At 37.0% G+C, this 72,089-nt stretch overlaps 5 protein-coding genes and 1 long non-coding RNA gene across 7 annotated transcripts; 4 read left to right on the forward strand and 2 right to left on the reverse strand.

The window, feature by feature from the left end:
• The first annotated feature begins 6,183 nt into the window (after window positions 1-6,183).
• Window positions 6,184-9,717, forward strand: LOC130469746 (uncharacterized). Its single transcript, XM_056839204.1, has 6 exons — window positions 6,184-6,686; window positions 6,849-8,404; window positions 8,501-8,558; window positions 8,646-8,945; window positions 9,025-9,130; window positions 9,208-9,717. The coding sequence occupies exons 1-6, from the start codon at window positions 6,184-6,186 to the stop codon at window positions 9,715-9,717; spliced, it is 3,033 nt and encodes a 1,010-aa protein (XP_056695182.1).
• A 703-nt stretch (window positions 9,718-10,420) lies between these two features.
• On the forward strand, window positions 10,421-15,937 carry LOC110783548 (uncharacterized). Its single transcript, XM_056839205.1, has 9 exons — window positions 10,421-10,784; window positions 12,166-13,175; window positions 13,259-13,503; window positions 13,617-13,631; window positions 13,892-14,104; window positions 14,187-14,279; window positions 15,345-15,446; window positions 15,574-15,864; window positions 15,932-15,937. The coding sequence occupies exons 2-9, from the start codon at window positions 12,176-12,178 to the stop codon at window positions 15,935-15,937; spliced, it is 1,965 nt and encodes a 654-aa protein (XP_056695183.1). The 5' UTR covers window positions 10,421-10,784; window positions 12,166-12,175.
• A 24-nt stretch (window positions 15,938-15,961) lies between these two features.
• On the forward strand, window positions 15,962-18,000 carry LOC130469084 (uncharacterized). The gene is made up of 3 exons (XR_008929460.1): window positions 15,962-16,001; window positions 16,096-16,170; window positions 17,938-18,000. It is a non-coding gene; the product is annotated as an uncharacterized lncRNA (long non-coding RNA).
• Window positions 18,001-22,777: 4,777 nt separating this feature from the next.
• On the reverse strand, window positions 22,778-42,508 carry LOC110783549 (uncharacterized). Its single transcript, XM_021987898.1, has 4 exons — window positions 41,305-42,508; window positions 41,151-41,254; window positions 22,984-23,325; window positions 22,778-22,846 (listed from the first exon to the last, which is right to left on the reverse strand). Exons 1-4 carry the CDS (start codon window positions 42,506-42,508, stop codon window positions 22,778-22,780), a joined length of 1,719 nt encoding a protein of 572 aa, XP_021843590.1.
• A 1,797-nt stretch (window positions 42,509-44,305) lies between these two features.
• Window positions 44,306-46,213, forward strand: LOC110783574 (protein transport protein Sec61 subunit gamma-1). The gene is made up of 3 exons (XM_021987929.2): window positions 44,306-44,509; window positions 44,593-44,719; window positions 45,991-46,213. The coding sequence occupies exons 1-2, from the start codon at window positions 44,416-44,418 to the stop codon at window positions 44,706-44,708; spliced, it is 210 nt and encodes a 69-aa protein (XP_021843621.1). The 5' UTR covers window positions 44,306-44,415; the 3' UTR covers window positions 44,709-44,719; window positions 45,991-46,213.
• A 211-nt stretch (window positions 46,214-46,424) lies between these two features.
• Window positions 46,425-48,940, reverse strand: LOC110783573 (50S ribosomal protein L27, chloroplastic-like). 2 transcript variants are annotated; one of them, XM_021987927.2, is made up of 4 exons: window positions 48,794-48,940; window positions 48,396-48,713; window positions 46,886-46,987; window positions 46,425-46,808 (listed from the first exon to the last, which is right to left on the reverse strand). In XM_021987927.2, the coding sequence occupies exons 2-4, from the start codon at window positions 48,693-48,695 to the stop codon at window positions 46,626-46,628; spliced, it is 585 nt and encodes a 194-aa protein (XP_021843619.1). In that variant the 5' UTR covers window positions 48,696-48,713; window positions 48,794-48,940; the 3' UTR covers window positions 46,425-46,625. The 2 variants fall into 2 exon arrangements, with proteins under 2 accessions (XP_021843619.1, XP_021843618.1); XM_021987926.2 differs by having other exon boundaries at window positions 48,396-48,823.
• Window positions 48,941-72,089: the final 23,149 nt, after the last annotated feature.

The raw sequence follows: 72,089 nt of genomic DNA on the forward strand, positions 1-72,089 counted from the left end.
ATCACCTCCTATTATCAATATAATGAAACTTAAATTATTTCCATGTTCATTAAATTTCCAGCAACTTTATATAATCTAAAACCTCCTTTAAACTTTAGAATTCAATCGTTTTTCAATAACATCAACGTCTCGATTTGCAAAATCAATCCCTAGTACAAAAACATACTTTTTCCGCCTTTAAAATCAATAAAAATCAACACTTTAAACCTTTATTCAAATCTGAAAATATAATTGATTATCATAATTAAAATCATCACCTAATTATGCTAATCAATTGACTCATTAGGTCTAGGTTAAAACCCTAACTTGAAAATCCCAATAACACTAGTTTATTATCATAAAAATCAATGCTTTATTCAATAAACAAATTTGAAAATTCATCCTTTAATAATTAAAACAAGCCTAATGAATCACAACACACAAATCCTCCAACCACGGTATTCATAACCGGTTCCCAGCATTTTAATTACTCAAAACAATATTAATGTAATAATTTAAAATACGGAATTTAAATAGAATAGGTAAGGAAGAAGAGAATTATACCAATCCGGCCTATAGCACGGAACAACCACGAATTAATGTGATTGGGCGAAAAGAGATTGGAAAACGAACAACAACGAAGCAACACAACACACGACACACCACTCGTGTGTGCGTGTGCAGCGAGGCACGAAGAGCAGCAGCAGGGGCGAAGGCACGCGGCTGGGCGCTGTGCGCGAGGGGGAGAGCGAGGGGTGCTGGGCGTTGTTACGCGAGGGAGAGAGCGAGGGTGCTGGGCGCTGGTGCGCGAGGGAAGGCGAGCGAGGGCGAGAGGGAGTGCAGCGCAGGGCGCGACAACACTCGAAGGCACAGGGGCAGCGCGCGCTGGGCGTGAGGCCGAGCAGCACGAGGGAACGAGCACGGGCTGCGTGCGTGCGGGTGTGCGGACGAGAGAGAGGAGAGGGAGTTGGAGTGATGGCCAAGAAAGAGAGAAAGGATGGTTTATGAATTTTAGGGGCTCATTTAATGATGGGGGAGTCTATAGGCTCCCTATTTCTAATGGGCTAGGCTTAGGGAATTCGAATTGGGCTTAGGGAATTAAATGATTGGGCTAGCTTACACTACAAAAAAGAGGTACATATTGAGACGGAATTATTGTGACGGTCTAACAAAGAGTCGCAAGGAAATTGGGGCGCGAATATTAATTTGTAAATTGCGACGCTTTAGAGAGCCGCAAAATATTTCGACGTTCTAAAGCGTCGCTATTTACAAAAAAAAAAGACATGTGTGTTGCACGTGTTTGTGAGGCAGCAAAGCAACTGAATTTTTGGGTAAAAAATCCCGCCTAACTCTCTGTTTTTTTCGCAGAATCCCGCCTAACTCTCAACCCACCTCCCACGTTTCTCCCAACCTCCTCCCACCGACATACCTTGCTGCGTTACGAAACTAACCACCCTCGTCAGATTTCCGATGAATTCGTCTCTCTCCTCCTCACCTTCAGCACCGGCCATTAACGAATTCCTTGAATTTCGTCTTCAACCTTTACGTTAGCAAAGTCAAATCTCCCAGTATAAGCTATCTCACTCCTCATCCTATAAATTCATGAAAAATCCCAATTATTGAATTCACAATTCGCCCAACAAATTCAAGATAAATTCGTTGCTCTCTCTGGTTTTTAATTGGAGAAATTCAAGCATACTCTGGTTTCTTAATTGCTGCTTCATCCTCGGTGTTGCCGGATATATTCGCCAGGTATTTTTGGTCTGCTTCACGCCTTCACTATTTGATTTTTATCATATAACAATGTTTAGGTTTGATTCACTATTTTAATTTCCGTCATATATTGTTAATTCACGTTTTTTCATGTCAATTTCTAATGTCAATCATATGCCTTTAAGTTTTCCATGTTATATTGCATCCTTAATTCAAGAAAAAAACTAGAATGGGTCTTCTTAGTTTCTGTGATTTTCTATATACCGCTTACAGAGTGTTTGCTATTTCATTTATTTTAGTTTTCAATTGCAGATAGTTGGTAATTTGGACGATAGTTGGAAAGTGGTGAACGTCTGACTTCTTCTTCGGTGTTGTTACTACTGTAGGTATTGTCTATCTATTTCTAATTTTCTGCGGTATCTTTCTTGAATTACTTTGTACTTTTGTGATTCCATAGTTTTAAATTTGCAACTTTTAGTTGGCCTAGAATCTTTGAAATTTGGATACATGGCAATGCTTTGTATAAAGACACACAGACATTTAGTGAGATTTAGGTGATAATCTCTGACCAAGATATCTGGTACTTAGTATGAAAAATCTGTTGTCAATCTTTAAGACACCTAGCTGTACTTGGTTAGTTTAGGTTGTCTTTAGTGAGAAACTTGGTGCATCAAATGTGCATGTTGGATGAGTTTGCAAAATTATTTGTCGCTATAGAACTTATACTAATTATTTGAAGCCTTTCACTTAGCATTTTCTACTGTTATCTATAACTTCTTTTGAGGCTACACTGTTTTCTGTGACTGATTATGTGAAATGTGTGACCGATGGACTGACTGTAAGTAGAAAAGAACTGAACAAACTTTGCACAAAACAGAACTGAGCTTTACAAAGCAGAACTTAGTATTAGGTGACTGATAAGCCCATTGTCTGTCTGTCATCGTTATGTTAAGCTACTGCATGCTTTCTATATGTCATAACTGTAGTATTAGGTAGTGGCAGTGTATCGCAGTGTTAAATATCTTATCTTATCAGCACTTTGCTTGTCTTTATTATAAATTTCTTTGCCTTTCCCTGCTTTAGTTGGCACCAAATATAGGTTTGACTACCAGTTGTATGGAGTAAGGAATAAACCTATGCAGTAAGCACCCTAATCTGAATATATGCAGTTCAAAACACAGAGAAGTGAGAGTAGCTTTGAACTATAGCTTAACTGAGTTAAGGGATAGAACATCCGGTTTTGATTTTTGAACTGTCATAGCTGGGATGATAAACTCAGATAACCATTTCTGAGTTTCTATCATCCGGTTTTGAACTGTCATAGCTAACCAAATATTATCTTATCAGCACTAGCTTATTGTTTATCTGAGTTTATCATGCCAAGTTGAGAGTAGCTTTGAACTATAGCTTATCATCCGGTATTATTTATCTGAGTTTGCAAAATTATTTGTCACTCTAGAAAGATCAAGCGCCAACTGGTGGACAACCTTAAAAGCTAGCTTCTTCCTTCGATTATCAATGAGGTATTTCTTTAGGACACCTCTAGGAAGATATTCCACAACAACACATCAGATATTACTAGGGATGCTAATTAGGCCACTTTCTGTTTGTATTTGTAGTCCTGAGGCCCCCATCTTTGCCCCAATAAACTGCAGCATGCATAAATGGTTTTTATGACTACGAGCTTTGATAATAACATATCAGTTAGTTTCAACATGTATCGAGTTAAAAGTAACAGTAGCAAATTTTTGAGATGGATGGTTTGGCTACACTTTAGGTTCTATTGTTAGAAAGAACGACATTGTATTCTTCTGTTGAATTATTTTGAACTTGCGAGTAAGGGTTTATGGTAAAGAGTCGTTACCTAGCTTTTTTTAGTGCTTCTCTATAGAGCTGTTTAGAGTAATTTTTTATTACATACCTGAACTTTTTATCTCTATTGATTTTAGAAAATAGATCATGCATTACATGACAATAGATCATGCATTACATGACAATAGATCATGCATTACATGACAATAGATCAGTCCTAGGCTATTTAAGACATAGAAAATAGATCAGTCCTGCTCTGATCAATCTTGATCAGATCAGTCCTGATCGGATCATTCCTGATCAAATCAGTCCTGATCAATCCTTACTGATCCATCCTGATCAGTTCTGATCAGTTCACTTCTGATCAGTTCACTTCTTCTCCTGATTTGTGTTGGTGTTGTTTAGGTTTAATTACTTTATCCCACACATAAATAATGTAATTGGAATTGGAAAACATCCCAATTTATGTTGGTGTTGCTACTATAACTATCGAACCTTAACTATATACATCATGTGTTGCGCATAACCGGGAAAAAATGGGAAACATTAACAGAAAAAGTTTTAGAGGCTATGCAATTGCACCGGATAGGAGTGTTTCACTAAATCAGTTCAAGCTCAATCATGAGATTATCGTTCTATTTGAATAACTCTATTCTTAACAAATTAATAGAATCTAATCCAAAATTGTGATTACTATTCTTATTTCATTATTCAAACAAACACTAGCTAAGAGCTTAAGAAGTGGTAATACATACTGATTGCTACGGTGTACAAGTTATAAATAATTGATCGTGGAATTGATGAGTCATAATAGAAGAGTAATCTATAATGACTAATATTTAGATTAGACATAACAAGGTAGGATTAATATTATTATAAAACTTTTGGGAGTCTTTTTAATTATGTGTTGTGTTCTGTCAACTTCCTTGAATATGAGATAATATGGCTGCTTAATACGGAGTATGGTGATCACTTTTGAGTAATAAATGGAATAGCTAGCTTTCTATGGACTGTGACACTTGCACTCTCAAACGACATAGAAAATAGATCAGTCCTGATCAGCTCAGTCCAGATCAGTCCTAATCAGATCAGTTCTGAACAGTCCTTACTGATCAATCCTGATCAGTCCTGATCAGTTCACTTCTGATCAGTTCACTTTTGATCAGTTCACTTCTGATCAGTTCACTTCTGATCAGTTCATTTCTGATCCGTTCATTTCTGATCAGTTCACTTCTGATCAGTTCACTTCTGATCAGTTCACTTCTGATCAGTTCACTTCTGATCAGTTCACTTCTTCTCCTGTCCCTCTACGTTCACCACTATCTCCTTTCTCTCTCCTCTGGTATTTTTGTCGCCCCACAATAACGACTTTCGTAAACTCAATTGCTTGATCCCCTTATCAGCGGAGTAGATTGCAGATAATATTTGCTTTTACTTTCCATGTAGAAAAAACACCCTTCTTTGACCTGCGCTTAGCACATTGCTTCCCTACATTTGTTCATTTTCATGGAGCATTCATGGTCATGAATTGATATGTTTGTAGTGTTTTCTGTTTAAGTTGATAACTTCATCTACTATATTTTTTAGATTTTAAATTCCTGATAATGTTGTTGTCCTTATATTTTGACCATAATTTATCAACATTATCAGGTTTCGCCGACCACACCGGTTCAAGGTTTCCTGTGATTCTTTAGCGTTGTTCGTAGGTTCGTGCATCAGTTCGTGCGTTGCTACACCGGTTCAAGGTTTCCTGCAAGTCTTTAGCATTGTTCGTAGGTTCGTGCATCGGTTCGTGCGTTGCATCTGCTCTTTGATACTAGAGGTATGTATACTATAAAGTCCCTTTTAGGTTTTTTATTGGACAATTGTTATTTCCCTAATTTTGTATGGACAAGGGTGGGCTACAACTCTGCAAGTTAGGTTTGTTAAGTGTTAGAATATAATTTCCGTGGCTTTACATTTCCTCGATGTCCAATATATATACAATGAGCATATACCGACGTTTATTGTGCTATCATAACTTACGTCAATCATGCAAAAGTTGGATCTTTCTATTGTATTCCTGTTGATTTAATTTCAAATGTTTTGATATAATAGCTTCAAATTTGTAAGTACGTATTTTTGTTAGCTTTGGCATTTTGTGTTGGTATTGTTTGTCTAATTACATTATCCCCACTGCATAATTTTGCTTAGCTTAATTACATTTAATCCAAGAAATTTTACCATAAATTCTGATTATGTGATGCCACGTTACTTAAGGTACTCTTACTCTTTTAAAAAAAATGGATTTATATTGTTGTCTTCGTGTGAAGTTGAAAGTATCACCTTGTGCGCTAAAATCACATGCTTTATTTTCCTTGCAAATTCATGTGAAGTTGAAAGTATGATCTTGTACGCAAAAAGAAAATATAATATGGAAGTGATAGAGGGTAATAACTTTTAGAAGATGAAGATAGATCACAAATATTAGTCACTAAGGAAGAATGATTAAACAAAAAACCATAAGTTATGGTATGAATTAAGAAGAGTTGTGTACGGAGGTGTTATGTGACTTAAATTAATCTCGTGTGATATATCAAGGTTCTAAGAATGATTATAATATTTTAATAAGTATATATAAAAATTTCCTATTCTGCGACCGACGTATATTACTAATTACTCAACTAATTTCGTATAGATATGGATAAAAGTTGGATCGATCTACCCACTGGTCATCATGAATATATCGACGGTTGTATGGAATTTATTGAGTTTGCCAAGCAAGATCTAGTCGAAGGAAAAATTAGATGTCCATGTAAGAACTGTAAGGTAGAGAAATGGTTCTCCGTAAATGAAGTGAAGAGGCATATTTTGTTTAAGGGATTTTATAAGCCATATAATGATTGGATTTTTCATGGTAAAGGGGATACGTTTCAGCGTATGTTTGAGAGTGATGGAGGGATTACTAGTGAAGGATCCCTTGATAACCAAAGTGGGTTTGTAGGTCGAGATAATATGGGAGGGCTATTAAGATCAGCATTTAGTGTTAATATGCCTCCCAATTGCCCAAATTTAGAAGCACGAGAGGATGATGAATGGATTGAGGAGCCCGTGGCCTATGACACAGATGTAGAATATGATTATTCTACAATAGAAGAAGATGTGACATATAAGAAGTTGCTTGAAGCTTCTGAGGAGAAATTGTACGAGGGGTGTATCAATTTTTCAAAGTTATCTTTTCTGTTACACTTGTTTCACTTGAAGTGTATGAATCACTGATCCATAGAATCTTTCAATATGTTGTTGAAGCTAATTCTAGATGCATTTCCTCAAATACTTGATTTTCCCTCTTCTTATTATTACAGTAAGAAAATGATAAAAGACTTGGGCCTTGGGTATGAAAAGATTGATGCTTGTCCGAATAATTGCATGTTGTATTGGGGTGAATTTTTAAAGAAAGACAAGTGTCATGTTTGTGGTACATCGAGGTGGAAGAAAACTAAGGATAGGGGCAACGTTGTAAGTGATCAAGGTACGGATACTTGTAAGAAAGGTGTGCCAGCTAAGGTAATGCGATATTTCCCTCTTATACCGAGACTAAAAAGAATCTACATGTCATCAGAAACAGCAGAAGATATGAGATGGCATGATACAGAGCGATTGGGTGAAGATGATAAGAAGATTTTAAGGCATCCTTCAGATGGCTTAGCATGGAAGGCATTTGATGAGCGTCACAGTGATTTTGCATTAGACCCTCGTAGTGTTCGATTAGGTCTTGCGAGTGATGGTTTTAATCCTTACCGTTTAATGAACACCACTTATAGTACGTGGCCAGTGATGTTGATTCCTTATAATCTTCCAGCATGGTTATGTATGAAACCGTCTTCTTTCATTCTGTCCACGCTTATTCCTGGAAAATCAGGTCCCGGAAATGATATTGACGTGTATCTGCAGCCATTAGTGCATGAATTGAAATTGCTGTGGACAGGGGTTGAAGCTTTTGATGCTTTTGCCGGAGAGAAATTTAATTTGCGTGCGGCTTTGCTTTGGACTATTAATGACTTTCCCGGCTATGCAATGCTCTCTGGTTTGAGCACAAAAGGTTACAATGCATGTCCTATATGCTTAGATTCCACGCCTTCTGATAGATTTGGGAGCAAGATTTGCTATTGTAGCTATAGAAAATGGTTACCTGCAGATCACCCATATCGATGTCAAGGTGACAAGTTTTGTGATAAGTTTGGAACTAATGAGTGGGGTAAAGCCCCATCTCGTCCTAGCGGCACTGATATATTGAGGCAGCAAGAAAAGGTGAAGCATGTTTACGGAAAGTCGAAGGCACCACCGAAAAAGAGGCAAAGAGGACACGATGATGACGATGATGTCCAAGATGAAAGTGACTTTGGTACCAAGAGAAGCATATTCTTTGATTTGGTGTATTGGGAGCATAATCTTCTAAGGCATAATTTAGATGTGATGCACATTGAGAAAAACGTGTCTGAGAATATTTTGGGAACTCTTCTTAGTATGGATAAGAGTAGAGATAGTAGGAATGATCGAGAAGCCCTTGAAGCATGGAGAATAAAGTCTCACCTTTGGCTGAGTACTAATCCTAACGGAGGTGAATGCATGCCTCCGGCTTCCTATTCTATGTCTACGGAGGAGAAGGAGAGGTTCCTAAATGTTTTGCAGAAAATTAAAGTTCCTGATGGATATGGATCCAACCTTTCTAGTTGTGTGAATATGAAGCAAAGGAAGTTGATTAACCTCAAAAGTCATGACAACCATGTTCTAATGCAGGATATCCTTCCCGTTGCCTTAAGGGCCTCTAAAGCTACAAAAGTAATTGACTTGTTGGCTAGATTGTCTTCCTTTTTCAAGAAGTTGTGCTCTACAACTATTGATCCAGATGATTTAGATGGTCTTCAAAATGAAATTATTTTAACTCTTTGTGAGTTGGAAAAGGAGTTTCTGCCTTCATTTTTCACAATCATGGTTCATTTGTTGATTCACTTAGTGGAGGAGGTTAAACTTGATGGACCAGTGCAATACAGATGGATGTATCCCATTGAAAGGTTAATATCTTACACGTCTAAATTATATTCTTTTTATTTAATATTTCACATTTATCATATATTAAGTACAAATGTTTTATTTGAAAGGTACTTGTCCCATTTGAAATCACATGTAACCAATAAAGCCCAACCTGAAGGATCTATTGCAGAAGGCTTCCTTTTAGAGGAGACAATTAGGTTTTGTTCGAGATATCTTCAAGGTGTTAAGACCATTTTCAACATACCTAAAAGGATGGATGATGACATTCCAAATCCCAATGATTACTTGTTTAATTCTGGTGGTCGAGTTATTGGGAAGGAGGTCAGCATTCGCCTTGATGACAAAAGCTTAAAACAAGCTCATCGCTACATTTTGCTTCACTCTAATGAGATAAAAGGGGATCTGGAGTAAGTATTATGTTGGTTTTCTTTTGAATTATCAATTGTTATAATAGATGATTTTTAATTTTGTTCTTCTTCCATGAAGTGAATTTTTAACCGAGAAACGTCAAATGAACTTACAAAATCCTGTCACGGAGAGTGATGAAAGTAACTGGATCATCAATGAATTTGGAGGGTGGCTGCAAAATAAGGTTACTTAAGTTCTTTTAATGTGAATACATACTTCTTTTTAAAAAAATGTATTTGATTTAATGATGTATCATCGTAGGTACATTACATAGATGCAACCACCGAAGATGGGAAACTAAGAAAAGCTTTGGCGGGTGGTTTGCATTCTTATGGTAGAAAATTAAAAGGATACATAATCAATGGATACAAATTCCTTTCCACGAATCGCGATTCTCGTCTTTTGACACAAAATTCTGGAATTATGGTCGAAGCGGATGGAGATGCCTACTATGAAAAAGTGAAAGATATCTATGAATTAGATTATTACGGAGATTACAAAGTTGTATTGTTTCGTTGTGATTGGGTAGACATTCATAGGGGTGTAAAAGCATATCCAAATGGCGGAGTATGTGTCAATTTCTCTCAATTGATGCATTCTGGACGATTGTTGCAAGATGATCCATTTGTATTCTCATCTCAAGCAAAACAAGTTTTTTACATAGAAGATGAGATACAAAAGGGATGGTTGCATGTTGTTAAGAACAAGCCTAGAGATGTGTTTGATTTAGGGGATTCTTTACCAGTAGAGGAAGAGGGTGGGACCAATTGATCATGCTTATTTTTTATTGTTTTGCTTTGGATTTGTATTTGTTTATGACGTTGTGAGTCATATTGTTTAATCTGGTTGAATAATGAGTTATATACTTAATCTATACTCACTTATTTTATTGTCTACTAATGTCCAAGTACCCTACTACTAGTTTCTTTGATGGTGATACAGATATTTTTATACCGTTTTTTCCGTGAAAAGGGGGCAATTTATCTTTATTTTTTGTGATTTCCCCCTTTTGTATTTGATTTGGTTCATTGTTGTTGCAGTGTTGTTGTTGCTTTTCTTCCCTTTTTTGTTGCGCCTGTGGTACACAAGAAAATGTGTGTCAGGGGTGGGTTGGTCCATTATAACTAAACAATAAGGTTTATTGGGAAAAGATTGATTCTTGTTTGTATGCATCTGTCTTGGTTCTGAAAGTTTTACCCCCCTTTGACAAAGCGTATCTGTCAGAGTTGCCAAAATATCATGCCTGGCTATCTAAGGAGAACCACACAGACAAACCGGTTTGAATCTGTAAGATTAGTGAAATGCTGTGAGTTAATCATGAAATGACTCCAATGTAAAATATTGCTAAAAACAATTCACTAGATTTCATTGTTTATAACAGTAAACATCACTCCAGTAGTTTCCAATATTACACAAGTATCAACACGTTACCTCTTTACTTCTTTATTTATGTTTCTGTCTGTTTCGAGTTCTGCAATTTAGGCTTGATTCTCCCTTAGATGTTTGTGTTCTGCATTCATGTTAACAATTAACAATGTGCATCCACCTCTTCAAAGCTGCCATTTACTACTATACTAAGCTGCTGGATCACCCATTGGATCCTCTTTCTATGTCTTTTGACTTTGAGAATCATATGTGACCACCGACTTTATATAATTATAGCTAGCTTTTTTCAAGCTTCTCTAAGCTCATTTGTATTGTAATATTGATCCTTTTATCGCCTGTTTTCTCTCCTATGGAATGTATAACTCTCTTGATAATCATTTTCTTAAAACTACAGGCTCAGGATATTACTGATTTAGGCTCTCTGAATCAAGCAGCAAAGATCTTTATTCTAGGTATGGTTCCCCTCCTTTCTTTTCAAAACAGAATGGGGAATAACTAATAAGGTAGCCAAATCATTTTGTTAATACATGTCAGACATGCAGCTGTTGCTTGATGTTGCTTTGTTGGTTCACAGCTTCCTGATTTGTTTGATGACTTGTTTTAGATTGTTCTTTAGCTTTTGCCTGGTGCCATGATAATATAAAAATTGAGAGTTTTCACTGTAGTCTGAATCTCTGAAAAGGAGGGTGTAGCAGGTTCATCTTGCCCTTTCCCTCATAACTATAGAGCAAAAGTGTAGTAAATGAGTGTAGGCCAACTAAAATATTGCTTATAACTTCAGTCTAAACTACACCCAAAAAAAAGGAAGTGTGCCAGCTATGAGATCATCTCTTTGATCCATCAGAACTGAAAAAATTGTTTTTTGGCAACTGACAATAAGCTAGCTAGCAGATTTCTCAACCAAAACAGTTAAAATCAGAAATTGAGAAAGTACCTTGAGCTTCTTTTCTATATAGCGTGCATAGTCAGTCCACAAATCACTAGATATAGGAAACTCAGTGATAGCACATTCATATAGAATCTGAACACGCGCAGGGTCACCTGCAGATTCTTCAAATTTCAAGTATCTCTGCAGAAACATGAAACAAAATACATGTTAAAACCAATAAAGGGATAATTTGAGTTCAAGGGAGATAAACAAAATTCTTGCTACCCTCATTATCTTGATAGCTTCCTGTTCGTGCACCCAAAGATGTGAGATCAATCCCTCCAAATGCCATCCATCACCCTCCTCATTCCACCAAGCTGCTACACACTCATTCGCATCCACATTCGTAGGGGCCATAGTGCTAATTCGACCTCCAGGGAGATTTGGTAGCCACCTGGAGGTTGGTTGTTTCCATAGTGCTAATATCTTCACTTTCTGATAATATCTTCAGTGCGTTTCCGTTAGTTGTTTCCTTTCTGGTTTGCCTTCTCTATCTTGTTTCGTGCTTATGCTTGTAATGTGACAGGTTATAATGAAACTTAATAAAGGGATGAACGGAGCAAAAGGCCTTCCAATATAAAGCTTTCAAGTTCCTTGAAGGTTTCAGACTTTTGAGTCTATGACTTGTATATTCTAGACTCTAGATCACTCGTGAGCTAACGACCAATTAGAGCCAGGATGAATTTCTTTTTCTCAATCAGATTTGCACTTTGCTTCTATATTTACTGAGTTTTCTGCTCATTGTAATTCTTGTTTATGTGAAAATGTTAAACTGATTTAGCGTGTATGATTGTCACTTTGAGTGAATACCTATTATCCTATTTAGTGATTCATTCTTGTAGCAATTGAGTTGGTTTAATGACCTTTTTATTCATGGCTGATTGTGTTTCTTACTTTCTGGACAGGAACTAAAATATGAGTTACAGGACTAAAAGAACATTGGTAGCTATTGACGAAGGGTCGAGCATTGCTGCATCCAAGTCCCCAAAATCTTCTGATCCATCCACCCAAAACTGGGGACCGTTCAGTCCTCCAACACTTGGAGTGTCACAGACATTTGGGACGGTATCACAACCCATTAAGCAACCAGTAGCTGCTAAAAAAACCATGGTTGCACCACAATCATCCTTGCCTCGGCCTACTTCCATGGTTTCAAAGCCACAACTGAAGGCATTATCAAAACCATCCTTTACCCAGACAAAACCATCCTCTAACCCATTACAACAACCAATTCCGCCCACTCTTACAGGAACAACACAAAGTAGATGGTATAAAGGACCTACGTTTCCCAATCTGACTGAAATTGCAACACAAAAAGCGTCAACACTGAATCCACACCAGCCTACTATGCAGCCTGTGTTGCAGCCTTTCAAAGCTACCTTGCAGCCTTCTTTGCAGCCTTTCAAAGCTTCCCAACAGCCTCAAACAGCTACCAATCAGCCTCAAAAAACTACCCATCAGCTTCACAAAGCTACACAACATCCTCAAAAAGCTACACAACAGCCGGTATCTTCTTTTACAAGTGTCAAACCACATTTAGAGAAAAGAGCATTTGTTGCACCTTTGGGAGCAACAAAACATGTGATGTCACAATCTCCTACACCATCAGACACCATGGCAATGAAAAAGAGAACCGGGAAGCAAGAAGGTCAGTTGCCTCCAACATACATGCATGTGAGTGAGAATGCATTTCAACCTCTACGATCTCCTCCATCCAATCAGGTTGAGAGTGAAGTTATGCCAAACTACAACTGGGACGAATTTGAAGAATCGGCTTCTGAGAGTGAAAATGAATTTGATCAAGGAGAAGGAAGTGATACTGCTGTGAAGAAAGCAACACTTCGACATCGAATCATTATTCCAAATTGGCCAGAATCGAGGGAGTTTGATGAGAAGGTGGAGGCTATAGCTATAGGTAAACATGTCTCTACATCAAATATGCAAACTGTAAATTATCGATCTTGGTGATTTTTTAGTCTGATTTAGCTCCTGTGACAGATGCTGATGGAATACGACATCTGGTAAAGGGACCAGTTCTGCCTCGAGACGTTTGGCATGATGCAAAGGGGTTCAGATACATTGTCAAGCTCAATGAATTCAACCAACCTATTCGAAAAGGTGGGAAGATCCTTGTGAGCTTCCTTGGAGATATTGCAAAAAATTATTCACTTTGTCCAGTGGGAGTCCCAAGTTGGTGTGCTGTGAACAATCAGTTAAAAACTAATGTTGTTACAATGATTCGGGTATGTGGATTTATTGTTCTTAACACTTATGTTAATTGTAGTTTTATTTTAGCTTGGTTAACTGTGTAATTAGCTTTAAATTTATTCTGTTTCCATCTGTGTTCATCAATCAGTTGCCCGTTTTTCAGGTTTTTATTTGGTCATGGGGGTTCCGACCCCGGGTTAAGTTTCTGCAGAATCACTAAGTTCACCTAGCTAGTTCTGATCAGATCAGTGCTGATCAGATCAGACAGATCAGTCTGATCTGATCTGATCAGAACTAGCTAGGCAAATTATTTTGTTAACATTGGTTTGCACCATAATCATCCATGCTTGAGTATTGAATTTCTCTTTCTACTTTACTGTTTACTAATGTGGCGTAACTTAATTTTTCCTTTTTTTTTTGAAGAAACATTTTGCGTTACCTGATGGACCTCTAGTTAACAAGGCACTAGTGATGCGTATTGACAAACCATGGAACAATCATCGATACAAATTGAAGAGGGATTTTTTCGATCCAGTGAATAAATCTCGAGAAGAGAACTATGCCAACGTGCCTGATGGAGTGTCCACTAGGAGTTGGACGGAATTGGTAGATTATTGGCTTTTACCAGAGGCCATGGTTTGTGACCCCAAAATATCCTAAATTTAGTAAGTTTTATTTGTTTCACCTATATATGCTAACATTGGTTTCATGAAACTAGGAAAAATCTGAAATGGGAAAAAATGCTCGAGCTTTACAAGGCAATAAGCACAACAGTGGTGCTACAAGCTTTGCTAATCGAAGAGTTGATATGGTATGCTTTTCAACCTAGCTATTTGGTTTGTAGCATTTCAATTGCTATAGGTGCTAAGTCTAAAATTCATAAACAAATAAGAGTGATATAAAAGTCTAAAATTCATAAACAAATAAGAGTAATATTTACTCGTATATGCATATCTAATCTCACACATAAGGACATTCTTTAGTTTTCTAATGTTAAAGTAGAGAAATGTAGAAAAGTTGGCTATGCGGGCAAATGGAATTGAAAGCAGCAGCTGGGAAAATCTTCCTACTTTCCGTTTCTGTTATAAACCATATTGCAGAAGTATACATTATGTGACTCTTCAAACGTTTTGGAGATAGTTGTCCTAGATTCTCATGAACTTAGAGCTTTTAGGATCACAAAAACGGGGTTACCTGACACTATTACTGTCAAATAGAGTCAACTTTTAACAGGAACTAAGAAGTATGATTCTGGAGGGTGGTCTGGGGATGGGAGCGGGTGTGCGTGGCTACTCCAAGTTTAAAGTAGAAAAAATCAGAAAGCAGAGGCAATGAAGTCCATTTGCAGTGCATGAAGCTGCAAAAACTATTCAATTTAAACAACAAAGGCAGTATTTCATTCTTCCTGCGAGCAGTAATAGGGTGATGAACCACTGATTTAACAGGATCAAGTGCTGGTTGTGATATCTCAAGTCCTTCACTTCTAATAATGTTGATGTACCTGCAAACAAGTTTGCAAAAACTTATTTACCTAATATCTTAATAACTAGAACTAATATTTGCCACTTGTTACAGAAACAAAACAAACTGAATACAGGTATAAAGCAACTATTGGCTGATATTTCTTCTGTTTATTATCTTCCCTGCATCTACAAGGAAACGTACTCCTGAATTCCCCTTAGCCCGACACAATTAGCAGAGAGCTTGCTGATGTCACTGCCTCTGTTGCCGACTCTGTCACCCCTTGCAAAGTGGCAATGCACCCAGCAACCCTACTACGGGGATAACAACTCAAAGTGTTAAAAAAATATAGTGATAGTCGGTTTAAGAACTTCAAAATTTCAGTTTTCAATTTATTTTTTTCCTGAAATTGCAGAAAGAGAAGAAAGGAGTGTTTAGCGAATTGGCATTTTTCAAATCAGTTTACGCCAAAGAAGATGGAAGCTTTAAAGAGGGCACACTTCCTCATCAATTTGTGGTATCATTGCATTGAGCTAATTCTATAAATCAATCTTGTCTCTTGAAGTCTATTTATTTTTTTCTTTGCTTGTACATAGTATCCTTGGTTAATAGATTTTGAGTGATCTTTTCATATTATATAACAGGAGGATGCCAACAAAAAGGTCCAAGAAAATCTTGCGAGTTCCTCTTCTTCAAAGCCCGTAATTGAAATTGAGAATGCAGTCTTTAATGAGCTCATGTATAAAGGTGAAGTACCTAAACGTCCTCTGAATTATGGATTTGGAGTGAAGCAAAGCGACATCTTTGGAGTGGAAGGTTTGCTGAGGAAAGAAGGGTCAAGCTATGTTAACAACAATGCTATGGAAGTGGAGAACATGAAAGGTGAAATATCAGTTGTCAAGAAGCAAAATGAGGACCTTGCGCAACAAAATCAAGTTCTGAACACCAAGTTTGAAGAAACAACACAATCATTTAAAATGATTGCTTCTCTTTTGGGACAAGTTTTGAAGGAAGTACGCAAAGGGAAGTTTCATCGAACCTTTTAGATGGTGCGGAATCAGCAATAAATATGGTTAGTTATTTCTGGAAATTATTCTGATTGAGCATCATGTATCATTACCTGAAATGTGGCATATCTAATTTACATATTAAAATGCTTTTTGTAGATTACTGATGATTCTGGTGGCAATGGTGACAACCAGGCCGAGAAATGAGACTTTGACACTATTGCCAAATGCAAGGTAATTTCATAAGGAATTAATTAACTGCATTTCATGCTTTATAGATAAACTTATAGCTGAAACAAGCTTTATAGTTGTCGATTACTTATGGATGATGGTGAGATTAGAAGGTAGATGCTTAGATTTAGTATTATCATAATAAGGTATTATGTTGATATTAGCTGAAACTTTGAGAATTATCTTTAGGCTGGTAGGATATGACGATATGCACACTAATCGATCCTAGATTCTAGCTCAAAACTCCGCGATGTAATCCATGACCATTACCTTCTCATCAGCAGGTGAAAATATAAGCTTGAACAGAACTGGTTTGAACAGACTGATTATAACATAACTGATCTAAACAAAACTGGTCAGAACATAACTGATCTAAACAAAACTGGTCAGAACAGAACTAACTGATCAGAACAGAACTGATCTAAACAAAACTGGTTAGAACAGAACTGGTCTTATAAAAAATAATCAGAACTGGTCAGATCAGTTCTGTTCTGACTAAGTAAAAGCGAGTAGATTGCTACTGCTGCTGCTGCTATTGCTATTGCTCCCTTGGTCTGATTTTTCCTTATTCTGAAGTCCGAACCCTCTTAAATTGTGATTGTGTGTGCATGGCTAGCTGGTTCAAATATCTTGTATGCTGCATGTTTCCTGTGCTTTGGGATGTAGTTTAAGTTTCTGGACTCACGGTTTTCTGGGAGGAGTTTGTGTTGTACTGCTGAGTATGCTGGGCTGGTTTCATTTCGCGAATAATGTTATTTCCAATTGAGGTAGGTCATTGTATTTTCATTTGCGAATATTGATGTGACTCATGTTTAGAAACAATTTCACATATTGCATTAGAGATACTAATAGCATACTGCAGTTGTTCTTAAGAGAACGATACATAACTACAGCTAGTCTGCTAGTATTTTTTACGGTGATTCATCATTCTAAGGTGATATAGCTCGATAGTCTTTTTTTTGGCAACCATCTCAGCTAGTGTGCCATGAAACTCAGCTAGTCTGCCATGACTGTGGTAGGCCAAGAATTCTGCTGTCTTGTGGTAGGCCAAGCTTGCAGATGTCTTCTAGTCCACTGTTGTGACATGTAGGCCAAGCTTGTAGATGTCTTCTAGTCCATTGATGTCTTACATTTGTAGTTGGATGCATAACTTGATAAGAGCTCCTGAACATGTGTAAGTAAATTATCAATCATTAGCCACAAGCTCACATGCCACAGCTTTCCAAGACTGATCAATAATTAGTCACATTATCTAATTGTATTTTAGAATTAAGAAGCAGAGGAAAATGTGGCCAGTTGCAGCAAGCAAGAATCTGTTGCAATATATCAGCACCCAACCAGTAGACTACTGATTATTAGATTATGATTAGTACTTTAGTAGTGACTGAATTGAGTAGTAATTGAATTGTTATTGAGGTGTTGTTTAGGGATTCATGAGATTGGTAGTCCGTAGTTGCTTACTTCTATATGCTTGTAGCTTAGAGTGGTCACTGGTTTGAGCTGCTGATTTTATTATCAGGATTTCTTCCAAATCCAGAACTTGAGACTTCTGTTCTATCTGTGTGGTATTGCTAATTATCGTTCTGTGTTCTCTATCAACTGATTAAAATGTGATTCTTTGTTACCTTTCTTTATGGAATTATTACTAAGGTAAACAACTAATCATGATTCTTTAACATTGTTCTTGACCTTGTTGTTAATTTTCCCTTGATTTTATGGAATGTTCATCATACTCAATTCATATATATTTGACATAAATTTTCTTTGCAGATTATTGATGATTCAAGTGGTAATAGTAAATGTAGATCAAGAGATGAACAAGTTATCTTGAAGTTAAGCTAGCATAAGGATAGGTTTACTTGTTCGTAACCTTGTTTTTATTTAGTTTTGGACTATCTTGTAGAAAAAATGATAATGCTAGTTAGAAAGTTATTTTTGTTTTAAAACAATCGCTTTTATTTCAATTTGACTAGACTCTGCGAATTAATTTAATGTATAGATGATTTTTATCACTTTTTCTAAATTAACTACTTAAGTATATATATGAATCATAGCATGATGTTATATATATATATATATATATATATATATATATATATATATATATATATATATATATATATATATATATATATATGAAAAAAAATATGATGCAAATTGTGACGCTCCAAAGTCTCTAAATTATTACGTATATATGAAAAATAATATAATGCAAATTGTGACGCTTCAAAGGGTCTAAATTATTTTGGAGGGAATGGGGAGACCTCGCACGAAAGTAAACATATAGTGACTCTAATAAGAGTCTATATATTTCGGGTGTCTAAAGCGTCTCTATATGGTTTATAGTGGCGGAAAAATGTGTATATACGCGTGCAAATAGTGACGCTTTATATAGTCTAAATATTGCGACTCCCTATAGAGTCACTATATCCCAATTAGCGACGGAGAAATACATCGCTGTTTTGCAAATTGTGACGCTCTAAAGCGTCGGTAAATAGCGGCAATGAAAATAGCGACCCTCTCCCAAAGCGTCGCTATGTGAAATAGCGACACTTTAGAGCGTCGCAATTTGTCCCAAAAAGCGTCACAATGTGCCGCGTTTTTTTGTAGTGTTAGGACTTGAATCAAATTCTTTTGATTGGGCTCGTTTAGTAAAACGAATTGGACTTTTCATTTAAAACCCGAAGCACATAAAAATCATTTGCAACTCATTAAATTTCCCGACTCAAGAATTAAATTCGTTTCGTAATTAATTAAAATAAATAAATATTCTAATTAATAAAATACATTTAATTATTATTTAAATGCTAATAAATCGTAAAATGCTTTATAAATATAATAAAATATACTTATAAATATTATAAAAATACGAGGTATTACAGCAGGAGAGACACCTAGCTTGGACAGAAGCTCTAGGTATTGAGGTGAAGGCAGTGCCTTAGTAAACACATCAGCCAGCTGAGAATGGGTAGGCAAGTAGGTCAACTGCAGCAACCCTTCTAAAACTTTATCTCTGGTGAAGTGGCTGTCGATTTCAATGTGTTTGGTACATTCATGGAACACAAGGTTCTTGGCTATATAAATAGCTAATTGATTATCACAGTGAAGAGTCACTGGCTTTAAGTTAGTCACACCAATTTCTTCTAGGAGTCTCACAAGCCATGTTACTTCTGAGGCAGCTGCTGCCATAGCCCTGTACTCTTCTTCAGAAGAGCTACGAGAGACTGTCCCTTCTTTCTTGGACTTCCATGAGACAGGTGATCCACCAAAGAGAAGAACATAACCAGTAATGGATCTTCTGGTGTTGGGGAAAGCTGCCCAATCACTGCCTGAAAATGCTTGAAGTATTAGAGAATCTGAAGCTTTGAGCAAAATTCCTTGACCTGCAGTACTAGTCACATATCTTAAGACATGTTGCAAAGCTGAAACATGTGGCAGTCGAGGCTGATGCATGAATTGACTGAGGAGCTGAACAGAAAAACACAAGTCTGGTCTGGTGTTAGTCAAGAAATTCAGTTTGCCAACCAAGGTTCTGTAAACCTCTGGTTGATCATACAGCACTCCCACATCAGCAAGAAGTTTAGTATTAATAGGAAGAGGAGTAGCAGCTCTTTTGTGAATATCAAACCCACATTCAGATAAGAGAGACTTGGTAAACTTCCTTTGTGTAAGAACAATCCCATCTGGCATATACCCAACTTCAATACCCAAAAAATAACTCATTATGCCAAGATCTTTGATGCTGAAAACATCATTCAGATGTGTTTTCAAGTTTGCAATGGTAGGAAGATGATTACCAGTGAGCAAAATATCATCGACCCTCTCCCAAAGCGTCGCTATGTGAAATAGCGACACTTTAGAGCGTCGCAATTTGTCCCAAAAAGCGTCACAATGTGCCGCGTTTTTTTGTAGTGTTAGGACTTGAATCAAATTCTTTTGATTGGGCTCGTTTAGTAAAACGAATTGGACTTTTCATTTAAAACCCGAAGCACATAAAAATCATTTGCAACTCATTAAATTTCCCGACTCAAGAATTAAATTCGTTTCGTAATTAATTAAAATAAATAAATATTCTAATTAATAAAATACATTTAATTATTATTTAAATGCTAATAAATCGTAAAATGCTTTATAAATATAATAAAATATACTTATAAATATTATAAAAATACGAGGTATTACAGCAGGAGAGACACCTAGCTTGGACAGAAGCTCTAGGTATTGAGGTGAAGGCAGTGCCTTAGTAAACACATCAGCCAGCTGAGAATGGGTAGGCAAGTAGGTCAACTGCAGCAACCCTTCTAAAACTTTATCTCTGGTGAAGTGGCTGTCGATTTCAATGTGTTTGGTACATTCATGGAACACAAGGTTCTTGGCTATATAAATAGCTAATTGATTATCACAGTGAAGAGTCACTGGCTTTAAGTTAGTCACACCAATTTCTTCTAGGAGTCTCACAAGCCATGTTACTTCTGAGGCAGCTGCTGCCATAGCCCTGTACTCTTCTTCAGAAGAGCTACGAGAGACTGTCCCTTCTTTCTTGGACTTCCATGAGACAGGTGATCCACCAAAGAGAAGAACATAACCAGTAATGGATCTTCTGGTGTTGGGGAAAGCTGCCCAATCACTGCCTGAAAATGCTTGAAGTATTAGAGAATCTGAAGCTTTGAGCAAAATTCCTTGACCTGCAGTACTAGTCACATATCTTAAGACATGTTGCAAAGCTGAAACATGTGGCAGTCGAGGCTGATGCATGAATTGACTGAGGAGCTGAACAGAAAAACACAAGTCTGGTCTGGTGTTAGTCAAGAAATTCAGTTTGCCAACCAAGGTTCTGTAAACCTCTGGTTGATCATACAGCACTCCCACATCAGCAAGAAGTTTAGTATTAATAGGAAGAGGAGTAGCAGCTCTTTTGTGAATATCAAACCCACATTCAGATAAGAGAGACTTGGTAAACTTCCTTTGTGTAAGAACAATCCCATCTGGCATATACCCAACTTCAATACCCAAAAAATAACTCATTATGCCAAGATCTTTGATGCTGAAAACATCATTCAGATGTGTTTTCAAGTTTGCAATGGTAGGAAGATGATTACCAGTGAGCAAAATATCATCTACATAAACCGCTGCTAGTGTAATGTGTTCAGTGTCTCTCTTAATGAATATAGAATAGTCATTTTTGGACTGGACAAAGCCTTGTGTTTCAATTTAGCATGTAACTTTGCAAACCACTGCCTTGATGCTTGTTTTAACCCATACAGTGATTTGGTGAGTCTACAAACCTTGTTCTCTGGATTGGGAATCCCTTCTGGCATCTTCATATATACTTCCTCATGGAGATCTCCATGTAGGAAGGCATTATTGACATCCAATTGATATACATCCCATTTCTTGCTAGCTACCAAAGCCACTATGCATCTAACTATTGCCATTTTAACCACAGGGGAATAAGTTTCCTCAAAATCTATGCCATATTGTTGTGTGTAGCCTTGTGCAACCAGTCTGGCTTTGCATCTTTCCAAAGAACCATCTGCTCTTAGTTTGACTTTGAACACCCATTTACAGCCAATTGCTTTCTTTCCATTTGGGAGGGTAACAACATCCCAAGTGTGATTTTCCAGTAGGGCTTCAATCTCTTTTTCCATTGTTGTCACCCATTCTGGTTTCAGAGAAGCTTCCTTATAAGTTTTTGGCTCAGTAAAGATGTCAATAGAAGCTACCAATGCATGATGATTGTTAGGCAAACAGTTATAAGACACAAGGTTACACCAGTGTACTGCTGTGTTACAATGATAGTCATTGAGATAAGAAGGTGGATTGTGAGATCTTGTAGACTTTCTGAGTGGTGGTGTGTTTGTAATGGTTGAGAGATCAAGAATAAGGTTGTGAGGAATGTGAGAATTAGGAGAAGAAGAGGGAGTAGATTGAGAATTGGGAGAAGAAAGAGGTGTAGAAGAAGAAAGAGAGAGAGGAGAAGAAAGTGAAGAATTAGAACTAGTAGTGGGAAGTGAGCTTGTTACTGAACTGTCAGGAGTTGCAGTAGGAGTTTGGAGAGGTAGAATGAAAGGAACATGAGGATCTGGAATAACAGGAGTGTGTTTTGGAAGGAAGATGTATGGTGGGAATTCATTGACAGTGGTATCATCTGATAGTGGAAAATGATAGGGAAAATGTGTTTCATGAAAAATGACATCCCTAGAAATGGTAATTTTGTTGGTGTCTGTGTCTAAGACCTTATAGCCTTTCTGTGTTGGAGAATAGCCAAGAAACACACAAGGTTTGGCTCTGGGTTCAAATTTGGCTCTGTTGACTTTAGTGGTGGAAACAAAGCATAAACATCCAAAAGCCCTTAGATGTTGGTAGAGTGGTTTATGCCCATGTAGCTTCTCATAAGGTGTGATGCCTCCAATGCTCTTCAAAGGCATTCTATTTATCAAATAAGTGGCACACAAAATACACTCTCCCCAGAACCTTATAGGAGCTTTGACTGAAAGTGTAATGCCCTAGCAGTTTCCAACAAATGCCTATGTTTTCTCTCCACAACTCCATTTTGTTGTGGTGTTCCACTACAACTAGTTTGGTATATTATCCCTTTTTTAAGCAAGAGTTACTTCATGTCTCCCTCACACAGCTCAAGAGCATTATCTGATCTCACACATAAAACTTTTGTATTAAACTGTGTTTCAACCATTTCCAGAAAAGATGTAATTACAGACACAACATCATTCTTACATTTCAGTAAATGTGTCCATGTTGTTCTGGTGAAATCATCTACAATTGTTAAAAACAAAGTACATCCATTATGAGTCTTACTCTTGTAAGGCCCCAAGTGTCTAGATGTATCATTTGAAATCTCTCAGTAGTCTTAATGCTACTAATAGGAATAGAAACCCTAGATTGCTTAGCAGCTGGACATACTTGACAAATGGAATCATTATTGCTAGGTTCAATCAAATCACTGACAATGAGTTTCATCTTATTGAAAGGCATGTGACCAAGCCTCAAATGCCAGACCTCTGCATTGTTTCTGCTTGCATTAGATGCTGAAAGACAAGTAGTTGATTCTTCTGTAATGTGTTGTTTCTGACCAGATTCCACACTGTACAGCCCTGATCTCACACTACCAAGAACCAGTGGCCTTTTCATCAAATGGCCCTGTATATAACACTTGTCAGCTGTGAATGAAACTGTACATTGTTGATCTTGACACAACTTATTCACAGACAACAGGTTGTATTGGAAATCAGGCACATGTATGTTAGGTTATGATACATATGAACAACATAAATCATGCGGAAAAACCTATATGCCATGAATCAAATTAATTGCACATAATCAAATAATTAGTCTAGGATGCATACTCTTTGTAGCGTGCCCTCCCTAGCTACGCCCGAACCGAACAAGAACAAGTCTTTAGGACTCCAAGTGTCGTCCCTCCGTAGATAGTCCACAGCACGTCCGGATCCGCCTTAAGATTGACTAACTAGAATCTCCCTCAAGGTACTAGAATTTTCGGCTATTATGGGGCCATTATTTGACTGAATTTTTGCTCTCAAAAAGTCACTTTGAATACTTGAATGTTGTATATAAATTGTGAACCAGGGCCACATATTTATAGGGGTATGGAAAGGAAATTGGAATCCTATTAGGAAACTAATTAGCTTAATTAGAATTTTATTAAAACTCTTATTAACTAATTTATCCATTAGGATTAGGAATTTAATCATTAAACGAATCCCATTAGATTTAGGATTTGTATCGGACACAAACACACACACGAGTATGGCCCGCATGCGCGCAGGCCATGCCCGCGCACAGCCCTTGCAGGTGCTCATCCCACGCAAGCCTTGCGGCCCACGCGAGCCTCGCAGCCCACGCGAGCAGCCATACTCGCAGCCCATTGCGTGCGCAGCCATGCTGGCAGCCTTGGCCTGTTGGGCCTGGCCTTGCGCTAGGCATGGCGTGGCTCTGGTTGTCTTGTGTGGCGCGCTGGCTTGATGGACGCGGGCATGGCTTCGTGCTGGGCCTTCTTCTAGCAAGTCTCGTCCGATGTTAATTCGTACGACGCGCTTCCAATTAATTTCCCGATTCCGGAATTCATTTCTGATACGAACAATACTCCCTCCGTATTTATTTAAGAGATACACTTGACCGTGCACGTGTATTAAGAAAAAGAATTGAATGAATTAAAATAATAAAGCAAGTGGGGTTGTGTAGATATTTTAATAAGTAAACAAGTGGGGACCATGTCATTTTGGGGTGTGGGAGGTGGGGTGGGTAAATTAGATGTATTATTTAATTAGATGGTGGGGTTGATTAGTTACTAAAAATGGCAAGTGTATCTTTTAAATAAATACGGCCGGAAAAGGCAAGTGTATCTCTTAAATAAATACGGAGGGAGTATTTAACATTTCCGATTCCGGAATTAATTTCCGTTTCGAACAAATATTTAATATTTCCGTTTCCGGAATTAATTTCCGATTCCAATAATATTTCCGATTCTGACAATATTTCCGTTTCCGGCAATATTTCAGATTCCGGCAATATTTCCATTTCCGATAATATTTTCCGATACGTACCATGTTTCCGTTTCCGGCAACATCTACGACTTGGATAATATTTATATTTCCGATACGATCCATATTTCCGTTTCCGGCAATATCATCATTTTCGGAGTATTCATTGTTTGCCTTTGATGATCTCAGCTCCCACTGAAACCAAGATCCGTCGATTCCGAATATCCATAGATGGAGTATTTAATGTCATTAAATATTTGATCCGTTTACGTACTATTTGTGTGACCCTACGGGTTTAGTCAAGAGTAAGATGTGAATTAATATCATTAATTCCACTTGAACTGAAGCGGCCTCTAGCTAGGCATACAGTTCACTTGATCTCACTGAATTATTAACTTGTTAATTAATACTGAACCGCATTTATTAGACTTAACATTAAATGCATACTTGGACCAAGGGCATATTTCCTTCAGTCTCCCACTTGTCCTTAGGGACAAGTGTGCATTTCCTAATTCCTTTGTCACTCGATGCTTGCACTTGAACATAAGGTAAGAGTTGTCATCCTTATTATGTCCAGAGGTGTTTCTCGGTTTCAGAGTTCAACTGATAAAATAAATAGATAATCATAGCCTATAATTCATCTTAGCACGACCATGCATTTTACAGTTTCTAGCTCTCCGAGTGGCCTTGTACAACTTTTAGCATCTCATCCCGATTTATGGGAGGACAATCCCAATCTTGCGATCTTGAGATTAGACTTCGTTTGGTAGGTGATTACCTGAGCGTTGCCTTTAAAGCCTCCTTTTACGGTGCGACGGTTGACAACGTCAAAGTAAGCAGTTCTCAAACAAGTAATCTCAAATCACTCAGGTATTGAGGATTAGTGTCTAATAATTTTAATGAAATTTACTTATGACAGATTTTCATCTCTTACAGTAAAGTTTCATAGGTCTGTCCGATACTAGTCTTCCCAAAGTAAGTATCTATGCAAATGATTACAACATTGCCATGTCCACATAGTTCAAGCAACAGAACTACTAGACATCTTGCATTCTAGTCGTCTAACGTTTTCTATGCGTCCATCTTTATAGAAAACTCCGACTAGGGACCATTTTCAACTTTTGACATTCAAGTTCAGTTGATAGACATTTCTTAGTCACAGGAATGGTGTAGACACCTACTTTTGTCCCCATTCCCGCAAGGGAAAGGTTCGATGATGAAAGCATAAAAACTCCACTTGACAACGCATCTCCTATAAAATAAACGAATCTCGATTCCCTATTTCATTTCACCCGAAACCTGCTATTTATGGAAACCTGCTAAAAATAGTAACTACCGTAAAAGGTAGCTTCTAAAAGTGGCAAATCATAAAAGATAGAAACCTGTCAGAAGGTGTTGCATTCCAACATAAATCCTAAATGAGATAGAAAACCGCGAGAATCCTATTCCTAATAGGATTCGGAAATAAGAGTTACATATTAATTAAAATCCTAACGAACCTAGAGTTCGTAACGGGCCCAGACGCATTCCGTCACAAATTGATACGCGCTAAAAGACTCAAATTAATCTCAAACTCTACGGATTTTAGAATCCGAATCTGACTAAACAAAAACTGCCCAGACCCTATTTTCAACGCCTGGCTCTGGGCGCCGAAATCTTCGGCGCCCAGGCCTGGGCGCTGAAAATACCTGGGTACGTTTCTTTTCCTAATTCTTTGCGGATTAGAACTCTGCAAATTCTATCTTTCCACGAACTCTTCCCTATAAATAGACCCCTAGTTTCGACGTGAAACAACACACAACAACACATAATATACTCTGAGTATTGACTCTAAACCCCTTAGCCTAAGCCTCTCGCTGCGAAACTGTTCACGCGTTCTGTCGCAGTCGATCCATAAATCGAACAGAACGTATCCTGTCCCATAATCGAGATTCGTTAAATAAAAAGGAGAAATAGCAAAGTCAAAGTGGTTAGTTTTCTGAGAACCGTGACGCACCTCTCAAGGGTGCGTCGTAATGTGTCCCTTTTCGATGATTTAACTGCTTTCCTCGCCCTTTTTATGAACTGTTAAACTAACCTAATATGATTGTTCTATCACGCCTAATAAATATAATATTTTTGGGAAATCGGATTATCATGCTAGGTCCCTTAATGCTATTTAAATCAGATAATCACGATCGAATTAGTATTATATGCTGCATATTGCTAAAATCAATTCAGATTAGTTTAATAGTTAACGCATGTCCCTTCAATTATTTATGCTGAGCTAGTAAGGATATCCTGCCTCTGGAGTTATCGACGAGCGAATTACTCCTCTCGGTAGTTACAGTCCCCCGAACCCTCAATCTCTACCTTGTGGGTGTATATTGAGAGATCCCCACACCAGGGATCACAAAGGAACCTACGGCCGTCGTGGTCAAACATAATTGCACTCCCTTTATGTCACGATAACCGGGTTTTGTCAGTTTTTCTCATTGTCGTTAAAAACTGAATGGCGACTCCTATATTACTAGTCAATTGGGTGTATACTCACAGGAAATCCAATTACACTTGATTGAATAAAAAGAATCGTCACACCCACGAGGGACAAGGTCACGCATTAGCCTCGCGCTTTTTCGACCCCCTCACAGTGGCGACTCCACTGGGGATAGTGAAGGAAATACTCGTGCTTGTAGGTAATCAAAATAGCCGAAGGGTGAAACGATCCTACCCCGCGTTTATTTCCCCATCAAGTTGGGACGACCTGAAAATCAGCATATTAATGTGAACGGGCAGAACATCATAACGAATCTCGGCTCCCTCGGGAGTTGGGACTAAGGATACCTTTTTCGCCAATAGGGGGGTGCATACGCCCCGCATGTTTCCCACTCGGTGCTTGTGCAGGTAGTACACCTATCCCGAACCCAATCGCTCGCCCATTAGGTCCCTCTCGCCTGCATGCCCCCTTGGCTTGCACTTGCGGGTTGGCCTCTTGGGCGAAATTCGTCTATTGAAGACACTACCTCGACCGGGGCATGTGTTGGATCTACGATAGAAGCGGTACCAAGCCAGGCGCAAATACTACCCATAGAAGCCTATCATAAACTGCGTGGCATATTTAATTTTCAAATCCATGTTTGTAATGTAGTTATGTGTAGCGAAATATGTGATTGTGTGTGACAAACTATCCTAGAAAACCAATGACCTTAAAAATTGCCCAAACATTCATAGACTAATTTGTCAAAGAGTTATACCAAAACACGTGTTCCGCAAACCCGAATGATCGCCACAAAATAAGCGACGCTCGGGATGGCCTGTAACGAATCCCACAAACGTTGTCACGCGTAAAGGACGTTATTAGGCAAGCACACAAATCGAAGTCGCATAAATAGAAAACAGAAAACGAGAACCATCCAGGGACACATTTTCAACGCCCCTGGCTGGGCGCCAAAATTTCTCACGCCCACTGCTGGGCGCTGAAGTTGCTGCTTGACTTTCTGGTCAGGCGCAGCAGCCTCGGTGCCCAAGCAAAAAGAAAGTACGTAGCACAAAAAATGTTCATCCAAAGAATTGCTACGAGGGCGTAATAAAAGCACTCGATTTCAAAAGGCGACTTGCGAAAAATTAATAACTCTTTGTGTCGTCGTTAGGCCTCCTACGACGGTAATGCTCGGCACCAAAACCGAACATGCTAACAACTATGAATGTCACACAGGCAAGTGTTTCGAAAATCCAAAAGAATGACCAAAATAAAAAAAAAAACCCAAAAAATAGTGTACCGACAGAAGAAAGAGCGAAAAAGTGAAACACCAATGTAGAGAGTCGAAGTCTAGACTAAGTAATGCCTGAAACTTTGGGAACCTAAACTTTAGCTTATCTTATGCCTAGGACTGGTCCTGCCACTTGGTGCCGATCAGGGAATCAACGGCTAGTGCGTCTCGAAGATACATCACCAGGTCTAGCAACTCCAAGCTCCGTCCGTCGTCCCTCATTTCAAGGATCTCCGCTTCCCCAACCTCGATTCGCACCTCCAAACATGTCCATCGAAGATTTGCGAGACCAGATGGTCCAGATGACCCAACTCATGGGCCAACTGAAAATGGAAAACGAAGCCTTAGCGGCTGCGCAAGCCAAAAATAACCTCGAAAACGAGAAGAGGATCGAAAAAATGGCCCTACAGCAAACCATGGGGAGCAAATACTTCTCCCTCGAGCCTGAACCTTTTTCTGGCAAATTACCAGAAAAGTTCAGTTCATCTGACTTACCAAAGTTCAAGGCCACGGACAACCCCCGTGATCATCTACTGAGCTTTGTGAATACCATGAACTTGAAAGGCGTGGACAAGTCCATGTACCTACCTGCCTTTGCTTTGTCTTTGGAACCTGTGCCGCTCAAATGGTACTATCACCAGGACCCTAAGCTCTTCCCCACCTGGGAAGACTTTGTCAATGTCTTCATCAAGCAATACTCGTCGAACATGGATTTCCAAGTCACCATGCGCGAGCTGGAAGTTCTCTTCCAAAAGAAAAATGAGGGTTTCACAACCTACTTTGCTAGATGGAGGGACCAGGCGGCCCAGCTAATCAATAGGCCTCCCGAAACAGAATTGGTCCAAAAATTCATTGACAACTTGGACCCGGCTTACAGACAACACCTTAGGTACCTGGGACACGACAAATTCAAAAGGGTTTATGATGTGGGAATAAAAATCGAGGACGACCTCGCCAAAAACATACAGAGCAAACCTGCATATAAGACCAACGCCTATAATCGGGGTAACCCACCCAAGCCCAAGAAGTCCATGCTGTAGAAGAGGCTCCCGCCCGAAGATACCCTGTAAGATGGGTCCGAGACCGAAAGTTTGCCCCACTCGGGTCAACTTTGGTACAAGCCTTTGAAAGACTAACCAATCAAGGAAAGTTGAGACCTATAGGCCCCACCCGTGATCCTCCTGCCAAAAACAAATATTGGGTCGAAGGTACTTACTGCAAATTTCATCAAGGAAATGGGCATGACACTGAAAACTGTTGGCATCTAAAACATACGATCCAGGACATGATAGAGGATGAAGTAATACCTCTCCCTAACGTTGGCAAACCCAACAACAACAAGAGCCCACTCGGCTCTTGTCACATCTCTCTCGACCAACCAGAGAATTTCGACCCCACGGTGTATATTACACCTCAAGGTGCACCACTCGCTGTGGTAACTATGGATCGAATCGAGGGGGAAGTGTGCGGTGTGTGGAACGATGATGCTGAAGATATTTACCTATCTCAAGTCTCGGGCCAGGACCTCTTCACTGAAACTTGGCTCGGGTATTCTCTCATCGACACCACCCCTCAGGAGCCCGAGGTCGACAACCTCACCCGATCCGGAAGGATATACCAACCGGATATTCACCCACCTCCTATGGACGACATCCCGGTTAGGCAAACTCCTGAGAACGGGCGGCACGCCACCGTCGCGGAAGTCATTGAAAATCCTCTCCTGAAACAACTGAAAAGAACCAAGGCTGAGATTACCATCTGGGATCTTATGTGTACCTCAAAGGAACATCGCGAAAAGCTTATTCGCTCACTTGACCTCATCTCAGTACCCACAGATATCACACCTGACTCATTGGTTAGCCATGTCACGAGAGATGCGGGAGAAAAGGCCATAGTTTTCACTGATAAAGACTTACCCAAAGAGGGGGGTGCTCACAACAAAGCCCTTTACTTAGTGGTTGGATGCAAAGGACAAAACATCCCCCTAACACTCGTAGATAATGGTTCGGCGGTGAATGTCTGCCCATTGCGAACCGCCTATTGCTTGGGGCTGGGAAACGACGACTTCCAAACCTCCACGCAAGGGGTACGAGCTTATGATAACTCCCGAAGGCCTGTATTGGGAAAAATCAACCTTACCATACAAACCGGGCCTGTGGCACGCACCACGGAGTTTCAAATAATCGACATCAAGCCCACTTTCAACCTCCTCTTGGGGCGACCTTGGCTTCACGAATTAGGAGGTGTGGCTTCTACCTTGCACCAAATGGTTAAACTTAACCATAACGGGGTAATACTAGAAATCTGCGCCCCTCCTCTTGACGTCAGTTGTACTATGGTTGGAACGGCCGAAACTGCAGATGACCTTTATGGGTTTCAAATGGAAGAAGCAATCCAGTTCATCGAAGATTATGATCCAGCATTCCTAGACCCGCATGCATCCCGAGTCATCCCTAGAATGCTGTTGGCTCAAGGTTATTTCCCAGGAACCCCATTGGGCATAAGGAAGAAGGAATGCACATTCCATCCTTTTCCCGACAAATCTACTCCCTTTGGCTTAGGTTGTGAACCAACGGAGGAAGATATTGCTGACCGCCTATCTAGGCTACGCCTTAACAGAGCCAAACAAACCACCCTCCTTCCCCCATATCAAAGGACCCTTAACGGGATGTTTGTTCGGGAAGGAGAAGAACACCCATGCTGTGATTTCCCTGAACCCTTCGTTCAGGATGGCTTGCTAAAACCAGGATTTGAAATTTTCCATGACTGCCACACCTTGGATGAGGCACCCCACCTCACCAAGACTAAAACAGCTGAAATATTGGACAACCAGGCTCTATGGACATTGTTTAACGAATCGAGGCCTATGGAGAACGAGACTGTGATGACTACCCTAGCTTTACAAGATGAAGGTTTCGATCCAACCCGGTTAATCTCTCTTGCATCAACACTAGAAGAGGTCGGGAACGGATGGGTGAAGACATATCAGTGGGTCAACGCAAAAGGAATAGGATTCAAGATGAGTACCGGTGAAGGACCGAAGTTTTATGAGACTAAACCCCAGGCTTGAGCCACATATAGCACCATTAGTAAAAAGAGCCTAGTAGTTCTTTAGATTGATAGAAAAAAATAATAGAGACTTTAGATGGTCGTAAGGCCCTTTAGAATATGGGTCAGTTTTATTTCAGTATGTTTCCCTTACTTTCCAAATCAATAAAGGCGTAATATTTCTCCTAAAAATTTTATTCTAACACTAAATAAACACCAAATGTACTTGCAAAATAAAATAATAATAATAATAATAAAAGCGGCCCACTATAGGCCCAACAAACAAAGCCCACTCGGTTTTGAAATAATGCCATGTGAACCAGTTTCCGAAACCCACAAAATAAACCACACTATCCCATCCTCAAAAAGCCAACCATCATAAGAGCCAATCCATGCAACCCAAAATCAAAAAGAAATCAAAATTTTAAAACAAATGCAAATGTTACCAAAAAAATAAATTCATAAAACATAGAATCCACCAACAGCTTTCACATAGATTCCATCATACCCTCCACAAAGATCTTCATAAGTTCCGCACCCTAACTCCATTTTCAAAACTGTTTTGAGTCACCAATAGAAAAAATTAATCTGGACAAAAATGCGTTTCACGCTAACAGTCAAAAAAGCCTCCGAAATAGCCTCAAAATTAACTTTAACTACGAAGCAAAATATCAAGGCACAAAAAACGAAATAGAAATAAACGCAAGAACATGTGAAGCAAAAACGTCAAAATTGACCGCCCAAGTTATTTTCAGCGCCCAGGGCTGGGCGCCGAAATTTCTGACGCCCCAGCCTAGGCGTTGAAACTCTCTGCCTGCCAAAAGTCTTCGTTGTTTTCAAAAAGTGCCCGTCATTTTATCCGCACACAACCGTGACGCACCTCTCAAGGGTGCGTCGTAATGTGTCCCTTTTCGATGATTTAACTGCTTTCCTCGCCCTTTTTATGAACTGTTAAACTAACCTAATATGATTGTTCTATCACGCCTAATAAATATAATATTTTTGGGAAATCGGATTATCATGCTAGGTCCCTTAATGCTATTTAAATCAGATAATCACGATCGAATTAGTATTATATGCTGCATATTGCTAAAATCAATTCAGATTAGTTTAATAGTTAACGCATGTCCCTTCAATTATTTATGCTGAGCTAGTAAGGATATCCTGCCTCTGGAGTTATCGACGAGCGAATTACTCCTCTCGGTAGTTACAGTCCCCCGAACCCTCAATCTCTACCTTGCGGGTGTATATTGAGAGATCCCCACACCAGGGATCACAAGGGAACCTACGGCCGTCGTGGTCAAACATAATTGCACTCCCTTTATGTCACGATAACCGGGTTTTGTCAGTTTTTCTCATTGTCGTTAAAAACTGAATGGCGACTCCTATATTACTAGTCAATTGGGTGTATACTCACAGGAAATCCAATTACACTTGATTGGATAAAAAGAATCGTCACACCCACGAGGGACAAGGTCACGCATTAGCCTCGCGCTTTTTCGACCCCCTCACAACTGGTCCTGACAGTCTATCTTGAATATATCGTCAAATTTAAGGGACTCATCATTTAATACTAAACCAAGATTAAATGGAATATGAAAATTCATTTCATATATGATAAATGTTCAACCCCAATGTTTTACAACCATGGGCCTCGAACCCATCTTTAAAACAATTAATGGAATTCAAAGCTATGCTTGATTTCCAGTGCCACAATGTGAGTGTTGTTTCTCACTTGTTGCATAGGTTTAGTTATCATGCTTTTCCAATCTTAATATCCTTTTCATCGAATGTTCTTCGAGATAGATGATAAGATCTTTTGAGTATGTTTATTTTGTGATCTAGTCTTTCTTGCTACAATAGTGGTTCTACGCATTTTGCAATGAAAAACCATTAAGCCATGAGACATGTGATCCACCCAAGTTCATAGAAGAACTCTTTAACGTAAACAAACCTGTTTTATTGCTTCTTAGGCAATAATTACATTTACTTCAACTGTATAGGTTGCTTGTGATGCTTTGTTTGGATTTGCTTATCCAAGCAGTTCACAGATATGTGGAAGACTTTCCAGCTGTATCTTAGAACATAGAAATTAATATTTTAATTTCCCACGCAACAACTCATGGTCTCTAATCCATGTTGCCATTTCAAACCACGATGCATATAGCTCGTTCTTGCCAATGGTTAACTCCAAAGGGATCTTGCTTGATCCTTTCCCAGTGTTTATGCGTGTAGCATCAATATTTAGCATATCTTTATTTCCTTGAATCAAGAACTATTCTTATGTACTTTTTCAAGTACCATAAGTTTTTCTTGATCTCAATCTAGTTCATCTTCACTTAGATCAATAGAGATTGGTATATGTTCGTCATGCCTAAAGTCATACGATACATTTTTGGCGATCCTCATATTTTATTATACATGATAAATTCTTTTGCAGAATAATTCCCAATTGAATTCTATTCATGTAACTTTAGCTCATATAGTTTCAGTAGATACTAAATCCAGCTAAATTCTGACATATAATATAGGTTAAGAATCTTACTTAGATCCTTTGATGTTTAACTTAGTAAATGCTTATACATAGTTCAAACATTATTTACTTAGATTTATTCACATGTGTCGAATATCTCCAATGGAGTCTTTCGTGTTTGATTTAGTAAATGCCATTACTTAATCTAAAACAATATTATAAGATCTTTGTAAATAGATCTTAATACCCAGTATGTACTAAGTTTCGCCATGGTCCATCATTGATGAATAATTTCAAATCTAAGTCATTAGCATTTGAATGTTATTTCACAATAGAGAGATATGTGTGTGATACACATAGGACCAATTAAGTTTTACGTACTCCCACTAAACTTCTTATATATCTATAAGAATCATGTACATTTTATGAAACTAAAATACTTATTAGCTTCACTAAAATACAGTTCTAATTCCCAATTGCTTGCTTAAATCTGTACTTAGATTTTATAAGCTAGCTTTCTTTTCAAGCATTTATTTGGATCCAAAAATCCTATGACATGTCATGTACATAGTTTCTTCCAACATTTGATTGAGGAAGAAGTTTTGTCATCCAATTGCCATATGTACCAATATGCAATTGTTGCTTGATTTATAGACTTGAGCATTACGATTTTGCATGAGGCTTCAACACAATCCACGCCGTGAATTTGCTTGTAACCTTTAGCAACTAATCTAGCTTTGTGTGTGAACACAATTCCATGTTTGATGTTTTTTATCCTTAAAACCAATTTGCAACCAATAGGTGTTTAATCTATTCTTGCAAATCAACAAAATTTCAATTTTGTCATCAAAACATTGGTTATGTTTTTATGGCTTTTAACCATCTAAAACATTTGAGTCTATATATGGCCTCTAACCATTTCAAGGAATCTAGGTTTCTTCATAGCTTTCTTACAAGTCACAAACTCATTAATCTACATGATAATAGTTTGACTGCAAGTTGTAGGTTTCTTCGCTATCTAATAGAAGAATCGCATAGTTTCAGTGACCTGAACTCTATGTTTCTTCACTATCTAATAGAAGAATCTCATAGTTTCAGTGACTTGAACTCTATGTCTTACTTGGGTATAGAACATCAAAAATTAGAATATCAACAGCCACTTGAAAGTCCTTTGAATATTCTGTTCTCCTTGAAGCACTTGAAAAGTCTTCTAAGAGATGTCTATTCTTTAAAGCCACTTCTAAAGTCCTTAAAGAATAAGTGTTTGGATTTTCTGAAGAACTTCAAAAAGCCTCCGAAACATCCGTTTTATGTTTGTTGTTCGCCTCGAAGACTTTCGAGGTCTATTTTCTCCCACTTGTCATTTTGGAAACGAATCTCCAAAAGGACATTATTTCGAGCAAACAAACATTATGTTCTCAAAATTCGTGGTAGAAACAATACCCTTGTGTCTCATTTGAATAAATCACAATGAAACATATATCTATACTTGGGCCTTAGTTTGTCGAATAACAAACACTAAGCTCCCACTGAGTTTAGGAACTCTTTAGATATATTACGAAAAGATATTCTAAAATTAGTTTTCAATAGCTTTGACGAATTTGGTTTAGTTTAGTGGTAGTTGAGCATTTTGTTTTAGAAATTATAGGAAAATTCTTTATGATTCATCATTGATCGAATCAATTACCAATTGACTTCGATCATTCCAACTTAGATATGCCATATCTTATGGAGCTAGATCATGAAATTACAACACACAATCATTGATGATCATTTTGGTCTTAAAGTAATCATCGTCATGATCTAACCTAGATCTTTATGATTTCTTGCCATGTGGATTTTATACTTCTGAATCTTTGAACTAGCCAAACAGATTCAAACTTATATCACTTTGAGTAAGTGAACCAATATTCACTCAAGTCCATGTGAAATAATAAAGTCATAAAATCTTTCTTTACCTTTTAACTCTATTGTCTATGCGTTCTAACAATAGTTCATATCCTTTGTTACTTTCAACAAGTAAGACTAGCTTGTCTTGAATTGATCTAGAAATCAACCAACTTTAAAAAGTCCATAAAATTAGAGCTCTTTGAATGTTAACTTGTTGATATGGTCTAAGTAACAATGCTAAAGGTTTGTGGAACTCAAATCAAGGGGTTGATTTGAACCTAGTAAAGTTCTTATTGTTAAAGAGTTGTTTGTTTTAATCAAGCATATTGAATCAACCCGTAAATGACCATTTCATTCAAATAAACAAACAAACATTGTTTTTGTCTTTCTTGAATGTGAGTCTTTCTGTGTTTGAAAACAGAAATTTAGGTATGCTGATTATGGAACAAAATAGCCATTAAGTTCCAGCCTTTGAAAGGACTTAAAACAAAGTAGATGACCCTACAACTAATGTAGCATTTCCATGCTTCATTTCCCACTTGTAGGTCATTAGTGTAGCCTAGCTTCCATTGTTTGAGTTACTACCGAAGTAAGAACCTCAAGCGGCATATGATACCAAGGAAGTTTGATTGCTAGGTCACTTCTCTTTAAACATTAACTTATTGGTAGAAACGGAATCGTAAATTCCTTTCGGTTGTTCCTTGTTTTCCTATTTCTTGTACCCTTTCTTATAGTCTTAAGAATTAACTTCTCTAGTGTTTGACTTTTATACTTTGTTAGACATATCCAATGTCATTACAATAGAGTTCTTACCATTTTATTTATGTTGAATATTCTATTTCAACTAGATGATCTTACCAGAAGCTTCTAAAATTCTCTAAGCATCGATCTATTCGAATGTCTAGGGACTAGACTCATTCGAGAAACAAATGGACAAAGATATTAGGTTGTTAACCATTGGTAAAGCTGACCGTTTAAACTCAATGCTTTATGATCTCAAAACTACATTGTATTTTTAATTCACAAGCACCAATCGGTTTGCCATTCGACTTTGATACTCGAAAACAACCATAAAAGTCGATATAAGAAACGTACATTCAAATTGCTCATTTTCTCTCATTTCCGTGAATCGTTCTTGGATTCACTACCAATCGAGGAAATTTACTGTTACCTTTCTAAAAGGATTTATTACAGTGCAAGATATTTAATTATAAACAATAATTAAAACATACATTGAAGCATGCAAAGTCTAAACATTTATCATGAGTAATAACTTGGAAATTAAAGCAATCATGCAATTTAAACAAGTTATTGGCATTTTATTCGAATTTATTGTTCCGGCAGGTGTGAATAAAATGATTCCAAGACCCTTAAATCATTGAAGAATTAAGCACATTATGTATTTAGACTCAATTCTAAAATATTTTAGGTAAGCAAATCTTTTGCTAATAGTCTAGAAACTACTCTTGGTTGATAGGTACGTCTAAGAACTTATTAGGTAAACCTATCCCGTTTGCCACGACATAAAAGGACTCCTTACTTATATCGTTGAGTTTCACCAAAACTAACATGTACTCACAATTATTTGTGTACCTTACCCCTTTAGGATCAATAAGTAACACCTCGCTATGGCGGAAAACTATTACTAAGATTGATGTAAAGGTTATCCAAGTAAGTGTTATTTTGGTATGGAACCTTTTAACTCAATTTTAAAGTTTGGAACTTAAGGCTCTTACTATGTTGGTTAGATTTTAAGTGAACTAAAATCCTTAATCATGCAACATAATTAAGCCATAATCTCATGCATAATTAAGACATATTTAAAGCAATAAATAACTTAAAACATGCATAAGATATAAATGTGATCTAGTATGGCCCGACTTCATCTTGAAGCTTCAACTTCAAAGTTCGTCTTGAAAATGGATTGGAAACTCCGTCTTGAATTTCACCATGGGAGGCGCCATTTTCTTCAAATAGGATAAGCTATAATTAAAATAATTACAACTATTTGATGGTACGCAGACCATATTTAAAAGCAATAAAATTTGGTACTTTAGACCAATATTACATTCAAATTAATGGTACGCAGACCATATTTTCTATCCTATTTGGGCCATACTAGTCACTTTTCAATAACCTGTAAAACAGTACATATACAATAATATACCATTCACCCATTCATTATCATGAATGGCCCACATAGCTGGTTAGTAGAACATGTTATGCATCACATAAATATTTGCAGCAATTAATCAAGGGCACCAATAATCTACCAATTATTCAGTCCTTATTAATTCTAATCAAGTTGTTTAACCTTAAAGGAATGTAGACCTAATCAAGAGTTTATGACTAAAATGCTCCCACTTAAACCAATAAATTCACATGCTTTACTAATTTTAAACATAAAAATGTATTTCCTAGTCTAACCGGAAACATACAAATTTAATTAAAATTTAAAGCTCATATAAATTTCTAATTGAACCCATTTAATTTAATTTCAGTTGAATTAAAATGAATTTAAATTAATTCAAGGTTTTAATTTTAGTAAAATAATTAGTATAAATTAAAATTTATAATAATTAGATTATTCAAAATTAAATTCCGAGAAAACAATTTAAATTACGAATTTTAAAATTAATTAAAATCGTTTCCGAACTGAAATTTTAAAATTAAAATCAAAACGCATCAATCGTAACAAGACGAGGCACTTGGGCTTGCGCCCAAGCCCCGTCGAGTGCACAAGGCAGCAGCGCCCCTCGACTGATCGTACGACATCACACGAGCAGGCCACACGCAACGCAACAAGCCCAGGCCACGCTGCGCGCAGCCTGCCTCACTCGACGCGTCTGGTTGCTTCGCTGGGCGCGGCAGCCCACGCTGAACACAACACTCGACACAAGGGCAGCGTGCTGCCTTGTGCTCGTGTGCCATGGCCTTGCTCGTTGCATTGTACCGCATGGGCGACGAGCTCCCTTGCTCGTCGTCGCATGCCCGCACTATACAACACCCCTTAAGGGTAACACGTAGCGTCCTTTGCTTTGTGCGTGCTAGTTTTATGAGCGAATTTCATAAAAATTAAAACTTTTATTTCAAAATAATGACAAATTAATAAATCATATTAATTTCATAATTTTAGGGAGAAAAATCGAAAATTTATTAATCAATTAATTTCCGATTATCATGGATTCAAATCTAGGTCATAAAAATCTAAAATTTATCATAAATTAACAATTTTTATGGTGGTTTTTAATCATGGATACCTAATTAAATCGTTAATTAATTATGAAAATCAAATCAAATTCTAAATTATTCGAATTTCAACAAATTAATTACAATTACAAATTAGGTTGTATAATTAACAAGCTTAGGCATTCAAATTTGTTAAACATATACAGTAGGTCAATCAAAAATTCAAGATTTAACAACAAGAATCGCAAATATTCAATTTAACATCTTAAAATTACAAACTTTTGCGTTCAAAAAACTAAAACCTCCGAAAAGTCATAGTTAGGCTTCGAATTTGGGAATTCTGGGTTCGGCTGAAGATTAGTATTTTTGTCAAAATTTTAGAATGCCTTTTACATGCGGAATTGACACAAAAATCATTCGATTTCGTTGAGTAATGAAGAAACTGCCGAAAAACTGCGTACATTTAATTTAAATAAACGTAATTTGCAATTAATTAACAATTACGAAAATTAATCACCCCTTTTAATTCTTTGCGAATTTGTAAAATTTAACCATGTTAACTATAATTGATTATGCAATTAATTAGAGGGTCGTGATACCACTGTTAGGTTATGATACATATGAACAACATAAATCATGCGGAAAAACCTATATCCATGAATCAAATTAATTGCACATAATCAAATAATTAGTCTAGGATGCATACTCTTTGTAGCGTGCCCTCCCTAGCTGCGCCCGAACCGAACAAGAACAAGTCTTTAGGACTCCAAGTGTCGTCCCTCCGTAGATAGTCCACAACACGTCCGGATCCGCCTTAAGATTGACTAACTAGAATCTCCCTCAAGGTACTAGAATTTTCGGCTATTATGGGGCAATTATTTGACTGAATTTTTGCTCTCAAAAAGTCACTTTGAATACTTGAATGTTGTATATAAATTGTGAACCAGGGCCACATATTTATAGGGGTATGGAAAGGAAATTGGAATCCTATTAGGAAACTAATTAGCTTAATTAGAATTTTATTAAAACTCTTATTAACTAATTTATCCATTAGGATTAGGAATTTAATCATTAAACGAATCCCATTAGATTTAGGATTTGTATCGGACACAAACACACACACGAGCATGGCCCCCATGCGCGCAGGCCATGCCCGCGCACAGCCCTTGCAGGCGCTCAGCCCACGCAAGCCTTGCGGCCCACGCGAGCCTCGCAGCCCACACGAGCAGCCATACTCGCAGCCCATTGCGTGCGCAGCCATGCTGGCAGCCTTGGCCTGCTGGGCCTGACCTTGCGCTGGGCCTGCCGTGGCTCTGGTTGTCTTGTGTGGCGCGCTGGCTTGCTGGACGCGGGCCTGGCTTCGTGTTGGGCCTTCGTCTAGCAAGTCTCGTCCGATGCTAATTCGTACGACGCGCTTCCGATTAATTTTCCGATTCCGGAATTCATTTCCGATACGAACAATATTTAACATTTTCGATTCCGGAATTAATTTCCGTTTCGAACAAATATTTAATATTTCCGTTTCCGGAATTATTTTCCGATTCCAATAATATTTCCGATTTCGACAATATTTTCGTTTCCGGCAATATTTCAGATTCCGACAATATTTCCATTTCCGATAATATTTTCCGATACGTACCATGTTGCCATTTCCGGCAACATCTACGACTTGGATAATATTTATATTTCCGATAAGATCCATATTTCCGTTTCCGGCAATATCATCGTTTCCGGAGTATTCATTGTTTGCCTTTGACGATCTCAGCTCCCACTGAAACCAAGATCCGTCGATTCCGAATATCCATAGATGGAGTATTTAATGTCATTAAATACTTGATCCGTTTACGTACTATTTGTGTGACCCTACGAGTTCAGTCAAGAGTAAGTTGTGGATTAATATCATTAATTCCACTTAAACTGAAGCGACCTCTAGCTAGGCATACAGTTCACTTGATCTCACTGAATTATTAACTTGTTAATTAATACTGAACCGCATTTATTAGACTTAACATTAAATGCATACTTGGACCAAGGGCATTATTTCCTTCAATGTAACACTTCCTTCAGCTGTATATTCTCATTTATAGTAACTGTCCCCTTGTGATGTATTTCTACCCTTCTTCCATCAGGAATTGTGATATACTCATTAGAATTTTTAATAGGTTCATAACTGTCAAACATGCTAAGACTAACACACATATGAACAGATGCACCACTGTCTAAAAACAAGTAGAATGAGAGCATGTAAGAAAGCAATAGGTAGAATTACCTGCCATAAAAGCATGACCAGAAGTTTCACCTTCCTCAACTTGAGCATCTGCATTACTAGACTTCTCAGTTTGCTGTTTGTTGAGCAGACTTAGTAATTGAGTGCATTGTTCTGCTGTGAGAAAACCAGGTTGGTTTTGTTCCTTGTCACCAGAGTAAAATTGATGTTGATAATCTGCCATATCATCAAAGTAAGTCTCATCTATATAGGTTGCAGCTGCAGCTCTTTTATCATTCTTAAACCCAGTGAAACCAGGAGGAAATCCATGTAACTTGAAGCATCTTTTAGTGCTATGTCCATTCACCTTGCATTGATCACAGAAGTAGGTAAAAGGCTTCTTGTAACCAATTGACTTGTTGCCTCCAGACTGATTATTGTAAGAATAGCCACTTCTCCCATATGATTGTCCCTGTTGCCCCTTGTATGGAGTGTAGTTGTTGTTCCTATTAGGAAAGTCGTTGTACCTTCTTCTGTCAGCACCAAAGGCATGGCTCTCCATCTGTGGCACAAGTGCTGAAATTTCTCTTTGTCTCTCCTCTTGTGCCAGCATTCTATAGGCATGTGAAATGGTTGGAAGAGGTTGCATCATTAACAAATTGCCTCTAGCAGTGGATAAGTGTTCTCCTAACTTCATTAAGAACTGCATCAATCTTTGATCTTGCTGCATCTTAAAAATCTTTTGTGTCAAGTTACAGGTGCACAGATTGCAGGTACAAGATGGCAAGGGATTTGCTGCACTCATCTTGTCCCATATTGACTTGATCTCTGTGAAAAATTCAGCAATGTTCTGTCCTCCCTGTGTAATAGCAACAGCCTGCTGTTCTAAAGAATACAGTTGTGGACCAGAAACAAAACCAAACCTCTCTTCTAAATCCACCCATATCTCTCTTGCTGTATTGAAGTACAATACACTCTTGGCTATAGTTGTGTCCAAATTGAACAGCAGCCAAGAAATCATCATATCATTACACCTTGCGCAAGCATCATATATAACACGTGTAATGTCAGGTTGGACTATTGTTCCATTCACAAACCCTAACTTATTCTTAGATGACATTGAAATCATCATACTACTTTTCCAATCTCCATATCCTTCTTCTTTGAATTTTGCTGAAACTAATTGGCTTGCAGTGTTATCAGTAGGATGTAAGTAAAAAGGTGAAGCAGGATCCTGATTAGGTAGCAAGGTCTGTTGTTGTGCCATTTTTGTATAGATTTTGTTGTGAAGTAAAAGGAAAACTAGGATTTATCTAGTATAAGTACTGATTATCAGAAGAAATTTGAGCAGATTTCAAGAAGATTATCCACAGTTCTTAGATGATGTTTACAGGGAAAAAAAAACTTTCACAAACTCAATCAATCTCAGAAAAGAAACACAGATTATTCAATCAATTAATCAATGTTCGACAAAATGAGAATTGAGGATGAACAGACCTCAATGTAGATGATCACAGAATTTTATCCAAACTGCATTGTTGGATTCAGCTGAGAAATTGGAACAAGAATCTCAATTTCACCGCTCTGATACCATGTTGAAATCAATACTAAGAACAAATCAGACTGGACCTCTGTAGTATAAACTGAATTACAGAGAGAGAAAATATATTGAGTGTGAGATTTCTTACAAAGCAAGCTAACAATATGTTTTCGGTAAATAGAAAAGTAGGAGAGTAGTCCTATTTATACTAATACAATGCGTTGTTGGCATAGCCAATCAGAACACTCTAATAATCTTAACAACCAATCAGAGAGCATGATCAAGCATGTTGTAGTAAATCCAGCGTGGCATAAGTAACAGAAAACGGTTACAGGAGTTATTATCCTGTGTGAGTGGGAGCAGCATTGCTTGGGTGTGACTGCTTGGTGTGATCTCTTGTGCTTGCTGAGTCATCATATCCAACATCATTGTTTAACATATATGTCATCAAAACGGTCTTTTGTGAAAGACCGTCTTATATAAAAGTTTGTAATAAAAAAACAACAAAACAACTTTTAAGAAAATAAAAATATTTTTAATTTAATTTTAAATATATAAATTCTTGATATGCAAATAGAGAAATAATACTAATGATCTAACAATTACAAGTATGACCGCAATAGCTTTTATAAGTGTTACAAAGTACTTTATTAGAAAATTTATAATACTCCCTCCGTCCCAGATTAGTTGTTACACTTTCTTTTTTCATCTGTCCCACATTAGTTGTTACACTTCTAAAGTAGGAATGACACCACAATTATTATATTGTCTCTCTCTTCCCACTAATTTTTTTTTTTGTCCTACACCCTCTCTCATTCAAATAAAAAAATACCCCCACTAACTCCTATCACATTTACTTTTTCAATAAAATAACAATTGATAACCACACTACTACTTATCACATTAAACTGTGTGCCCAAGAGAGTGTAACAACTATTTTGGGACGGAGGGAGTATAATATATAGGGATATAAAAATTGATTACAACAATAAACGCATAGTAAATCCGGCAAAGGAAATAATGTAGGGTGCTAACTGCTAAGGATGGTAAGTGAAAATTTAGACAATATTAGGACAAAGTTATCATTTTACATTCACTTTATCAAACCTTTAATTACAAAAAACTCCTATATTTAATTTTTTGAGAATTACCTTTTTCACCTAAAACTCTATGCCAAACCTCTGGTAACCAAATATCCTCCATTTGTTTCTTCAAAATTTCAAACCTCTAATTCACCTTAAAATTGATTCGACCCGAAAATCGGACCGATTACCTTTTAATCCGGTCCGATTAGATCTGGGTAGGTCTGGTCCGGTCCAATTTTCAAACATGACCAATTTTTACACACCCCTACCCTTAACCAAATACACCTTTTAGTTAATTTCGGTCGAAATTTGGTGAACCAAACCAAAAGGAAATAGTGAAGAAGTTGATTGTGGACGTGGAGCAAAGTCATTGGCTACTACACGTCTACTCTTCCTACTCGGACTAGTTAATTTATTTTTCAGTACAAATACGGTAAAAGCAAGCAGCTGCAAATAAAGTTTCAATTTTAACGTGAACCTCCGCTTTCTTCATCAATCTCACAGCAGATCTATCAAATATATTCTCTGTTTTTTTCATCAAAATCATCAATGGATGCTCTAGATCAAGTGTTTGATCCTTTGAGAGATTTCGCCAAGGACAGCATTCGTCTCGTCAAGCGTTGCCACAAACCCGATCGTAAAGGTAATTCCTTTGTTTTTAGGGTTTTTGTTTGAGATCTTATGATTTTGTATTGAATTTTTTATGTTTCTTCTTTGGGATTGTAGAATTTTCGAAGGTAGCTTTCCGTACCGCTGTCGGATTCGTCGTGATGGGATTTGTGGGATTCTTCGTCAAGCTCATCTTTATCCCCATCAACAACATTATTGTTGGATCCACTTGATTTTGATTTTGGTATGTTTATATTGTTTTAATTTATTTCTTAATCATGCTTCGTAGATTCTAAACTCAATTTTTTTAATTTTTTTTCTGATTTGTTTTTGAAGTGTTGTTGATATTTGTGTTATTTGTCGAGACAGTTGATCAATTGTTATGTATTTGGTTTCTGCATGAATTTGCAGGAAGTCAATAACTTTCCTTCTTTAGCTAATTAATTTTCGAATTTGGTTAGTTTAATTGTTGTAGACTTCTAATTTTGTCCAGAGGATGTTAAATTTGAGAATGCAGCTTTGGAATTGGGTAAAATTGGGGTGTTTATGTTGAATGATTGTGCACTTGGGATTGGTTTGATCATGTTTGAATGTGGGTTTCGAGCTCAATCATGTTGAAAGGATATGTATTTCAAGGTTGATTGATGTAACGATACAGTTTTAGGAAGACACATATCAAACTTAATGATTGTAGAATGAACCATTTTTTGGATGAATCATCCGTGTGTGTGTAAAATTCTATGTTCCAGTTAAAGTTTTCTCTCGGCTGTTATACACTTATACTGATTAGTGTCATTGCTTGGGTATATGTAGAATAGCTTATTGAGAAGTTGCAATAGATAAGTAGATAAGTAGACTACTAGACTATTTCCGAATGGATTTCATTAATGTTAAGAAAGAGGTGGGTTCTTGAGAAGCAGTACTGTTATTTAAAAGTGGTTGATGATTTGCTGCCTTTTGTTTTCAATCATTTATCCTACATTGTAAGCGGGCATTGTGTTTGAGATTTGACATTACACATTGAATATGTATTTTGTGGAAGTATTTTATTTGAAGAAAGGTTAGTTTTCGCATTCAAATGTTGAAAATTCACTCAACTAGACCAGGCTCATAATGATGATGATTTTCACTCCATGCAATGCTTGAATCAACTTTCCATGAATCCAAAACAAAATGGAGCTGGGACTAGGTGACCTTACAGTCCTTTTCCCATAGGACAATGCTACTTCCTCCTAGTATCCCGTCCCTGTAATTGAAAGCTAGTGTCGAGAATTTTATTGGTTTGACTGTTACAAACGAGCAAATTCCAAGTGATTGTTAGTTAGGGCTATTGGCTTGTAATGAAACTCATTGGTATTAATGAACTTTTGGAAAAGTGGCTTGAATAGTTTTGTATTTATGATTTAGTTTAACTCATATTGTGGCTTATCATCTAATACTATGTACTATCTAGATGACATTTCTTTGTTCCAGTTGGTTATGCGTTTGTATATTAACCCTTTTCTCATTGTGCAGGTTGTCTTGTTGCAATTTTGTCTGTTAGAGCGAGACTAATGAAGAGAACGAAAGGACATCAAATGCTTCGAGATTTCTTTTGACACATATGTTAATGTAGACTAAACAACTTCATTTTGTAGACCTTGTTTTACGGCCAGGATATATATTATGTACTCTTGCCAGGTTATTTGGTTCCTCAATGCTAGTCCAATTTCCAAGACGGTGTTGGAAGTTTCTTGCATTTCCTTAAGTTTTGCATTTTCCATCAAATGCTTCAGTCACTTTGCTCAAATTTCTGACGAAGGGCTCCGATCCTCAAATTTTCCAACTTATATTGTTTTGTGAATGCCTGTTTATTGAGAAACTAGAGCCGTCTTATTACCGAGTGCAGTGTGATGCGAGGGATGTCTTCTAAAACTAGCATAACAAACTAACTGGAATCAATGATAAAGTTTAGAATCAACGCTCTGAAAACTTCTAACTCGTTTCAGAATTGGCAAGTTATAACATCTATATATCACAAACAGTACAGATTTGCTTTTGGTGCAAATGATCTACATAGACTTTGGTAGTAAACTTTAGAGGGGGTGAAAAACTTAGTTACAAAAACTAGACGGAAAACCAAGCCAAAGAAGAGGGAAGTAGGATGCAAATCAGCAGACTGCACTTTCATCAGCATTATCAGTGGCAGCAGATGCCAGGATTAGCTGTGGTTGAAAAGAATATCCTTCTCTTCTTGCCTTCTTTTTCTCACGTTGTAGCCTGAAGTTCTCTCTTTTCCTTGCTCTGTAACTGTTGGGGTTTTCAGGCTGTATTTCTCGTGGATAAACACTCACCTGGCATAACTTTGATGTCAATTGTGTGAATGTTGTAAATGATTAAATCATACCCAAAATAATTGCCAAGAACTAACCTTTTTCTTATCAGGACCATACTTCTCAAATTTCACTAATCCATCAATTAGAGCAAAGATTGTATGGTCCTTGCCAATTCCAACATTCTTCCCCGGGTGAAACTGGAATGAACATGTGATGTTAGAGATCAATATTGTGGAAACATCTGTTCAAAAGACTATAATCAGCATAAAAGAGAGTTGTAATCGCACTGTAACACATAATTTTTCTTATGCTTGACTACTGGCTTACTATCATAAGGATTCAAGACTATATATCAGCATAAAAGAGAGTTGCAATCGCACTGTAAGACATAATTTTTGTTATACTTGACTACCGGTTTAGTGTTCATAAGGATTCACCTATCTGTTATATAATTGACATGCTTTAAGAGTTATAAATGTTAGCTGGGTGGACAGCAAGCAGGATAGGATTAAAATGCAATTAACATAGCACCTTGAATCACCATGTCATGGGGCTTCTCAAGGTAAAACCCTTTAATTTGACAATAAGAAAGTGTTCTCAACCTCAACGACAAGACACCTAAAGAATGCAACAAAAATTTCCCAATATCCATGAATCATTAATGAACTAAAAACCATAGTTGTTTATAGTCGAAACCTGCAATTAATTGAGGCATCAATAGGAAAAACCATGATTGCACCATCAAAACTCACTAATGTATTGCAATTCTCCTTCAATCTCTCAGACTGCTAACTCAGAGATTGAACTTTTCTCCCAGAAAAGGGGAGGAGGTGAAGTTACGTGCTGAAAGTTTTCCAAATTCTAATTAATGAATTTTCCCTGTGTTCACTTAACTGCTAAGTGTTATACCGAGAAATCCTAGTGTATTGGAGGGAAACTGATTGAAATGTGATTTTAAGAAACCAAAGGCATGATAATAAACTTGGATTCTTCTTCAGGACACATAGAAAAGATGACGAAATAACGACACTGAAATGTTTCTGCAGGACGATTTGTTCAGCTGAGATTAGCATCATAAAACTTATGGCATGATGATTAACCACTCAATCAAAAGCAACATAATCAACCAGCAATGGGAGACAAAATCGACAGTGAACTTTTCCTGCAATTTCTGCAATTCAATTCAATTCAATTCCATTCAATTCAATTCAATTCAATTCAACGATCTCTATCATCTTCGCCGTAAATGAGTGGATGAATTAGATTCAAGAACAACAATTAACCTTATCCAGAAATTTTTATCAAGCAAAAAGAACAGCAATTTCTAGTACCAAACTAATTCCGCTACTACTACACAAAATTCATTTGATTTCCAGTATTTCAGTTGTCTGTCCAAACTTAATCAATTATCAGAATACGTAGCTGAACAAATTCACTCCGAATGTCAGGAATTTGCAACAAAATTGAACAAACAAGCAATACATACATCAAAATTACTCCTCAGAATCAACTGCGGAGTCCAAATTAGACAACAATCATTCAATCAACAGCGAAATTCAAAACTTTTAAACAATGAAATCCAGAAACCTAGGGCAAAAGATTCACCTTAGTTCCTCGCTGGCGAATGATAATGGCGCCAGGTTTAGCGACTTGGTCGCCATAAATCTTGACACCGAGCCTCTGACCTTTAGAATCTCGACCATTCTTAGTACTACCAGCTCCTTTCTTGTGAGCAGATTCAATCGTTAATGGAAATGGCGAAACTGAGAGAGGAGATTTGTTAGGAAGACGTAGAGAAGAAGGTCCGAATTCGCCTTTGAAGAAGGATGATGAAGAACTCGAGCTCAACGACATCCCTCTGAAAGAAGCCATCAAGTTGAAGCTCATAGAAGTAGTGACCGCCATTGTTGGGGGTGTTTGAAGCTGCAAAATTGGGGTTAAATTGGAGTGTTTTTCATCAAAGGAGATGGAAGTGGTGAAGATGAGAAAGAGAGTAATCTTACCTTATCTTTGATTATTTGTGGCCCTAACTCCTAAGGCTCAAGCAGTTTTGCGGGAGGCCCGTTTATGTATGGGCTACTATGGCAATTACAATTTACAAGTCAAATGTCATTCATGTGCATATTGGCCAAATTATAGAGTTTATTTGCGTTTATGCACGTGATGTGTGCTTCATATTCGATTCAGCGATTATAATCTTAATAAAACGATGTGGTCTTGATAGTAATACTTAACATAGCGAATTATTATCAAAGGAATTTATTGACTGACATACATGACATAGTTTGAATAAAATTAAAGTTATTAAAGCAAAATTATTTTTACTTTTTTTTAACACCTAATGCATTGAATTTTTTTTTTTACATTGGCTAAAATTTTCAGGAAAGGAAATAAGAAAATAAAAATAAAACTTAATCTAAATTGGCTCCAAAGGATGTTGCGCCACACGAATTCCCAATTGAATTGATGCTTGGGCCAAGTTATGAACCTGTCGAACTTGATCTCGTTCAATCTTGTGAGTGACGCATCTGTTGAAATTCTTACCTTTGTGGCGAATGCTCAAAAGCGTTCATTCTTGTTGATAGTCTGGGTCCTAGAATTCTGTAGATTTGTAACTAAAGTAGCAGAATTTGTAAAAATGCAAATTGAGTCAATACTCAATAGAAAATGAAATAGCCAATTTATTCCTTGTAAACAAGCCTTCACTTCTTCATGCGCCGCTGAGCTTTCCATACCACAATCATTGCCTTCCTTTTCTCCATTTAATACAACTGTAGTTGAAGATAAAAACCAGCTCATTCCAGCATGGTGACTATTTTTCTGCCATGTTACGCTAACTTGTAGTTGATATGTCATTGGTCCCTCATTATCTTGGCCAATGTCAATCTTACGAAATTCTGGAGGAAGTAGAACATTGTTTTTTCGGTGAAGGTAAATCCATGTTTGATATCTGAGTTCGGTAAAAACCCAGTATTGAGTTATTACATCTTCTCTCTGAGCTAAAACTGGATATACTGTGGGATTCTTTCCTCGGAACACCTTATGGTATCTAGAGATCCATAATGCCCAAAGAGTATTGAGAATATACGAGAGTATGTCCCCTTGTCGACCATCCGAGCTTATAAAAATTCAGATATATTAGAGAATCCATTACTGGAGGGAAAGACTCTATTTGAAAGTAGAGTGGGTTCCTAGCAATCCACACATCCAAACCTGTCTTGATATCAAATAAAGGTGATACACATGTTGATCATCCTCTTCCTGATCCTCACAAATTAGGCATCTCACATTGATTTGTATTTTTCTAGAAAGTAAATTTACTTTTACTGCAAGACTCCGAAGCATAATTTTCAAATAAAAAATTTCCACTTGGGAGAAATATTCAAAGCCCAAAGTTGTTTATAGAAAGCTTGATTTGATTGCAGAAAGTTCACATTTATATCTTCCTTGTTTAATTAGATCATGTAGATATGCATAACCAAATTTAATAGTGTAACTAGTGTGTGGCTCGGGCGATGCCCCGATTGCTATACTGAATAGTTAAAATTTTAGATTTTTCTTGAGCTCAATATTTGATAAAAATACATGTATACTATAAAGTGAAAAGCATTTATCTAGTTCGCCAACTACACAAACACACTACGTCGTTTATCATGAGAAATAATTATTTTTCAATTACATCATCTTACAATTTGTATAATTTGTTTTCTAGTGGAACTAAGTGATTCAAATTAATAAACACCAAATTAGATATATGTAACCATGCAAAACATTTATGTAGTTGATACTTATGAGACTTATGACATCATGTTTATTCATGGTTGTCTTAATTCTTTAATTATTATTTTTCTAAAATAGTCAATAAAAAATAAATGATACATAAAAATTTAGTTGTTTTAGAATTAATGTTAACATTTATTTATAAATTAATATGAAGAGATAAACCACAATTAGTTGTTGGTTAAGATGGTAATGAGGATTATCATCCACACTTGAGGTTTGGAGTTCGAACCTCGTTATACGTATTGATTTTTGGTTGTTTATGATATGGCATTAACTCATTTGTTGAGTGAATGATGTGGCGCAAAGGGAAAAGTACTACCTGACACATACACATTTTTCTCAACGCCTTTTAATATGTTAACTAGTGTGTAGCTCGGGCGATGCCCCGATTGCTACATTGAATAGTTAAAATTTTAGATTTTTCTTGAGAAAAATATTTGATAAGATACATGTATAACATTAAGTGAAAGTATTCTGTTAGATAATGCCTTGAATCGGTCAAGCCCCTTACTGCAACGCCCCAGCACGTACGGTATCTGTTATTTTGGACACGGGTTATCTGTTTTGGGTCTATTTTCTGGGCTTTTCCGCATCTGTCTAGAGAGTACTATATAAACTCTTTAGGTCATAACCTAGCCGTATTCTGTAATTTTTATTCCTCAAGATCAATAAAACTTTCCTCCCTTCTGCCTGTGGACGTAGCTAACACATTGTTAGTGAACCACGTTAAATCTCTGCGTTCTTTAATTACGTTAATTTAATCTTTCTTTGCATCCGTTATAACACATTCATCAGGTTCTTCAACTACACAAACACACTAAGTCATTTATCATGAGAAATAATTTTTCAATTGCATCATCTTACAATTTATAATTTGTTTTCTAGTGGAAATAAGTGATTCAAAATTAACAAACACCAAATTAGACATGTGCAGTAATGCAAGGCATTTCTGTAGTTGATGCTTATGAGACTTATGACATCATGTTTATTCATGGTTGTCCTAATTCTTTAATTATTATTTTTTTTTCCAAAATAGTCAATAGAAAATAAAAAGTCACATAAAAGTTTAGTTGTTGTAAACTTCATTTTAACATTCATTTATAAATTAATGTGAAGAGATATACCACAAATGGTTGTTGGTTAAGATGGTAATGAGAGTTATCCTCCACACTTGAGGTCTGGAGTTCAAACCTCATTGTACGTATTGATTTTTGGTTGTCCATGATATGACATATCATTTGGTGAGTGGATGATGTGGCACAAAGGGAAGAGTACTATGTGCCACATGGACATTTTTCTCAACGCCTTTTAATATATTAGTATAGAAGATTAGTATAGATTACCCGATTTATGTCGTGGTCAAACTAGGTAATCCTCTTCTCGATTTCCATGTAACTCTGTTGTTAAAATAGCACGTATCGGTGCTTTCATATTTCACCCATACCTTGACCGCGCGCATCTCGTTGAAAAGTTTGTTAGTTTATAAAGTCAGATACTTTCTAATATATTGATTGACAAGGGCTTGATGGGTAAAATAGATAACTTAGGCAGATATCAAGCCTCTTCAAAGTTGGCTTATAGAATAGGAAAAATTGATTCTAAAAATACAATCTTTGGCCGATCTTCTTAAAATGGGCTGACATTTAAGTTAACCAAGAATAATACAAACTTTGACACTCATCCGCTTTTATTAGTTTGTGGTGACCGGTAACCTGAAAATTTTAGTGATGACTTTATTCTCCTCATTTGACCCCATTTAGCTCCTTCTCCATTTACTTCACGTATATTTCCATATAATGTGTAAATTTAATCTTTAATTTATTCTTATTTCATGTATTTAAAGATGATTGATTCCCTAAAATTAAAAAATTAAAAAATTAAAAATTAAACGCTGATGAATTACGTTAATTTCTTGTGGAAAATTTTGGACAATTTCTCATTAGTTCATGTAGATTTTCTGATAGAAAATTTCAACTAATTATAATGTGAAGTGTAAACTTGACCAAGTGAGTCATTGATGAGATAAAAATCCCCTCCATAAATCTCACCCATCCCGCAACTAACCACCAACGATGTAATTTGTGCTTTAACGTATTACATACTTCATATTGTAATTTTTTTTCTTTCTAATGGATGAAAATGACCAATTGAGGTTGGCATGAGTGGTTAAGGGCCTCTTGCTCCTTAACCAAGGTCTCGGGTTCGAGCCTTGGGAATGGAAAAAATCTCAACTGGGAGGGATGCTGCCCATCGAGGTACCCATGCAAACTCCCACGGGAGATTACCTTGCCGAAAGCGGTGGGAACTCCTCGTAGTAGAACCAAAAAAAAAAAAAAATGGATGAAAATGACAACAACGGCAGAGCTAACCACCATTAGACGAACGACCAATACTTTAAGCCGGCATAGTAGAATTCTTCACTTTCAACCATTGATATAGAACCCGTCCATGCAACCCACCTAACTCTTCCACACTACACCACCAGAATCCTCACCCTCGTCGCCTCATTGGGATCTCCTTAGTTCATATCATTTCCATCTCCCTCTCTCTCATTAATCACCCCCACATCTCCTCCGCCCCCTTCCCCTCTCCCACCAAAAAAATCCCTGAAATTCATGATATATGTTTCAATCCCCATGGTAAAAATTGAGTTTTCTCAACCAATTTATAAAGGTATATAGAGAGAATGGAAGATCGAAAGCTAGCTTTTTTGCGTGCGTGGTTGAAGAGGAGACGATTGGTGCAGATTCGCTGGAAAAGAAGGAGAATACAACGGTGAATGTTGCCGATGAATGTGAAGTTTTATGTTGTGTAAGAATTAGTTTAGATCCTTTTGGAAATAACAATAGCAACAATGAAAATAATAAACATAATACTTCTTCTTATTTTGAGTTCTTTTCTTGCTTTCTTGGTTAAGCAGAGTGTCCAAGAGGAAGAGAGAGAGGGAGGAGAAGAGAGGAAGAATAAAGAATATTAGGTTGAACAAATTTTTACAAAAGGGCGAAAGAATTAAAATTGGTGTAGGAGAGAAATTAGAAAATAAAATTATAAAAATTGTAACAATTTCCCACGTAAGCCAATTAACCTCTTATAGCAGGTCACATGGTTATTAAAATCGCGATTTAAATCGTAGAATCTACTATTTAAATATTGTCAGCAATTCAATTTACGATTCTACACGATTCTACACTTTTTTCTTGACTAGCGAAAACCTCATAAATTTAAGTCACGTTGAGAAAGTTATTAATAGATAAATATTGTTCATTATTGCTAATTTAGATATTAAACAACAATATATTTCAGTTATTAATTTTTTTACCTACTACCTCCGTTTCAAAAAGTTCTTTACAGTTACTATTTGCACGGACTCCAATGCAATATTTAACTACTAATATATCCAACTTCGCATGTGGAAAAAATATAAAAAGTTGATATTCTGAAAATATATACCGAGACCAATCTAACAAGATCTTACATGTAACGTTTTGATGTATATAATAGTGAGAATTTACGGTCAAAGTTTTCATATTTTGGACACATATTCCTAAGCGTAAAGAACTTTCCGAAACGGAGGAAGTATAATATAAGCATTTTAAATGAAATTTGAGAATAAAATCTTGATTATCTTGTGCGTAGAATCTTACGATTCTACTACGATTCGATTCTAAGTGTCCCTTCCGATTCAAAGTAGAATCGTGATTTTGATAACCTTGACAGGTCATAACTCATCTTAGCCTAGTAAAAGTGGATGTGTGCCAAAGTTTGTATTATTCGTAGTTAAGTTAAAGGTCATCATGTTTTAAGCATAACGGCCAAAGGTTGTATTTTTAGAATCAATTTTTCCTGTAGAATATAGATAGAGGTATAAATAAAATTATGGAATTGGTTACGGTGTGAATTGATCATGAGGTTAATGGCATTACAAATTACAAATAGTAAGAGAGATTCGAATATACGGGGTAGGACAAGATTTGTATGTAGTACATTTTCTTCTTTCCATATTGTTGGAAAAAAAAAATACTAACTAAAAAAAGGCCAGTTACATGTTCTCTAGCTCTATATACAACCATTAATATTATACTTGTTTTGGGTGCAAACAATATATCCCTAAGAAGGTAATATGTCCGAGTAAAGGGAACGTATGAGTATTGGATTATGCTCGGTAATTAGCTTTAATGATCTTAAATAAGTGTATTAAGGCAAGTTGATAATGTGATAAGTGTAATAAAAGTAGAATGCCTTTCATTAATGGTGTACAATTGGTATTTATAGCTATTGATTACAAGTCTTTGGGTTGTCCTCTTGGGCTTCTTGATAGTGTTTGGGCTTATGACCTAGCAGAATTCTTTACTTGCTTATTGGGTTGTTTGACTTCTTTAGCTCATAAGGACCAATAGGCCCAAACTGGGAAGCCAATTTGGGCAACAACAACATTCCCCCCCCAGACCCGATGTCATTTTGTAGAAACGTGGCGGGTCATGATAGAGCTAGAATTGATAACTTTACTCCGAATTAATCGAGTCATTCGCTTAGCGGGAAATTGTCGGATTGTCTGTCGTGGTCCATCACGAGTGCCTTTGGGATTCCGAAAGGGGTGATGATATTTTTACATATGAATTTTCTGACACTATGTTCGAAGATGTTCGACAGGGCCTCTCCTTCGATCCACTTTGTGAAGTAATCTACTCCAACAATTAAGTATTTCTTTTGGTATGTCGCGGTCGGAAATGGCCCGACCAGATCCAATCCCCATTGGGAGAAGGGTAATGGGTTGAGGATTGGGGGTGAGATCTCTAGCTGACATGTTGAGCACTGGGGAGTATTTTTGGCATTTCTTGCACTTTTGGACCATATCTTTAGAGTTCGCTACCATTGTCGGCCACCAGTACCCAGCTCTGAGGGCCTTGTGTGCCAAAGTGCATACTCCGATTGAAGGAAATATGTCCTTCACCCAATGTGCATTAGTCTAATACCAAGGTTCAGATTAATTACGAACAATTAATTCAGTGAGATCAAGTGATCGGAACAGCTGGTTGGAGCAATGCTTCTGATCAGTGAGTTCTAATCTATATTAGGATCACAACTTACTCTTGACTGAACCTATAAGTCACACCAATGGCATGTAACAGATCACCGGATTCAATGAATCAGAAATTCATTTAATAGCTTTTCGGGAATTAGTTTGGAAAAACATAAATATACGATATGACGTTGGATCGGAACCGTATATCGTATCGCGAATATTCGTAAGCTAGGCGAAACGAATAATCGTATCGTACGACGGTGATTCATCAAGTACTCTACGATAAACAATAGCCGTAAGGCGTTGGTCGCGGATACGAGCGAGACGAGGCTGCCGGCCCATCGAGCCAAGCGCGCAAGGCCTAACGAGCCAGCAGCTCGCCAGCAGCGAGAGCAAGCCCGCAAGGCCACAACTGGGCGTGCGCGGATAGCAGCGCTGGCAGCAAGAAAGCAGCGAGGTCCAAGGCCCACGACTGTGTTGCCTTGTGCGCGCTGCTTCGTGGGCTTGTGCGTGTAGCTGGCCGGTTGAGGCCTTGTGCCTTAGCCGGTCATGTTATTGTTAGGTTATGATTCATATGACAAAACATAAATCATGCGGAAAAACCATAAAGCCAGGAAAGCATATTATTTACACATAATCATTTAGCATAGTTTAGATGCATACACTTTGTTGCGTGCCCTCCCTAGCTGCGCCCGAACTGAACAAGAACAAGTCTTTAGGACTCCAAGTGTGGTCCCTCCGTAGATAGTCCACAACACGTCCAGATCCGCCTTAAGCTTGACCAACTAGAATCGGCCTTAAGGTTGCTTAGGAATTTCGGCTATTTAGGTGCAAGTGTATGGCTGATTTTTCTTCAAAATCTTACCTTTAGAATACTTCAATTGTATCTATAAATTATGACCCTAGGTTCCTATTTATAGAGGTATGGAAAAGGAATTATAATCCTACTAGGATTTGAATTTATTAATTAGAATCCAACTTGAACTCTAAATAATAAATTTAATCTATTAGGATTAGGATTTAATCAATACACGAATTCCGATAGGATTAGGATTCGTTACGAACATGAGCATCGTAAGGCCACGAGCATCGTACCACCCGCGCAGGCCTTGCGACCCACACGAGCAGTCGCTGCTCGCAGCCCAACAGCACGCCTAGCGTGCGCGCGCCAAGGCCTTGCTGGGCCTGGCCTTGCGCTGGGCCTGGCGAGGCTGTGGCAGCTCCATGTTGGGCGCTCGGCTTGCTGGGCGCGGGCCTGGCTTCGTGCTGGGCCTTCGTCTAGCAAGCCTCGTCGATGCTAATTCGTACGATGCGCTTCCGATTAAATTCCCGGTTCCGGAATTCATTTCCGATACGAACAATATTTAATATTTCCGATTCCGGAATTAATTTCCGTTTCGAACAAATATTTAATATTTCCGTTTCCGGAATTATTTTCCGATTCCGATAATATTTCCGATTCTGACAATATTTCCGTTCCGGCAATATTTCCGATTCCGGCAATATTTCCATTTCCGATAATATTTTCCGATACGTACCATATTTCCGTTTCCGGCAACATCTACGACTTGGATAATATTTATATTTCCGATACGATCCATATTTCCGTTTCCGGCAATATCATCGTTTCCGGAGTATTCATTTCTTGCTTGTGACGATCTCAGCTCCCACTGAAACCAAGATCCGTCGATTCCGAATATCCATAGATGGAGTATTTAATGCCATTAAATACTTGATCCGTTTACGTACTATTTGTGTGACCCTACGGGTTCAGTCAAGAGTAAGCTGTGGATTAATATCATTAATTCCACTTGAACTGAAGCGGCCTCTAGCTAGGCATTCAGCTCCCTTGATCTCACTGAATTATTAACTTGTTAATTAATACTGAACCGCATATATTAGACTTAATATTATATGCATACGTGGACCAAGGGCATTATTTCCTTCAGTCTCCCACTTGTAAGGACAAGTGTGCATTACCTAATTCCTTTGTCGCTCGATGCTTGCTCTTGAACATAAGGTAAGAGTTGTCATCCTTATTATATCCAGAGGTGTTTCTCGGTTTCAGAGTTCAACTGATCAAATAAACAGATAATCATAGCCTATGATTCATCCGAGCACGGCCATGCATTTTACAGTTTCTAGCTCTCCGAGTGGCCTTGTACAACTTTTAAGCATCTCATACCGATTTATGGGAGGACAATCCCAATCTTGCGATCTTGAGATTAGACTTCGTTTGATAGGTGATTACCTGAGCGTTGCCTTTATAGCCTCCTTTTACGGTGCGACGGTTGGTCAACGTCAAAGCAACCAGATCTCAAACAAGTAATCTCAAATCACTCAGGTATTGAGGATTTAGTGTCTAATAATTTTAATGAAATTTACTTATGACAGATTTTCATCACTTACAGTAAAGTTTCATAGGTCTGTCCGATACTAGTCTTCCCAAAGTAAGTATCTATGCAAATGATTACGACATTGCCATGTCCACATAATTCAAGAAACAGAACTACTAGTCATCTTGCATTCTAGTCGTCTAACGTTTTCTATGCGTCCATCTTTTTATAGAAAACTCCGACCAGGGACCATTTTCAACCTTTGACATTCAAGTTCACTTGATAGACATTTCTTAGTCACAGGACTGGTCCTGACAGTCTATCTTGAATATATCGTCAAATTGAAGGGACTCATCATTTAATACTAAACTAAGATTAAATGGAATATGAAAATACATTTCATATATGATAAATGTTCAACCCCAATGTTTTACAACTATGGGCCTCAAACCCATCTTTAAAACAGTTCATGGAATTCAAAGCTATGCTTGATTTCCAGTGCCACAATGTGAGTGTTGTTTCTCACTTGTTGCATAGGTTTAGTTATCATGCTTTGCCAATCTTAATATCCTTTTCTCGAATGTTCTTCGAGATATGATGAAAAGATCTTCTGAGTATGTTTATTTTGTGATCTATTCTGTCCAGCTACAAGAGTGGTTCTACGCATTTTTCAATGAAGAATCATCAAGTCAGCGGACATGTGATCTACCTAAGTTCAATGAAGAACTCATTAATACAAACAACTCTGTTTTATTGCTTCTTAGGCAATAAGTACTTCTACTTCAACTGTTTAGGTTGCTAGTGATGCTTTGGTTGGATTTACTTATCCAAGCAGTTCACAGATATGTGGAAGACTTTCAGCTGTATCTTAGAACATAGAAATTAATATTTAATTTCCCACGCAACAACTCATGGTCTCCAATCCATGTTTCCATTTCAAAACACGATGCTCTATAGCTTGTCCTTGCCAATGGTTAACTCCAAAGGGTCTTGCTTGATCCTTTGCCAGTGTTTATGCGTGTAGCATCAATATTTAGCATATCTTTATTTCCTTGAATCAAGAACTATTCCTATGTACCTTTTCAAGTACCATAAGTATTCTTGATCTCAATCTAGTTGATCTTAACTTAGATCAATAGAGATTGGTATATGTTCGTCATGCCTAAAGTCATACGATACGTTTTTGGCGATCCTCATATTATATGATAAATTCTTTTGCAGAATAATTCCCAATTGAATTCTATTCATGTAACTTTAGCTCATCTAGTTTCAGTAGATACTAAATCCAGCTAAATTCTTTGACATATAATATAGGTTAAGAATCTATTCAGATTCTTTGATGTTTAGCTTAGTAAATGCTTATACACAGTTCAAACATTCTTTACTTAGATTTATTCACATGGGTCGAATATCTCCAATGGAGTCTTTCGTGTTTGATTTAGTAAATGACATTACTTAATCCAAAACATTAATATAAGATCCTTGTAAATAGATCTTAATACCCAGTATGTACTAAGTTTCGCCTTGGTCCATCATTGATGAATAATTTCAAATCTAAGTTATTAGCATTTGAATGTTATTTCACAATAGAGAGATATGTGTGTGATACACATAGGACCAATTAAGTTTTACGTACTCCCACTAAACTTCTTATATATCTATAAGAATCATGTACATTTTATGAAACTAAAATACTTATTAGCTTCACTAAAATACAGTTCCAATTCCCAATTGCTTGCTTAAATCTGTACTTAGATTTCATAAGCTAGCATTCCTTTTCAAGCATTTATTTGGATCCACAAATCCTATGACATGCCATGTACATAGTTTTCTTCCAACATTTGATTGAGGAATACGTTTTGTCATCCAATTGCCATATGTACCAATATGCAATCATTGCTTGATTTATAGACTTGAGCATTACGATTATGCATGAGGTTTCAACACAATCCATGTCATGAATTTGCTTGTAACCTTTAGCAACTAATCTAGCTTTGTGTGTTAACACAATTCAATGTTTGATGGTTTTTATCCTTAAAACCAATTTGCAATCAATAGGTGTTTAATCTATTCTTGCAAATCAACAAAATTTCAATTTTGTCATCAAAACATTAAGTATGTTTTATGGCCTTTAACCGTCTAAAACATTGAGTCTATATATGGCCTCTAACCTTTTTAGGGAATCTAGGTTTCGTCATAGCTTTCTTACAGGTCACAAACTCATTAATCTACATGATAGTAGTTTGACTGCAAGTTGTAGGTTTCTTCACTATCTAATTAGAAGAATCGCATAGCTTCAGTGGCCTGAACTCCATGTTTCTTTACTATCTAATAGAAGAATCTCATAGTTTCAGTGACTTGAACTCTATGCCTACTTGGGTATAGAACATCAAACAATAGAATATCAATAGCCACTTGAAAGTCCTTTGAATATTCTGTTCTCCTTGAAGCACTTGTAAAGTCTTCTAAGAGATGTCTATTCTTTAAAGCCACTTCTAAAGTCCTTAAAGAATACGTGTTTGGATTTTCTAAAGAACTTCGAAAAGCCTCCGGAATCTCCGTTTATGTTTGTTATTCGCCTCGAAGTCTTTCGAGGTCTATTTTCTCCCACTTGTCATTTTGGAAACGAATCTCCAAAAGGACATTATTTCGAGCAAACAAACATTATGTTCTCAAAAATTCGTGGTAGAAACAATACCCTTGTGTCTCATTTGAATAAATCACAATGAAACATATATCTATACTTGGGCCTTAGTTTGTTGAATAAAAAACACTAAGCTCCCACTGAGTTTAGCAACTCTTTAGATATATATAATTGAAAAGATATCCTGAAATTACTTTTCAATAGCTTTGATGAATTTGGTTTAGTTTGGTGGTAGTTGAGCATTTTGTTTTACAAATTATAGGAAAAGTCTTTATGATTCATCATTGATCGAATCAAGTACTAACTGACTTCGATCATTCTACTTAGATATGCCATATCTCATGGAGCTAGATTGTGAAATTACAACACACTATCATTGATGATCATTTTTGGTCTCAAGCAATCATTAACATGATCTATCCTAGATCTTTATGATTTCTTACCAAGTGGGATTTATACTTCTGAATCTTTAAACTAGCCAAACAGATTCAAACTTATATCACATTGAGTAAATAAACCTATATTCACTCAAATCTGTGTGAAATAATAAAGTCATAAAACCTTTCTTTAGCTTTGAACTCTATTGTCTAGGCGTTCTAACAATATTTCATATCTTTTGTTACTTTCAACAAGTAAGACTAGTTGTCTTAAATTGATTTAGAAATCAATGAACTTTCAAAAGTCCATCAAAATAGAGCTTTTGAATGTTAACTTGTTGATATGGTCTAAGCAACAATGCTAAAGGTTAGTGGAACTCAAATCAAGAGATTGATTTGAACCTAGTAAAGTTTTATTGTTAAAGATTTGTTTGTTTTAATCAAGCATATTGACTCAAACCGTAAATGACCATTTCATTCAAATAAACAAACAAACATTGTTTTTGTTCTTCTGAATGTGAGTCTTTCTGTGTTTGAAAACAGAAATTTAGGTATGCTGATTATGGAACAAAATAGCCATTAAGTTCCAGCCTTTGAAAGGACTCAAAACAAACTAGATGACCCTATAACTAATGTAGCATTGCCATGCTTCATTTCCCACTTGTAGGCCATTAGTGTAGCCTAGCTTCCATTGTTTGAGCTTTTACCGAAGTAAGAACCTCAAGCGGTATATGATACCATGGAAGTTTGATTGCTAGGACACTTCTCTTTAAACTTAAACTTATAGGTAGAAACGAAGTCGTAAACTCCTTTCATTTGTTCCTTGTTTTCCTATTTCTTGTACCCTTTCTTATAGTCTTAAGAATTGAATTCTTTAGTGTTGACTTTTATACTTTGTTTAAACATTTTCAATGTTACTCCAACAAAGTTCTTACCATTTATGTTGAATATTCTGTTTCAACTAGATGATCTTACCAGAAGCTTCTAAAGTTCTCTAAGCATCGATCTATTCGAATGTCTAGGGACTAGACTCATTCGAGAATTAAATGGACAAAGATATTAGGTTGTTAACCATTGGTAAAGCTGAGCGTTTAAACTCAATGCTTTATGATCTCAAAACTACATTGTATTTTGAATTCACAAGCACCAATCGGTTTGCCATTCGACTTTGATACTCGAAAACAACCATAAAAGTCGCTAAAAGAAACATACATTTAAATTGCTCATTTCTCTCATTTCCGTGAATCGTTCTTGGATTCTTTACCAATCGAGGAAATTTACAGTTACCTTTTTAAAAGGATTTATTGCAGTGCAAGAAATTAAAACATACATTGAAGCATGCAAAGTCTAAACATTTATCATGAGTAATAACTTGAAAATTAAAGCAATCATGCAATTTAAACAAGTCATTAGCATTTTATTCGAATTTATTGTTCCGGAAGGTGTGAATAAAATGATTCCAAGACCCTAAAACCATTGAAGAATTCAGCACATTATGTATTTTGACTCAATTCTTAAACATTTTAGGTAAGCAAAAACCTTTTGCTAATAGTCTAGAAACTACTCTTGGTTGATAGGTACGTCTAAGAACTTATTAGGTAAACCTATCGATTTTGCCACGACATAAAAGGACTCCTTACTTATATCGTTGAGTTTCACCAAAACTAACATGTACTCACAATTATTTGTGAACCTTACCCCTTTAGGACCAATAACTAACACCTCGCTGAGCGAAAACTATTACTAGATTGATGTAAAGGATATCCAAGTAAGTGTTTATTTTGGCATGGCACCTTTTAACTCAATTTTTTAAGTTTGGAACTTAAGGTTCTTACTATGTTGGTTAGATTTTAAGTGAACTAAAATCTTTAATCATGCAACATAATCAAGCCACAATCTCATGCATAATTAAGACATATTTAAAGCAATAAATAACTTAAAGCATGCATAAGATAAATGTGATCTAGTATGGCCCGACTTCATCTTGAAGCTTCAACTTCAAAGTCCGTCATGAAAATGGATTGAAAACTCCGTCTTGAATTTCACCGTGGGAGGCGCCATTTTCTTCAAATAGGATAAGCTATAATTAACTAATTACAACTATTTGATGGTACGCATACCATATTTAAATTGAAAAACAAATTTGGTGCATTAGACCAATTACATTCAAATTAATGGTACGCAGACCATATTTTTTTATCCTATTTGGGCCATACTAGTCACTCCATAACCTGCAAAACAGTACATATACAATATATACCATTCACCCATTCATTATCATGAATGGCCCACATAGATGGTTAGTAAAACACGTTATGCATCACATAAATATTTGCAGCAATTAATTAAGGGCACCAATAATCTACCAATTATTCAGTCCTTATTAATTCTAATCAAGTTGTTTAACCTTAATGGATTTGTAGACCTAATCAAGAGTTTATGAATAAAAATGCTCCCACTTAAACCAATAAATTCATATGCTTTACTTATTTTAAACATAAAAATGTATTTCTAGTCTAACCGGAAACATACAAATTTAATTAAAATTTAAAGCTCATATAAATTTATAATCGAATCCATTAATTTAATTTATTTCAGTTGAATTAAACGAATTTAAATTAATTCAAGATTTAATTTTAGTAAAATAATTAGTATAAATAAAATTTATAATAATTATAATATTCAAAATTAAAATCCAAGAAAACAATTTAAATTACGAATTATAAAGTTAATTAAAATCGTTTCCGAACTGAAAATTAAAAATTAAATTCAAAACGCATCAATCGGGTCAAGACGAGGCCATGGGCTTGCGCCCATGCCCCGTCGAGTCCTCGAGGCAGCATCGCCTCTCACGAGTGATCGCACAGCAAGGCACCAGCATCTGCCACGCGCAAACGCAGCAAGCCGAGCCACGCTTGCTCGCAGCATCGCTCGCTGCTTCGTAGCGCAGCAGTTGCTTGGCGAGGCTGGGCGAGGCAGCGCTCGTTGCTGCGAGGCACCCCTCGCTGCCCGCGCGCGCGCCTGCCTTTCTCGCTCGCCTTGCTTTTTCTCCCATCCGCCCATGCATCATCGCAGCACTCGACGCAAGGCAGGGCTGCTGCCTTGTGCTCACGTGCTACTCGCCTTGCTAATCATTCGTACCGCATGGGCGACGAGCTCCCTTGCTCGTCGTCGCATGCCCGCACTATACAACACCCCTTAAGGGTAACACGTAGCGTCCATTGCTTTGTGCGTGCAAGTTTTATGAGCGAATTGCATAAAAATTAAAATTTTTATTTCCAAAATTAATGACAAATTAATAAATCATATTAATTTCATAATTTTAGGGCGAAAAAATCGAAAATTTATTAATCAATTAATTTCCGATTAACATGGATTCAAATCTAGGTCATAAAAATTTAAAATTTAACACAAATTAACAATTTTTATGGTGGTTTTTAATCATTGGTACCTAATTAAATTATTAATTAATTATGAAAATCAAATCAATTCTAAATTATTCGAATTTCAACAAATTAATCATAATTACAAATTAGGTTGTATAATTAACAAGGCTAGGCATTCAAACTTGTTAAACATATACAGTAGGTCAATCAAGATTCAAGATTTATCAACAAGAATCGCAAATATTTAATTTAACATCTTAAATATACAAACTTTTGCGTTCGAAAAACTAAAACCTCCGAAAATTTTAGAATGCCTTTTACATGAGGAATTGACACAAAAATCACTCGATTTGTTTGAGTAACGAACATTCTGCCGAAAAACTGCATACATATAATTAAATAAACGCAATTTGCAATTAATTAACAATTACGAAAATTAATAACCCCTTTTAATTCCTTGCAAATTTGTAATATTTAACCATGTTTATGCAATATAGATTATGAAAATAATAAGAGGCTCGTGATACCACTGTTAGGTTATGATTCATATGACAAAACATAAATCATGCGGAAAAACCATAAAGCCAGGAAAGCATATTATTTACACATAATCATTTAGCATAATTTAGATGCATACACTTTGTTGCGTGCCCTCCCTAGCTGCGCCCGAACCGAACAAGAACAAGTCTTTAGGACTCCAAGTGTCGTCCCTCCGTAGATAGTCCACAGCACGTCCGGATCCGCCTTAAGCTTGACCAACTAGAATCGCCCTTAAGGTTGGTTAGGAATTTCGGCTATTTAGATGCAAGTGTATGGCTGATTTTTCTTCAAAATCTTACCTTTAGAATACTTCAATTGTATCTATAAATTATGACCCTAGGTTCCTATTTATAGAGGTATGGAAAAGGAATTATAATCCTACTAGGATTTGGATTTATTAATTAGAATCCAACTTGAACTCTAAATATTAAATTTGATCTATTAGGATTAGGATTTAATCAATACACGAATTCCGATAGGATTAGGATTCGTTACGAACATGAGCATCGTAAGGCCACGAGTATCGCACCACCTGCGCAGGCCTTGCGGCCCACACGAGCAGTCGCTGCTCGCAGCCCAACAGCACGCCTAGCGTGCGCGCGCCAAGGCCTTGCTGGGCCTGGCCTTGCGCTGGGCCTGGTGAGGCTGTGGAAGCTCCATGTTGGGCGCTCGGCTTGCTGGGCGCGGGCCTGGCTTCGTGCTAGGCCTTCGTCTAGCAAGCCTCGTCCGATGCTAATTCGTACGATGCGTTTCCGATTAAATTCCCGGTTCCGGAATTCATTTCCGATACGAACAATATTTAATATTTCCGATTCCGGAATTAATTTCCGTTTCGAACAAATATTTAATATTTCCGTTTCCGGAATTATTTTCCGATTCCGATAATATTTCCAATTCTGACAATATTTCGGTTTCCGGCAATATTTCTGATTCCGGCAATCTTTCCATTTCCGATAATATTTTCCGATACGTACCATGTTTCCGTTTCCGGCAACATCTACGACTTGGATAATATTTATATTTCCGATACGATCCATATTTCCGTTTCCGGCAATATCATCGTTTCCGGAGTATTCATTTCTTTCTTGTGACGATCTCAGCTCCCACTGAAACCAAGATCCGTCGATTCCGAATATCCATAGATGGAGTATTTAATGCCATTAAATACTTGATCCATTTACGTACTATTTGTGTGACCCTACGGGTTCAGTCAAGAGTAAGTTGTGGATTAATATCATTAATTCCACTTGAACTGAAGCGGCCTCTAGCTACGCATTCAGCTCACTTGATCTCACTGAATTATTAACTTGTTAATTAATACTGAACCGCATTTATTAGACTTAATATTATATGCATACTTGGACCAAGGGCATTATTTCCTCCAGTTATAACCTTAGGGTTATAACACACCACATCTCCGAATGTTTTTCCAACACAACACACACAACTAATTCTACGTACTTCAGTTTTAACCTAATCAAAGAGAACCCTAATTCTGTCTTTTCCTCAATTCAAACTATTCTTCCTTAAAAGCTAAAATATCTTGAGTGACGTCTAAGCTGCGAATTTCAAGACGGATCTGAACGTGTCGGTGAACCAAGTAGAGGAACTACATTTGGAGTTCTTGTTCGTGTTCGTGATTCGTTGAACTAGGGAAAACACGCTTCGAATGTAAGTTTGCTTGATCTGTACTTTATACATGCTTCCTGGCTTTGGGGATTATTTCGCTGCGTTAATATTTATTTAACTGTATTCCCCTACAGTGGTATCATGAGCAACATGTATTTTATGTACTTTTTGGCATGTTAATATGTTTTTGATGTTGTCGAACTTTTCTGAATTTTTTCATGAATTTACGAAATATTTCTGGATTATTGGATAGATCCTAGAATATGTTCTGAATTCGAAAATTGTCGGAAATTCGATTTTTCTGACCCTAATCTGATTCAAAACGGCGTTTTAAGGTCAACACATGAGAAAAAAATTGCAAAAACAGACCCCGAAGTTCGAATTTTTGGGTGTTTTTGTTAATTAATGAATTAAATTAACAATTTTGGAAAGTTTTTCAATTAATTGCTCGACCTAAACTACTCGGAATTAATTGAAATATTGCGGCCCTACTTTTCTTTGGTATATTTTAAAATTATGGTAAATTCTTCGGCCATAAATGTTAAGTATGAACCCTAATTTTATTTTTTCCTAAATTGGTGATTTTTATATCGTAAATTGATTTTAAAAATAATTTAGATCTGGAATTTGTTTAATTGGTAAAGGGAATATAATTTCATGATAAGTGGCAGTTTTTAAAAATTATTGGATTAAAAATTTGATTAGATTCGTTAATTTTAAACATCACTTAAACCAAATTGATAAAAATCTGAAATTTAAATGTTTAGAACAATTTAAAATTTTGGATTGGATTATCAAATATGTTCAATTTTTTTTTGATATAGTTCGTTCGTTAAATTTGAATGTTGTTAGCCAAGATTTAATAAATTTCTCAAAATTGGATTGTTGGAAAATTAATTAAATCACCCACTTTGTTATTTTTCGAAAATCAAACGATTAATTTTGTTAATTTCAAGAAAAATAACTCATGCAAATAAAGTTTCGTGAAATTAATTTTTTTTTAAAGTTAATTGGCTCGTATGGAACGAGCCAAAGTCGCGGAACATGGGTGTGCGGTGCGTGTGGCTGGGCGTAGCCCATGCGCTACCCCCCCTAGCTTGGCGTAGCAACGCGAGGCAGCCAACAAGCGAGCTGGGCGTGCCAGCGCGCGCTGGCCACAACAACGAGCAAGGCAAAAGCTGTGCCTTGGCTCAACGTCGATGCAGCGAGCAAGCAAGGCAGCAGCGCTGGCCTTGGCTTGCGAGCAGCGACGAGCAAGGCAACATCAGCAACATCATGGTTGCGGTGTTGTGCGATGTGCTTTGCGAGGCAGGGGCGATGCTCCTCGAGGCCTCGTATGGCACGCAATGCACTAGGCGATTTTGGGTTGGGCGCAAGCCTAGTCCGTGTTGCACAAATTGGCTATTTTGCTTCATTTGGGCTTTAAATTTAATTCTTGCATGAAATGGCTAACGGTGGATTTTTATTTTTTTTAATTTTATTTAACTTGGGCCAGGACATGAGTTTAATTAAAAATTTAAATTAAATTATCCAAATTAAAATATTGGTTTAAGTGGGAGCCATTTAATGAAATTAAATGAAATAATTAATTTTAATTATTTTCGTAGGGCGCCATTAGTTTAATTAAATTAAATTCTGATTAGAATAATTCTAAGGATTAATAATTCGGAATTGATTAATCTTTTAGGACTCGTTTTATGTGAACGTGATTTTTAAATAAATCATGTAAATAATTGCATATTTATTTGGGCCATTCGTTTTAGGACACGAATGGATGAATGCATAGAATATATATTTTATGTAAGTAGGTAGGGGTGCAAATAAGCCGAGCTGGTCAATAATGTAATACCTCGTATTTTTCTAGAGTTATAAATATATTTTATTATATTTATAAAGCATTTCGTTGTATTTATAAAGTATTTTTATAAATTAATTTCATTTAATGAGAATTAAATGCGCTTTTATTTTTAATTATTTTAAATTATTAATTAATTACGAAAACCGAATTTTATTAAATAAAATCAACGAATTTATTTAATTGGGATTTGTTGGGTCGTATTTCGAAAACGGATTTAATTTAATTAAAGCCCAGTTGTTTTCCATGATCAAACCCAACAAAAGCTTGCAAGGATTAAATTCAATTAAGCCCGAAAGCAAGCCTAAACTTAAACCCTAATACCTAGCCCATGATGGGATGAGAACCTATAAATACCCCTCCCCTTCATGAGACCCCTCAACCTAAAATTTCTGAATTTTCTCTCCTCTCTCCTCTCTTTTCTCTCTTCTTCGTCCGGCCCTTTCTTGAGCCACAAGGCACGAGCTGAAGGAAATAATGTCGTTGGTCCAAGTATGCATTTAATGATAACTCTAATAAATGCGGTTCAGCATTAATTGACAAGTTAATAATTCAGTGAGATCAAGTGAGCTGAATGCCTAGCTAGAGGCCGCTTCAGTTCAAGTGGAATTAATGATATTAATCCACAGCTTACTCTTGATTGAACCCGTAGGGTCACACAAATAGTACGTAAACGGATCAAGTATTTAATGGCATTAAATACTCCATCTATGAATATTCGGAATCGAAGGATCTTGGTTTCAGTGGGAGCTGAGATCGTCAAAGGCAAGAAATGAATACTCCGGAAACGATGATATTGCCGGAAACGGAAATATGGAACGTATCGGAAATATAAATATTATCCAAGTCGTAGATGTTACCGGAAACGGAAACATGGTACGTATCGGAAAATATTATCGGAAATGGAAATATTACCGGAATCGGAAATATTGCCGGAAACGGAAATATTGTCAGAATCGGAAATATTATCGGAATAGGAAAATAATTCCGGAAACGGAAATATTAAATATTTGTTCGAAACGGAAATTAATTCTGGAATCGGAAATGTTAAATATTGTTCGTATCGGAAATGAATTCCGGAATCGGGAATTTAATCGGAAAGCGTATCATACGAATTAGCATCGGACGAGGCTTGCTAGACGAAGGCCCAACACGAAGCCAGGCCGACACCTAGCAAGCCACACGCATCCAACACGCCAAGTGCTCGACCAGGCCCAGCGCAAGGCCAGGCCCAGCCAAGCCTTGGCGCGCGACAAACTCAGCGATAGGCTGCGAGCATGGGCCTCAGCGCTGTGCGCTCGGCGTGGGCCGCAAGGCTTGCGTGCGGGTGTGCGGTTCTTGTGCGCTGCTCGTGTGCGTGACGAATCCTAATGCTATCGGAATTCGTGCATTGATTAAATCCTAATCCTAAAAGATTAAATTTATTATTTAGAGATCTAATAGGGTTCTAATTAATAAATTAGTATTCTAACAAGATTCGAATTCCTTTTCCATAGTCCTATAAATATATGCCTAGGTCATAATTTTAGGGACGAGTTTTCAATAAGTATTCATACAATAAAACAATGATTTTTGAGCAGAAAAATCAGTCACTTTCTTGCCCCATAATAGCCAAAATTTATAGTACCTTAAGGGCGATTCTAGTTGGTCAATCTTAAGGCGGATCCGGACGTGCTGTGGGCTATCTACGGAGGGACGACGCTTGGAGTCCTAAAGACTTGTTCTTGTTCGGTTCGGGCGCAGCTAGGGAGGGCACGCTACAAAGTGTATGCACCTAAATTATGCTAAATGATTATGTGTAAATAATATGTTTCCTGGCATTAAGGTTTTCCGCATGATTTATGCTTTGTCATATGTATCATAACCTAACAGTGGTATCACGAGCCTCTTATTATTTAAATAATCTAAATTGCATGACATGGTTAAATATTACAAATTTGCAAAGAATTAAAAGGGGTGATTAATTTTCGTAATTGTTAATTAATTGCTAATTGCGTTTATTTAATTATATGTACGTAGTTTTTCGGCAGTTTATTCGTTACTCATCCAAATCAAGTGATTTTTGTGTCAATTCCGCATGTAAAAGGAATTCTAAAATTTTGACAAAATTACTATTTTCGGCCGAAACCAGAATTCCCAAATTCGAAGCCTAACTATGACTTTTCGGAGGTTTTAGTTTTTCGAACGCAAAAGTTTGTAAATTTAAGATGTTAAATTGAATATTTGCGATTCTTGTTGATAAATCTTGAATTTTTTATTGACCTATTGTATATGTTTAACAAATTTGAATGCCTAGACTTGTTAATTATACAACCTAATTTGTAATTATGATTAATTTGTTGAAATTCGAATAATTTAGAATTGATTTGATTTTCATAATTAATTGATGATTTAATTAGGTATCCATGATTAAAAACCACCATAAAAATTGTTAATTTGTGATAAATTTTAAATTTTTATGACCTAGATTTGAATCCATGTTAATCGGAAATTAATTGATTAATAAATTTTCGATTTTTCGCCCTAAAATTATGAAATTAATATGATTTATTAATTTGTCATTAATTTTAAATTAAAAAGTTTTAATTTTTATATAATTCTCTCATAAAAGTTGCACGCACAAAGCAAAGGACGCTACGTGTTACCCTTAAGGGGTGTTGTATAGTGCGGGCATGCGACGACGAGCAAGGGAGCTCGTCGCCCATGCGGTACGAATGCAGCGAGCAACGAGCGTGGCATGCACAAGGCAATGGGTGCCTAGGAGCTGTGTGCTACGCGTGTGGGGCGATGGGCGATGGGCGAGCAGTGCAGCGATCAAGGCAAGCACGCGTGGGCAGCGATGGATGCTGCGCCATAACGTGCGTTGCCTCGCCCAGCAAGCACGCCAAGGACGCATCCAAGGCAGCGACAAGAGCAGCACAACGTGCACGCGGGAAGCGTTGGCTAGCCTGTCCAGCAAGCGTTGCCCAGCAGCGCGTCATTGCGATAGGCGAGTGGGCTGCGCGCAAGCGTGGCTCACTGGGCCTACTTCATTGGTGCGTTGTTGCTTGGGCTTTGCAGTACGATCGATCGAGTGACAAGGGTTTGTTGCTTGTTGGACTTGACGAGGCATGGGCGCAAGCCTACGACCTTGTCTTGACCCGATTGGTTCGTTTTATTTTAATTTTGAATTTTCAGTTCGGAAACAATTTTAATAAATTTTAAAATTCGTAATTTAAATTCTTTTCTCGGATTTTAATTTTGAATATTATAATTATTATAAATTTTTTATTTATACTAATTATTTTACTAAAATTAAACCTTGAATTAATTTAAATTCTTAAATTCAACTGAAAAATAAATTAAATGGATTCGATTATAATTTTATATGCTCTTTAAATTTTAATTAAACATGTATGTTTCCGGTTAGACTAGAAATACATTTTTATGTTTAAAATTAGTAAAGCATATAAAGTTGTTGGTTTAAGTGGGAGCCTTTAGTCATAAACTCTTGATTAGGTCTACAAATCCTTTAAGGTTAAACAACTTGATTAGAATTAATAAGGACTGAATAATTGGTAGATTATTGGTGCCCTTGATTAATTGCTGCAAATATTTTTGTGATGCATAACAATGTGTTTTACTAACCAGCTATGTGGGCCATTCATGATAATGAATGGGTGAATGGTATATATTGTATATGTACTGTTTTGCAGGTTTTGAAGTGACTAGTATGGCCCAAATAGG

The sequence above is a fragment of the Spinacia oleracea genome, chromosome 3 (assembly GCF_020520425.1).
Source record: "Spinacia oleracea cultivar Varoflay chromosome 3, BTI_SOV_V1, whole genome shotgun sequence".
NCBI lineage: Eukaryota > Viridiplantae > Streptophyta > Magnoliopsida > Caryophyllales > Amaranthaceae > Spinacia > Spinacia oleracea.

Bases quoted from the DNA above. Each gene is read 5' to 3' on its own strand.
- LOC110783549 (XM_021987898.1), bottom strand. From the start codon at position 42,508: ATGGCACAACAACAGACCTTGCTACCTAATCAGGATCCTGCTTCACCT. The intron at 41,255-41,304 runs GTAATTCTACCT...ACTTGTTTTTAG, and splicing joins TGGTCATGCTTTTATGGCAG to ACAGTGGTGCATCTGTTCAT. The intron at 23,326-41,150 runs GTAGAAATACAT...TGTTATATACAG, and splicing joins CAATTCCTGATGGAAGAAGG to GGCCATTTGATGAAAAGGCC.
- LOC110783573 (XM_021987927.2), bottom strand. From the start codon at position 48,695: ATGGCGGTCACTACTTCTATGAGCTTCAACTTGATGGCTTCTTTCAGA. The intron at 46,988-48,395 runs GTGAATCTTTTG...TGTTCATTCCAG, and splicing joins TTCGCCAGCGAGGAACTAAG to TTTCACCCGGGGAAGAATGT. The intron at 46,809-46,885 runs GTTAGTTCTTGG...AAGTTATGCCAG, and splicing joins ATGGTCCTGATAAGAAAAAG to GTGAGTGTTTATCCACGAGA.
- LOC130469746 (XM_056839204.1), top strand. From the start codon at position 6,184: ATGGATAAAAGTTGGATCGATCTACCCACTGGTCATCATGAATATATC. The intron at 8,405-8,500 runs GTCTTCAAAATG...TGATTCACTTAG, and splicing joins TGATCCAGATGATTTAGATG to TGGAGGAGGTTAAACTTGAT. The intron at 8,559-8,645 runs GTTAATATCTTA...TTTATTTGAAAG, and splicing joins TGGATGTATCCCATTGAAAG to GTACTTGTCCCATTTGAAAT.
- LOC110783574 (XM_021987929.2), top strand. From the start codon at position 44,416: ATGGATGCTCTAGATCAAGTGTTTGATCCTTTGAGAGATTTCGCCAAG. The intron at 44,510-44,592 runs GTAATTCCTTTG...TTGGGATTGTAG, and splicing joins CCACAAACCCGATCGTAAAG to AATTTTCGAAGGTAGCTTTC.
- LOC110783548 (XM_056839205.1), top strand. From the start codon at position 12,176: ATGAGTTACAGGACTAAAAGAACATTGGTAGCTATTGACGAAGGGTCG. The intron at 13,176-13,258 runs GTAAACATGTCT...CTCCTGTGACAG, and splicing joins GGTGGAGGCTATAGCTATAG to ATGCTGATGGAATACGACAT. The intron at 14,280-15,344 runs GTATGCTTTTCA...CTGAAATTGCAG, and splicing joins CTAATCGAAGAGTTGATATG to AAAGAGAAGAAAGGAGTGTT.